The sequence below is a fragment of the Rhamphochromis longiceps genome, linkage group LG22 (assembly GCF_057381845.1).
Source record: "Rhamphochromis longiceps isolate RC_006_pf linkage group LG22, R_longiceps_female_GT1.1, whole genome shotgun sequence".
Classification (NCBI taxonomy): domain Eukaryota; kingdom Metazoa; phylum Chordata; class Actinopteri; order Cichliformes; family Cichlidae; genus Rhamphochromis; species Rhamphochromis longiceps.
The window spans coordinates 17590813-17659064 of record NC_140577.1 but is presented as its reverse complement, the minus strand read 5'-3'; the positions used below and the strand labels follow the sequence as shown (position 1 = coordinate 17659064).

General features: G+C 40.9%; 6 protein-coding genes, 1 long non-coding RNA gene and 1 other non-coding gene across 11 annotated transcripts in view; 2 read left to right on the top strand and 6 right to left on the bottom strand.

Annotated features, from left to right (window-relative positions):
* Positions 1-2139: 2139 nt before the first annotated feature.
* On the bottom strand, positions 2140-6106 carry LOC146643856 (receptor-transporting protein 3-like). Its single transcript, XM_085395229.1, has 3 exons — positions 4052-6106; positions 3562-3733; positions 2140-2765 (listed from the first exon to the last, which is right to left on the bottom strand). Exons 1-3 carry the CDS (start codon positions 4065-4067, stop codon positions 2426-2428), a joined length of 528 nt encoding a protein of 175 aa, XP_085251355.1. The 5' UTR covers positions 4068-6106; the 3' UTR covers positions 2140-2425.
* Positions 6107-12174: 6068 nt separating this feature from the next.
* Positions 12175-25398, top strand: sack1hb (scaffolding CK1 anchoring protein Hb). 2 transcript variants are annotated; one of them, XM_085395226.1, is made up of 8 exons: positions 12176-12613; positions 18249-18440; positions 18522-18848; positions 19717-19881; positions 20017-20141; positions 20225-20782; positions 20916-23250; positions 23728-25398. In XM_085395226.1, exons 2-8 carry the CDS (start codon positions 18318-18320, stop codon positions 23746-23748), a joined length of 3654 nt encoding a protein of 1217 aa, XP_085251352.1. In that variant the 5' UTR covers positions 12176-12613; positions 18249-18317; the 3' UTR covers positions 23749-25398. The 2 variants fall into 2 exon arrangements, with proteins under 2 accessions (XP_085251351.1, XP_085251352.1); XM_085395225.1 differs by having other exon boundaries at positions 12175-12613; positions 20916-25398.
* A 115-nt stretch (positions 25399-25513) lies between these two features.
* On the bottom strand, positions 25514-32302 carry LOC146643853 (synaptonemal complex central element protein 1). Its single transcript, XM_085395228.1, has 9 exons — positions 32287-32302; positions 31640-31822; positions 27231-27305; positions 27109-27156; positions 26942-26996; positions 26374-26463; positions 26227-26290; positions 26070-26136; positions 25514-25959 (listed from the first exon to the last, which is right to left on the bottom strand). The coding sequence occupies exons 1-9, from the start codon at positions 32300-32302 to the stop codon at positions 25859-25861; spliced, it is 699 nt and encodes a 232-aa protein (XP_085251354.1). The 3' UTR covers positions 25514-25858.
* On the bottom strand, positions 27421-27553 carry LOC146643854 (U8 small nucleolar RNA). The gene has a single exon (XR_014909453.1). It is a non-coding gene; the product is annotated as a U8 small nucleolar RNA (small nucleolar RNA).
* Positions 32303-33352: 1050 nt separating the features above from the next.
* On the bottom strand, positions 33353-47023 carry grinaa (glutamate receptor, ionotropic, N-methyl D-aspartate-associated protein 1a (glutamate binding)). Its single transcript, XM_085396304.1, has 7 exons — positions 46866-47023; positions 37988-38326; positions 37656-37774; positions 37344-37544; positions 36821-36949; positions 36418-36561; positions 33353-35115 (listed from the first exon to the last, which is right to left on the bottom strand). Exons 2-7 carry the CDS (start codon positions 38289-38291, stop codon positions 34966-34968), a joined length of 1047 nt encoding a protein of 348 aa, XP_085252430.1. The 5' UTR covers positions 38292-38326; positions 46866-47023; the 3' UTR covers positions 33353-34965.
* Positions 47024-47738: 715 nt separating this feature from the next.
* On the bottom strand, positions 47739-57584 carry mapk15 (mitogen-activated protein kinase 15). 2 transcript variants are annotated; one of them, XM_085396664.1, is made up of 15 exons: positions 56902-57584; positions 56637-56788; positions 54988-55086; positions 54320-54349; positions 53734-53824; positions 53194-53324; positions 52662-52825; positions 52411-52550; positions 52264-52321; positions 51725-51862; positions 51410-51515; positions 49480-49807; positions 49171-49301; positions 48902-49054; positions 47739-48701 (listed from the first exon to the last, which is right to left on the bottom strand). In XM_085396664.1, exons 2-15 carry the CDS (start codon positions 56733-56735, stop codon positions 48507-48509), a joined length of 1863 nt encoding a protein of 620 aa, XP_085252790.1. In that variant the 5' UTR covers positions 56736-56788; positions 56902-57584; the 3' UTR covers positions 47739-48506. The 2 variants fall into 2 exon arrangements, with proteins under 2 accessions (XP_085252790.1, XP_085252791.1); XM_085396665.1 differs by lacking the exon at positions 56902-57584 and having other exon boundaries at positions 56637-56895.
* Positions 57585-59891: 2307 nt separating this feature from the next.
* On the bottom strand, positions 59892-61199 carry LOC146643850 (uncharacterized). 2 transcript variants are annotated; one of them, XM_085396809.1, is made up of 5 exons: positions 60920-61199; positions 60553-60729; positions 60353-60412; positions 60189-60257; positions 59892-60073 (listed from the first exon to the last, which is right to left on the bottom strand). In XM_085396809.1, exons 1-5 carry the CDS (start codon positions 60996-60998, stop codon positions 59970-59972), a joined length of 489 nt encoding a protein of 162 aa, XP_085252935.1. In that variant the 5' UTR covers positions 60999-61199; the 3' UTR covers positions 59892-59969. The 2 variants fall into 2 exon arrangements, with proteins under 2 accessions (XP_085252935.1, XP_085252934.1); XM_085396808.1 differs by having other exon boundaries at positions 60553-60732; positions 60920-61193.
* A 4050-nt stretch (positions 61200-65249) lies between these two features.
* Positions 65250-68252, top strand: part of LOC146643849 (uncharacterized) — a 5476-nt gene continuing 2473 nt past the window's right edge. Inside the window, exon 1 of the long non-coding RNA XR_014909380.1 lies at positions 65250-68252. This exon is cut by the window's right edge and continues 1233 nt beyond it. This is a non-coding gene — a long non-coding RNA (uncharacterized LOC146643849).

Genomic DNA, 68252 nt, shown 5'->3' with positions numbered 1-68252 from the left:
CCCCCCCCCCCCCCCCCCCCCCCCCACACACACACACACACACACACACACACACACACACACAAACACACACATTAGACATCATTCTCATCCATGCGGCATGCCTGGTTCTTCTCGTGGGGTTTGGTCCTCGCTTCAGGCTCTGATGATGACCGAGGAGGGCGTGTTCCACCTTCTCAGGTGTGTGTTTGGAAAGCGAAACTTAACATTGCTTTCCTTTTCCATGCAGTCTCCGCTATTGCATCATTTACTTGGACTTTTTCCTCTCGATTCAGTGTAGTTTCAGTTCATTTCCAGAGTGTTTGCTCTTTTCAGTTTAGTTTTTATTGTTTGCAAATGTTTCAGTTTCAGTTTTAGTTTTTATCGTTCATGCACGGAGGACATATGTCAGAGGCAAGAACATCTGTACAGGTACAACAATAAAAACAAGCAGCCACTCTTAGTCCTGTAGACAACCATAGTCTCAATAAATGCCTCACCAGGCAAGTTTTCATTATTAATATTACTCATTTATTTACGTATTCGTTTATTTCAATAAACTAACAGATACTGAAACTCGGGATATTTCATGTTCCTATTCTGGGCTTCTCTGTTCGGGCTGCTGCCCCTGCAACCCGGCGGAAGTCTCAGCTGACTGCAGGTTGATCAGTGGTTGTTAATCAACGGTCATGAGAATTTGCATAATTATGATGAAGGAACTGACCTCACAGCCCTTTGTTCCTTCAGTGGGCTAGTTTCAGTCATTGTGCAAATGTACTGTTTATAAGGTTGGGGAAACCTGCAGTCAGCTGAGACTGAATAAGTCACTTGGATGAGTGACGAAGCGTTTCTCCCACTGAAAACGCTACGTCCACATGAACAGAATCAACTTCTGGACAGATAGGATAAACTGAATCAAATGATAGTGCACTAGCACTGCTGCTCATATCAGGAAGTGCATCCAGTGCAAAACCTGTGCCAGGTCAAAAGATGCAGATATGGGAAATAAAGGAGCTCCTGCAGGAGTCAGGAGAGTGTCCTGAAGTGTTACTTATTACCTGACATAAACAACTAAATATGAAGTTGAGTTTTCTCATGTGTTCTTGATTCTCCTGTGACTTTCCTCTGCGCTGTGGCATTCTTATCTGAAAGCACTTCACACCCGTGGGGAATTTTCTCCTGTGTATTTTGTAAAAACACCCCGGAGCACAGTCACCTTCAGCAAAACTGCTGCATGTCTGTCCTGATAAGCTCTGTGATAACTATAATCTTTGGCTCATTCCTGAATGTTTGGATGAAGAAGAAAGCTTATCAAACTTTTCTAATTGTTTTTACCCAGTTTTAGAGCTTCGCAGGTGATTTTTACTGTTGTCTATTAATTTCTAGTAAATTAAGGGGAAATAATATATATTTAGTATTATGTCTGTATTAATGATGCTTTGGATGCATTTTATACTTGTGCCTCTGTGTTCTGTGGTTACACAATATTTGTGCAAAAAATAATGAATGAAAATAATTGAAATGTTTGTAAATTATTCTTTGAAAGTGAAAATATGCTCTAAACTTTCGCTGTTAAATATTTTTCGCTGCTCTCCCTTTTTGACTTTACACGGTAACAACAATAGAAAATGAAAATAAATGAAAACAATGGGAGGTGCTCAGAATAGGAAGCCTGAAGTCATTGAACCAGTATTCGTGCACATGTATGTCAGTTTAGTAGTTCAGGCTTTAACATTACTGTGGACTCGAGCTTCCTGTGGTGTTTTATATTTTTATGTGTAGTTGAAGTTTATTATCACGTTCCCATAAAATAAAAAAAAATAAAAAAATCAAGGCCAGCAGTTTTGTAGCTCAACTCAACATAATGACAGTGCTGGATTTTTCCATATTTGACTAAATATGTGACTAAATTTGTGTTACGTGCAAATAAATCCTTCCTGAACCAAATCTCGCCTCTCGTCAGACATCTTGAAACATCTGCAGGAACTTTTTTTGGGCAGTTCTTTTGAAGGATGATCTAAATTAACTTCAGCTTCTATAAAATCCCATCCCATAAATCCCATTTATTCTCATGTCTATTTCAGTAAAAGATGAATTCAAGAAAAATAAAAAATAGATCGGAGAAACCCAACTTGATCACAATTTCACAAAATTTTATTACTTAATTAGTACAAATACAATACAATAAAAAATATAGAAAATTTATCATATCTGGTGATTGGTCCTGTTTTTTTGTTGTTGTTTTTTTACCCGACCAAGAACCTTCATAACAGTAAAGAGCCTTTAAACTTCAAATTGCTGAAGAAAATTTCATGTGCAAACTGGAAAAGGAGGCTGTCATGGCACTCACACTTTGATAGACACACACACACACACACACACACACACACACACACACACACACACACACACACAAACACACACACAAACACGCATGCACACACTTCTAGCTGTCATCCTGACAGCAAATGCCCATACAGCATGCCTCACACAGGGTGTCCTCGTGGGGTCTGGTCCGCACTACGGTGGACTCTGTGGATGACACATCGTCGTCATCATCATCCTCGCCGTAGCAGTTCTTCCTGATTTTGCCAAACACCCTCAGCAGAGCATGTTCCACCTCATTCTCGGAAAATCCACCAAGCTCAAAACCATCTTGGCACCGACGACAGGCCTGACCGAAGGGCCGCATGATCACCGTCCCGCGGCCCCTCTGAAGCCGGTACCGGAACAACACCACCACTCGTGCTGAGGGCCAGGTCTTTCTGCAGGACGCACACTGAAATCTGTGGAGAAGTGATTAGATACAGAGCACAGAGTTATTTTCAGCCTAGTAGTTATCACTAACCTTGCTATCTCAGTGCAGGCGTTCATTTTTCCCATATCGCAGCTGCTTTATCATATTGCTCTCCTAAACCGTGTAACTTTCCAGCCAGATGACTTTATAGGGGAGGGTGGATGGGGCCAGTATGGTTGAGGTTGGATGGAAGGATGATGACAAATCACCACAGGCCACATCAGTCCTTTTCCCCTTCTTTCTCACGCTTATCATTTGCTTATTGAGGTGTGACTGCCACGTAGAGATAAACCACGAGGAATAAGAAATGATAAGACTTTTTGTGCAATCCTCAGTTCTGTTTCTAGAAAATGAACTGCTTCTTTCCTCCCTTGTTCCTCATTAATTAAATGAACGTTGTGCTTCCTTTGAGTGGAAAACAGACTAGGAGACACACAAGGCTTTAGTGGGCAGTCTGGCACCTTGTGGGTCCAACTTTCTTTCTGATTTTAGGTTAGAAGAAGAAACTCGCTCAGGTAACTTATTTAACCAGGTGGCAGAACAAGTTTCTCTCCATTTAAGTAGACTGCTTGGTGAGACAGCTGTCACACAGACATGTCATCAGATCAGCTGTTTGCTCATGTGGACAGGAATGGGTGGAGATTGCGTAACCATAGCAAGGAAATATTTGTATCTATGTCTCCTTTGCAGCATATGTATTAATATTTTCAGTGACTGTTACCTCACACAGGCTCTATTTGAAGGAAATTAACGCAAGAAATGTTGAGAGTATTCAGGGAACGTACTTTCCACGGGCACAGTGGGCATAAACCTTCCAGCCTCTTTTCCTCTCGTCCTTGGTGACTGTGTCTGTCTGGCTGTAGCTAAAGTTGAGAGTCCACTGGTCTTCATAATCAAGCTGATTGTCCTCATACAGCAGGTCATTAAAGACGTCTAACCATAAAGCAGGAATCCATTCTGCACAAAGGAGTAAAAAAAGAAAAACTAAGAACACAAAAACAAACTAAACTACACAACATCACTGTCATTTGGATAGAAAAAAGCAAAAACTAAGAAAAAAAAGCAGACAGTGAAAAATAAATGTAAAAAAATCATCAAGCTCATCAAAAAGCTGTTTTCCCCTCCTCGGTTTTAAATTAAGAAGTTTAACGCTGCTACTTAAATGCTGACGCAGCAGCCATGGTGATCAAAACAAACACTGCAAGAAATTAAAAAAAAAAAAAATTTTCCCACCTCAAATTAATAAAATACTCAATGAAATAAATGATGTCTTACCTGTGGATCTGCCCATGCTGCTCGGCTGTGGATTAACTCTGTCCGCTGAGGTGAAACGTCGACGTGAAATAATCAGCGTTTGATTCGTGAATGTTGACCTGCAGGCAGCTTCTGTATATATGCTCTAATATCAGCTTTGGCGTGGAATCGAAACTTAACATCAGTTTCATTTTCCCTTCAGTCTGTGCGAAAATATGACGCAGAGCTCGCGAAACATCAACAACATAAACAAAGTGTTTGCGCCACAGTTTGATCCCAGTTTTCCTGACGTTTGAATATGCGTGCCCTATTTTAGAAGTGGATTTTATGAATAATCTACAGCACTGAATCATGCACAGAGTCGTCAAAACATTAAAAAAGGGCAGCACAATAATGTGAGACTCGGTTAAAAACATGATTTCATTTATAGCAATATCAGTGAAAGTGTAACAATAAACCTCAGAATTACAAGATGGGAGTTAACAACAGTTTATTTATTTATCATTTTCCACAATTGATCAATTATTTTACCCTCTTCAAGAGCTCCTTTTGTATTTTTTAATCTTATTGCTATCAAGTCTAAGGAAAAACACGTTTAGTCGCCTTCGTCAGTGGATTGCGTTTATTATTCGAGGTTTTTGTTACATTTTGAAGAGATTTGCAAACTATTTTAAACTTCCGCTAAGGACACTTTCAAGTTCCGCCCAGTAGAGGGCAGTATAACACAGATAGCTAACACCATGCTCCACTGCTGATGATCCTCTGGAGCTCAGTGGAAACAAGGCTTTAAGGACTCTGGACTCCTGTCATAAGATGGTTTCTTCTAAGCAGGATCAGCTTTCCATTACGATACGTAAGTGTGGTTACATATAACATATTTAGTATGGCTGGAAAGCTGGGGAGAGGAACCACATAAGGTCGTACTGATGACTCTAAATGACCCCCACAAAAGTCACCTGCTAAAAACATCCACAGATATTTTCTGTCTTCAGTGATCAGGGTACATTTCTCTAAATTCAGTCATAGGTCGAACTGTCTCGTCAGCCTGTTTTGTGGCAGATAGCCATCATTACATCGCTGCATGTTTACACCTTTAACATTCTTAGTCACCTGCTGATCTGCAGTTTCATCCTGCAGCCCACATATGACACTTTGGCAGAGTTCAAGTCAGAGTTATTAGTACAAACAGAACCTCTTGAGATTTGCAGTCGTGGTCAGAAGTTTGTATCCACTCATTAGTGACTTAAATCTTAATGTGATCTTGAGCTTTTGATAAATTCTTTGAACTGTTCTTTTTCCAGGGTCGAATGACTGTATATCACATATCTTTAATAATAATTGAGTGCACAAGTATTAATTTATTTTGGATTTTCTCTAATCCCCACAGGATCAAAATTATATATACACTCACTTTGGTCTTTTAGTAAGTGGTGCTGAAGGCTCTATAGTGTACTTTAATTTAAAATAGCCAAGAGCTGTAAACATCACATGACTGACTACAACTGGCAGTTTCTCTTTGCAATCATAAAAAGGATTTGCGTAACTGCACTCACTGGATTGACTGATACTCAGAAGAACAGGAAAGTTCAAGATCCATTTCCAAACAAGTACTGACTCCAAGATCATCAGTTCATACATTTGCAAGTACAAGTTTATTCAGATATGTCGCTACTTTGCCAAGGTCTCTGGGAAGACCCAATCTGTCACCCTCAGTGACAGGAAATTGGTTTGGAAAAAAAGCTATTGTGCCAAGATTGACCATGAAGGAGAGGCCACGTGCCTGTCAAGCATGGTGGTGGTGGCATCATGCTGCAGGGCTGTTTTATTGCTAGTGGTACAGGTACAGTGCACAAAGTGGATGCACTTCTTCAGCTTCTTTTCAAATCTAAGGTAGGTGTTGGGTGTACCAACAAAACTGGTTTTGGATTGGATAAAGCAGATTAACCTTAAGCTTTTGGCTTTTCAAAACACCAACCTCAACCCTCCTGAAAATTTGTGGACTAGGCTGAACAGCATGTACGTGCCAGTAAACCAACCAATCTAAATGAACCCTCCTGCAAAGAAGAGAAGTCAAATATCAAGCCAGAATAGAACCAGAAGCTTGTTGTTGAAGTGCAACTTTCAAAGGTGCAGAGAAATGACAAAATATTAGTGGGGCTGTATGTATGGATACTTCTGACTCTGTATGGATTAGAGAAAATCCAAAAATAAATTCAAACTTGTGCACCCAATTCTTGTCTTTTAAAGTTATTAATATTGTTCGTGGTACAATCTTTCCACTTTGGAAAAAGAACAGCTCAAAGAAATTATTAAAAGCCCTAAAATTACCATGGCATTCAAGTTCAAGGTGAGTGTCTCTAAACTTCTGACCACAACTGTGAATCTGAAGCACGTTTCATGTCTAATAAGGTTCATCCAAAACCACATTATAAAGGTCTGAACTTCACTTAGGAGTTAGCAGTGATCCGTGAGGTCCTGGAACAAATCTGTCTTGTCTGGTGACATTCATGTCCAAAGGTGGACCAAGCCCTCTAAAATATGTCATTTTACCTGATATAAAACTATATTTAAACCCCCCCCCCAAAAAAATAGTTGTTAAAGGGAAGGCCTCGGGTGTTCTTGTTTTCCTTTCCTTTTTGATTGACTGAGCAGCAGCAGGTCACAGCAGGCTTTCAGTCGAAAGGCATCCAGCTTTGATAAATCAGCCCCTTGTTTGCTCAGACTTTGTGTCCGTCTGTCTGTGAAGTTATGCACATTGTTTCATAAATAATCATTACCATCACGTGTGACAGGTGGTAATAATAGCGTTAAAACGACAACACCTGCCCAAAGTATGTAGTGGCGCTGGTCTGTCATTTCTCTGCATCGCACCAGGAACACATACTTACTGTAAATGAAAACGCTGCACTCTCATTGGGGACTTTCCTTCTACCTGAGCTGTTTATAGTTCATAACAAGGGCCCGCCCAGTACTAAAAATGAACAGAGTCTCCTTGGAAGGCTTTAGGCGTCAGGCTTCAGGCTCTGGATGAAGCAGAAACGCACACAGTCACACGCCAGTTTGTCAAGCTCATTAAATTAATTTTAGATCCAATTAGCAGGGATTATGCAGGTGTCATCTTTTGGAACAACATAAAAAATATAATCAGGTCATTAAACACTCGGATGTACCAATATTTATCAATATTTATCATCAGACCCTGGGTAGTAATGGTGAATGCAGTGTTGTATTGTTAGCATTAGACTCCACGTTTACTCAAACTCCACAGAAACACAGCTCCCCCCCACACAGCTACCTACAGTACAGTGTACTGTACAGCGTTGGGCACCTTTCCTCTCGGCACAGTGGTGTAAAGATGACCTCAAAGCCTCTGGCTCCAGGGAGTCACCTTATACTCCGGTGTGACATTACATCGTGAGAAAAGCATGCTGGGAAAGCTCACAGAGAGCAGTGTGGAGACAGACAAAGAAGGGCACACTCAAAGAGCAACCTCCTCTTATTGTTGCTCCTAGAAAATGGTGATTAAGTCTGCACTGGAAGCTGCAGCAGACATGGACACACGCGGTGATAAGACATGAAGTCAGATACAGATACTCCAGATTTTGACTCATATCACTCTGTTCTGCACTCTGAGACTAAAGGAAAAAATGTGACTATGAAACGGTCACAAAGAGAAAAATGCCATGGTTTATTAGGGTCTCCTAGCAACACAACAGTACAGCCTTCATGTTTGTTTGACTGATCACATGACGTGAACTTTGCGGTGGTTTTGGGGCTTGTGGTGCTTTTGAATTGCTTCGTATTATACACGCAAGCACAGCACCATGAACATAAATGGGATGGACAAAAATGAGAAACGCCTCCTATAATATAAACAAAACTCTGACATTTCTTTACCTTTTGCTCCCAGGAGGGCCAGCCAGTCGTGAGCAATGGTTCTCTGTGCTTTGTGAAGGTTTTTCAAAGTTTTTCCTTGGACATTGGCTGCCTTTTCTCTTATTTTCAGTCCAGTCTTTGTAACTGGCCATTTTCAGAGAGTCTTGTTTGTGTTTTTACTTATTATATTTCTTAAAACCGACGTATGAATCAGCATCGGCGTAAAAAGGCATCCCTAACTCAAGGGATGAACCTGTGTTGTGTTTACACTTAACGGAGAATCAAGGAATCAATTCTACATTTTCTTTAGACATTTTATTTGGAGAGGTATTCTCAAAAACTAATTAACGGAAAAAAAGTTTATCTGGCAAATATTGACTTTCAAGATCCTTCAATAAGTCGCTGCACCTATTTTTCATTTTCCTGGCAAAGCATAAAGAAATGAGGAGTGTCTCAAAACTTTTGCTCTATCTATCTATCTATCTATCTATCTATCTATCTATCTATCTATCTATCTATCTATCTATCTATCTATCTATCTATCTATCTATCTATCTATCTATATTAAAAAAAAGGTCACAGGATTTCTTCATCTTCATCTAATTCTACTGTCAATTTTGAAGAAGCCTTGTCAATAAAGGTTTTTTGAATTCAAATATACCTGACACAGCCTACTAAGCCAGCCCTGCTAAGGTGCAAGCTTGGATTTAGCTCCTGTCTGGACCTGCATACCTGTTCCAAGCCGGCTGGGTGACTCAAGAGAGGGAGGAGATCAGGGGGGAAGAGAGGGGTTGAGCAAGGAAGAGAGAGTGTGTAAAAAAGAGAGAGGGAGCGAGAAAGCGAGAGAGAGGTTGGGTGTGGTGAGATGCCTTGAGCACATTCCTGGCAGCTGCCGCGCCCTGTGTTTCAGCGTCTTTGTACCTGCTAGTGTTTGTTATCAGAAGCCGATCATACTTTCTCTCATGGCCCTCACTTTGATTTCACAAACATGCATATAGTATGGTTTCCCTTGTCTGCACTCACACAGCTGTATGCTGTATGCACTTCTTAAGTGCATTGTGCTTAAAGCGCGAGCTCAGGAATATGGCCACTGCAGTGTATGTGAGTACATGAGTACTTTACAGATTAGGACATGGATGAACAGGCAGACACTCAAACAGGAGACACACCCTCGGGAACAGGACTGAACATAAGCCATAACTCTGTGTGTAGGTGTGTGTGTGTGTGTGCGTGTGTGTGTGTGTGTGTGTGTGTGTGTGTGTGTGTGTGTGTGTGTGTGTGTGTGTGTGTGTGTGTGTGTGTGTGTGTGTGCGCGCGCTATCAGGGGCCTATCAAAGAAGGTGTGTTCTTTATGATAGATGATAGATGATTTAGGACAAAGGACAGCCAAAGTGCGCACCAACACACACACACACATTTCTACCTGCACAGCACTTTGTTTAATGTTATCACTACCGGTGCATTCGAGTACAGGTGGAGAGCCCAGAGAGAGTGAAAAGGCAAACAAAAACAGACAAAAGAAAAGTTAAACTGATAAAAGACTGAAACTGAATGCATTTACTTTATATCAGGAGGAAACACATCACAATAATAATTCATGTTTTCAAGTTTCAGAAAAATCCAAATCCAACCTCATCTCCAGATGATGGTTGGCAGAAATGACCCTGGATCCGTGTGGGATTTGAGGGGTACAAACTGTTGGTAGTGCCTGCACAAACGACTTTGTTACAGTGATACTCAGTAAAATGCATTAAAGGTAGCGAGGAAAGATCTTAAACACGGCAGCATAACATCTGATCGTGACAAAGCAAATGAAGCTGTACACAGCAGAATTGTCTTTACTTGAAAAATGCTTCACATTTAATATAAGTTAAAAGCACTTTACTTAATTTTATATATTAAAAAAAACGTCCATCCATTTTGTCTCCCTTCTGGAGCCTATCACTGCTATCACGGGGTGAGAGGTGGGGTACACTCTGAACATGTCTTCAATCTGTTGAGAGACAACTATCACACCTACAGCCAGTTATAGTCGCCACTTAACCTAATATGCACACTTGAGAAAGCCGGAGTACCTGGAGAGAACCCACACAGACACGGAGAGAACATGCAAACTCCACACACACCTCAGCCATCTGGTGGATTCATGCCCAGGACCTTTTTGCTGTGAGGCAACCAATGCCACACCACCCTAAGCACGGCCGATCTCGTATTATCTTGGAAGCTAAGCACCATCGGCGTAACTTTGTGTTGAACATTGGGTGGGTCAAGATCTCTGTCTAAATAAATAAATAAATCTGGGTAAATTCCCAGATGATTAAACATGCAGCTATTTTGCTTTTAATACCTGAAATGAGTAAAGAAAATCAACAGCCTATTTATGCAAGATAATTCCATCCATCCATCTTCATCCGCTTTATCCGGGGCCGGGTCGCTGGGGCAACAGCCTAAGCAGAGAAGCCCAGACCTCCCTCTCCCCAGCCACCTCCTCCAGCTTATCCGGGGGAGCCAAGAGATATAATCTCTCCAGCGTGTCCTGGGTCTGCCCCGGGGCCCGGAGTGGGACATGCCAGGAACACCAACCCCAGGAGGCGCCCAGGAGCATCCTTGTCTGAACCACCTCAGCTGGCTCCTTTAGATGTGGAGGAGCAGCGGTTCTACTCTGAGCCCCTCCTGGATGGCCGAACTTCTCACCCTATCTCTAAGGGAGAGGCCAGCCACCCTTCGGAGGAAGCTCATTTCCACCGCTTGTATCCGCGATCTTAGCTGTTGACTAAGCAGACCTGGGTGGTTTTGAATTTTTGTTTTTTTTCTCTTTCTTCTTCCTTTCTCTCTGACATTTTCTCAGGTGAAGTTGCGGGTCTAGTTCTGGTCTCTCTGCCTGAGGCTGGTGTCTGTCAGTGTTAGGCTCCCTCCGTTTGTGTCATCTGGCTCAAGAATCAACTTACCTGCAATCTGGTAACAACTCAAGTTGTTGTGGTTCACGTTCGCACCTCCAAATGTCTGTGACCCACTCTCAGGATGTCTGCCCACTTCACAGTCTCAAGAAATGAGTTGATCTGGTTCTATTTACACATCATCCTGCTTTATTCACCTCCTGGACAGCCAATTAACTCTCATTTTCTCCCCTGACAAAGCTCAGTGATCCCATTTGCATTGAAGCCGTTCTTCTTTCCCAGCTACAGTCCTTCATCTGCTCAGTTTCTTTGCAATAAAGTTTACTTAATCAAAAGCCACTGCTTGTTGAGTCTGCTCTTTTACATTATGACTCCAGCAGAATGAAGCTTGGGGAGGGGCAGCCATCTGTCGCACCGTTTGGGAGTGAGGGGAGGGAGACAGGACAAAGACACATTGTGGAAGAGAGCCAGAGTGAAAAGAGGTGAGTGAAGGAGACTCAGTGCATTATGGGAATCCCCCAGCAGCCTAGGCCTATTGCAGCATAAGTAAGAGAGGATTCAAGGTCACCTGATGTAGCCCTAACTATAAACTTTATCAAAAGTCAAGTTTTAGGTCTAATCTTAAAAGCAGAGAGGGTGTCTGTCTCTTGAATCCAAACTGGGAGCTGGTTCCACAGACAAGGGGCCTGAAAGCTGAAGGCTCTGCCTCCCATTCTACTTTTAAATACCACAAGTAAGCCACCGAGTTAGAGCGGAGTCCTTCACAGTGGTGATATGGCACTATCAGGTCTTTAAGATATGATGGAAAGAAGATTAAACAGGTGGTGATCTCATCTCTGTCATAGTCCTCTGATGTAGTACACGTTGCAATTACAGGTTCACTGGTTTTTATTACCATTTAAACAGCAACAACCTGCAGTATGAAATATATCTCTCCTCTGTAAAATTTAAAGACTAGACAACTGAAACATTGATTAAAATACTACTAATTACAGATTTGAGGTAAAATATTAACACTGATTCTTTGCACTTCTTTGGTGTATGTGCAAAAAGCATAGATAACTACATTCAGGGACATAATTTCTTTTTTAAAGGTTAGTGAGTTTAAGGTTGTAGTTTAAATTAAATAAAGTCTTGCTTGTGTTTATAATGTAGCACTAAAATCCCTGATATGATGCATTTTATTGATGGAGAGTTTCAAATCGGTTGTTTTACTGACAAAACATTTCGCAGTGCAAACAACACGAGAGCAAGCAAAAAGGAGCAAACATCGGACAAACATGTCAAAGAGTCAAGTGCAAGGATGAATAAAGCATTCATTGTACGGACCGCCAGTTGGGCCAAACTCCTGCACGGGCACGGAAAAAGTTTGCGAGTTTGGAGAAACTTCCTCTTTTGCTTGAATCTTTTGCAGCCATGACATAAAAGCTACTTTTGAAACGTGCCCGGGGCGATCAACTGGTCTGGGAGGAGTCTCACCGGTGGGAAAGCCCTGCCTCGCAGGAGTCGCCCCGACGCTTCCGTCTCCGTTTATTGTGACAGCGGCTGCTGCAGGGTCACACACCGCCGGGACGACACTGAACCCGGGCCTGGAGTCCGCGCAGAGTCCGCTCTGTTTGCCGATCGGCGGTGGAGGGTGCACGCAGCTGGAGACGGGGGGGAGGTTTGGGTGGAGTTTTTTTTGTCCGATCCGAGGAATGTGACGCGCGGACGGGAAGCAGACTCGCATCAACGGTTTCACCGGGAGGAGATAAAGCCGTCGGTGCACAGAGAAAAAGAGAGGAGGCGAGTTCAGCAGCAAAGTGAGGAGGTACGAAGTTAAAACGAGGGCAAGCTGAGGGACAAAAGAGCCATTGTCTCGTCCTGCTCTGTTGTGATCTGTCCAGTTTTATATTAACCTCTAACTTATTATCTCCTGTCTTCAAAAAGCGTCCTATTTATCTTCTCCCCTGTCCATAAGCGTGAAATGTGGACTCTGCGGATTAATAAAAAGTGAAATGCAGCCTACTTTCCTCATTTCCTCATAAGCCGCTGGAGGTTTACACAGAATTAAGTCATCCAGGTAGCTGCAGTGCAACAGCGATGTTATTACAGCCCGCGTACACAGAGGGCTCAGTGCTGGGAGGCTGGACGAGACAAACTGTGCTGCTCTTTTTCCAGCCCTGTGAAGACTTTCATAAAAGACCAGAAAAAAAGCACGCTTACAACCTGTTTAGTGCTTTGTCTGCGTGGCTCTGTAGGAACTACAGCTAATAAATAATGCTTGAGAGGGCAGGGACACTTTTACAAGTGTGCCTAATGCACTGGTTGCACAACAGCATGCACGCACTGCCAGTCACTGTCATTAAAACCAACTTGAAATCCTTCCAGTAACACAAAGGCATTAGCCTGTAACTGTAAAAACTTGTTTGTCGAAGAAAGAAACAAACACTTCAGGGAGAATAAAGGTTTTAACCTAAAAAAAAAGAAGCAAAATTAAATGTGATGCAAGAACAACTCACTTTATGTTCAAACTATTTAGTCCAAACATTCAGAGTGCATCTCTCTTTCACACCTACTCCCTACCTAAGGCTTTGGTTTAAGGGTTTTTTACTGTGTCTTTATTACAGGCACTTTGGCACTTTTGTTTTGACTTGAGTGTGTATTGATTTTAAACTTCACCATCGCATGCTTTTTCCCTCGCTTCGTTCAAAGTGAGTCACTGTTCAGAAATAGCACGACATGTGGTTATAATTTGAAGAGTAGTGGGAATGTTAGTGCCATTTTTCCCCTGCGCTGGGTCTGTGCATGTGCATGTGTGCTTCCCATTATAGGTTTAATCTTGTCACACACTGGCCTTAAGGCCAAGGCTGTGTGCCATTCATTAATTTGTTTGCACTGCTGTGTGTGGTATAGAAAACGGGGGTCTGGTTACAGAGGTGTTGTTATGTATGCGTGAGGTTTAGTGTGTATGAAGTGGAAATATTTTGATGCCATCGCTGCTGGGTTTTCCATACAGGATGACTGCAGGCCTTTAAGGCGGTTGGAAAGATGGCGGGGATCTCAGTGGACCAGTTTTTCTAGCAGTACTGCTGCATTAAAACCCCAGCTACACACACAACACAAAGGGGAGGATGCAAGCCGCCGTGTGTTCTCACATACTGTATGAATTCATTTAAGCTGTCTTTTGTGCAGCGTTCAACAGCCACGCTGAGGTGTGATGATATACAGGGAGACAACCAGCGCCGTGTGTGTGTGCACATATCTACATCTCTGTAGGTTCATCTGACAAAAAAATGTCACTGAAAGGTTCTGACGGGAGCATCTGGAGATTACTGGCTCATCTCTCCAAACCTGTTTTTAAGTATTGTTTTCTCAACCTGGGTTCACACACCGAATTATCACACAGCACGAACCGGCCAATGGTATGCCAGATCAATTGGAGTGTTTGTTTAGTGAGGTGTGTTCGGATGCGAACGAGAGAAAACAGAAAGAGGCGGCGAGGATGTAGTTTGTGTTTTTTTTCTTGATAGTTTGTGTCCTCGGGCTCGCTTCTAACGCGTCTCATGATTCACATGTCAGGACAGATGTAATTTACACTCCCTCTGCTCTTCACCTTCCAGTTTCTCTCCTTCTTTTCAGCATTTGCGCAGGAATGCTGAGAATGGGCCGTTTGTACGCTTCGTGAGCAGACGCTGTGCACGTCTGAATATTTGGTTTATCGGCTCAGAGACGCCGAAGTCTTGCTGCTGCCTTCATGTCCTGTCTGCCAGGGTTTAGTGTTTCAGACCGGCCTTTGTTTATATGGTACATTTAGGGCAGCCTCGTCCTCCTGTGGGCCTCTGAAAGCTTCACAACAAAGGTAGTAAAGACAGGGATCCTGATCATCATGAGACACTTTCTGCAGTTTGATGCTTGCTGCAGTTGCTATAACAGCAAACAAAGCAGCAGTATTTGTTTGAATATCCTACCAGTAGGCCAGGTGAGGCGGGGAAAGTCTGTCATGCTTCTGACATTGTGTTATTCATCTGTTGCCCCACTCTACGGTGACACAGTGATGACGAGGATGCAAAGGAAACCCCCATCCCCCTCTACCCGCCTTGGCTCTTTTTAATGCCACCATGCTTCTGAATTAACCAATTAGGTCATTTCCTCCCCAGGCTGCCTTCCTTCAAGCTGCTGTCAATGCTTTTGATAATCACTTGATTACAAAAACAGTAACACTACCAAAAATACTTCTTGTTAGTTATTTTTGCTACATTTCTTTCTCAAACGTGACAGTGAACTTATTGCTTGTTCCTACAGATTAGGTTTGTTCAGCTTGCACTCTATAATACAACTTTCCATTCACGAGGGAATTAACTCTGACTTTTGGACTGTTGTGTTGCTACATGTGAGTTTTTCTCTTATTTTGCGTCTGTCATCGGTTATGCACTTCATTTGCAGCTTCAGTGCAGTACACCTATGTACACAATGGGCACCGTGGTGCTGCAAATGACTTAGATACAAAGAGCAAAACTAGGCAAATCAAATGACTTGGAATTCAGGGGCAAAATAATTCCATGCAACAAGCATGTGTGCCCCGGCATTCCTCCCTGACCACCGTGGAGCATGGAAAGCCAACGGCTTGCCACAAAGCCCTAATTTCAATGGCTCCACATGAATAGGGAAACAGGATGTCAGCCATTTTGTCAGCAGATGAATCACCATCTCGGCAGTCTGTTGCAAGTTATCCCCAGGCCACGCCAACCAGGCTACTCGATGACTCACCAGGTCGCTGAGTAAACCGGGTTGTCCCACTGATTGTGGGTTAGGACTTTCAGCCCTTAGCTATCACCGTCATTAATCTCTCAAGTGTGCTTGGAAGTTTGCAGAGAACATGTCAAACACACACTTGTAAAGCAGGTACAGCCTCACTAAATACTTACCCACCCTACCTGTCAGACCCCGGGTTACACACACGCCCTAATTTGCTCAGACTGTAGGTGTATCCACTTCCTCTTTCGACCACATGCTACATAAGAAAATAAGCCACGTATGTTTCCTAACATTGCCAGCTTACTTTAAATACTTAAGCAGCGTGGTGGTTGTTCACTCTTTTCTCCACCAGAATGCAAACCCTCCAGCATGCAGCTGTCAGGACCACATCAAACATCGCTCAGTGGGTGCTCTGGTTGGCTCAGTGATGGTTCATAATATGCAAGTGTGCTGTGGGTTGGAATCAAGCCTGGGATTTTCATTGTTTCTTTATCTAATGCCAAAAAGAACCCCTCAAAAGCCAAATTAGGTTTTTAGTAAAGTATCTACTTTACCTTTCGAAAGCAGGTACATGGATGTACAAAAGTGGCCAACTAAACACTCCACTGTTTTATTTGGACATCATTTACAATCAGCAGTAATAGATGAAAAGTTAATGGGTTTGTTTGTTTGCTGGACGACACTGTGGTCGAGTGGCTGTCTCATTATTAGCTATTTACCAACATACAAGTATCATTAATTACAACAGCTGACAAGTGAAAAGTAAAGAAGAGATGGGAGAGACCATCAACCACAGTGTGAGTGTTGATGTTGCGTAGTTGGTCCATTCTCTTACTTCCCTGTTGGGAGCTCGTGTTTGGAGCTCCACAAGCAACCAGCTGATCCAAGCAGAGTTGGACGGAGCATAAACGACTATGACAATGAAACAAGATTATTTTTAAATTGCACACACACACACCCTTAATGGTGAGTTTTGACATCTTGGTATATATTAATAAGGATGGTTTGATGACCTATAGTTCGGTAGCGGCCACCATGACTAACTAATGCAAATCCAGTTATTTGTTTTATAAGCAGGCCTGAAATATGACAGAAACCACTCCGCTCAGACTTCAAAGAGCTTTAAGGGTTCAACGGCTTTTCTTAGTAAGCTGTCATGTGTTAAAGAGTTTAACTGACAAATATCAGTATTGGTTGGGCTCCAGTTAGCATTGTTGACTCACTGCAAGAAGTTTCCTGGTTTCAGTCCCGTGGGGACCTTTCTGTGTGTAGTTTATGTTTTCCCTGTGCTTTTGGTAGGTTTCCTCCAGGAACTACAGCTTCCTCCAACAGTTCAAACACATCTATGTGATTCTAAACTGCTTGTGTGCAGGATGTCATGCAGAAAACGTGCCGTAAGAAAGGATGGTTTGCTTGATGAGATTAGAAAAGTGCTATATATTACATTTTACAGCTCAAATTATGTGAACATTTATGTTGGTTTTCGGTGCTTCTTTAGCCGATGTGGTTTAGCTGTTTTTAGCCTCTCACCAGCTGCTTTTCCTAACCGTGTTTTATCTGATGACTGTATTCATCCGCGTATGAAACTAGAAGGCCACACAGAGAAATAACACTGAGGCTAAACCTTTGTTTTATCTTGTTTTTTTTTAGAAAGAGCTCGAGATCACCATCACGTCATTTTCACATTTTTGAAAGCTTCATGAGATTGTTTGTGTGTTTGTGTAGGTGTGTTACCCTTGCTGATAGATGAACAATCAAACCTGCGTCTTAGTCACGCCAAAGTCACCTCTTAAAGTTTGGCATGTGAATCAAAAATGTCACTATCTGGTTCTCGTTGAAACAGGCGTATATTCACACAGTGTTATGTAACAGCGGACCTGTGACTTCTTTAAGTCATGCCCATCTAAATAAGTTTGGTTGCCATGACCGGCAGATTTTTCAGGATAAGGTCTAAGCAGCAACATGAATTATGACGCACCAGCGTGGCAAGTTTACTGTGATATGAAAGAACCTGTCTCTACAACTCCTCACGCCTCTCCCACCTCTCCTCTTGCTCTCTTTAATCTCGTCTCCTCCCTTTGCTTTTTCTGTATCCAGCTGTTCCACTTTGTTCTCACCTTTATATACAGTCTTTCAATAAGCCGCACTGAAGGTTGATTAATCGCTGGTATTATTAGAGTGAAGTCTTTTCATTTAATTCAATTAATCATACTTGAGAAATATGATACTTTTACCTGTTCTACGTTTAAGTTGAAGGAGTTGCTCTCTCATAGCACCATTCTTTTATGCATGCTTTCTTCAGTATTACTCATTACTACCTGCAATCCCACACAATGTCAAAAAGTATTGTTAGTTTCATAAAAGTATTCTAATTGTGTAGGCAAGCAATAAATATCTGTTACAGTTGTTAACATTGAGACAAATTTGCCTGTTAAACTGTTACTTGCTGCTAAGCCGCCGTTGACTCAGTGACAATAGTTGCTTTGTGTGCGTGGTTAAAGGTAACGTCTGTTTGTGTGTCCAGACACAAAGGTCTTTTCCTCTCAACACCCAAGGGGATATTTTGTTGAATCATAAGTATTGTGTCTCATGGATGGGGGAGTGGTGTGATATTTACAGTATGTGCAAATAGAGTACAAAACCAGCTGTGATGACGTTAATTATTAATTATTGTGGGACCTCATTTTATATTTTCCTTTTCCTTGCAGGTTTAAATTCCTCCTTCCTCACCTTTTCTTACTCCTGAGCCTTAAACTTTGACCTGACCCCCTCCAACCATGCCGCACCGGTCTCAGAGTTCATCGATAGGCGATAACCCTCTCGACCCAAATTACCTTCCTCCGCACTACCGTGAGGAGTATCGTCTAGCCATTGATGCTCTGATAGAAAATGACACTCAGGTAAGCGTTGCTCTAATGCATGAAAACACATACACACAGCTTTTACGATCTCCTAAACTTTTCTGTCTCTTTGCACACCAGGGCTACTATGAATTCCTCCAGAATGCAGATATGGCCGGTTTTCTGGCACAGCCAGAAATTGAACACATCAAGTCGACAATCCAGGGGCCTAGCCAGCCCACCGGCGTCCCGGAGCTGACGTACCACGAGGGAGGCGTCGAGGACGATGGGTCTTCGGACACCTACTGGCCAGTTCAGTCGGACCTGGCTGCCCCGGGGCTGGATCTGGGCTGGCCGCAGCACAGTTTCGTTGATCCCACAGAGGTCACAACTCTAGTCAACCCCTCTGATCCTGACATGCCGAGCATAAAGGAGCAGGCGAGGAGACTCATCAAGAACGCACGCCAAGTAAGCAGAAGAGGATAAGAATGTGTTAAAACATGCAGGAGTGGTTTTGTTTCACCTTACAGTAGAAAGAAAAATCAACCAAAAAATTCAGTGTTTATAAATTCATATATTTAAGGTGCCGACTCAGAACATGGCACATATCCAGTTTCACAGATAAAACACGAGGAGCTTTTATTTATTTATAGGTAATACTGCAGTACAAGTCTTATTACATCAGAGTGTTATTACCTTAGAAGATAGCGAGAAGAAGCGAGATAGAGAGCTGCCAGGGACATGGTGTGAGCGACGGTTATGTTATCTCGCTGCTGAGTTCATCTCACTTTTTATGCTCTCTGCCAAGTCTGCCACCACGCCCTTTCAGAAACATTTGTAACTGGCTTGCCTTTAGCTAAATAAAATACCTGATTAATGGAAGCGAGAATGCCAAATCCAGTGAGCAGTCAAACCTGTTGGTGTGGTGGGTTGTGTGTGTAACTGTCCTCCATTTCTTGCCCATGTGTTTATGGAATACATGTCTGTATCCTGCCAAAACTCAGAGTTAACTGTCAACAAGCACACAGAGGACACTCAACAACACCCTCTTACTGAAATTTATTCTTAAATCTTCTATAAGCCTTTTTTAATTCGTTAGTGTCATATCTGTTGCTTCCACTGGTCTGTGCTGAGTTCTTGTGGCTGATCTTCCCACCATGCTTTCCACATGTGGGTGTGAAAGGGCAAAGAGGTCCCAGGATAGCCGAATATAAATATTAATTACTACAGATCAAAATACCAGACTTCCTTTTGACTACAGTTGTCCTGACTGAACTGAAATAGACTTTTGTTGATGAAAAAGAAAAACTTTTTTGTGTGTTTGCTCCTGCTCCAGGTTATCGCTGTGGTGATGGACATGTTCACAGATATTGACATCTTCAGTGACCTCTTGGACGCAGCAGGACGACACGTTCCTGTTTATATTTTACTGGATCAGCTGGAGGCTCATCACTTTGTCTCTATGGTCCTCAACTGCAAAGTCAACCTGGAGTTTATTCCGGTCAGTTTGAATTTTATGATATTATCTGAAAACAACATTAAAAAGAAAAAGGCGCTAACAGCTGGGTCTTGTTATGTATTTGCTTATAATTATCAGATATGCATGTGTAACAGAGTTGAAATTCTGATTTTATAGATGATACGTGTCCGGACTGTGGCGGGAATACCTTATTACACCCGGACAGGGAAATCATTTAAGGGGCAGGTGAAAGATCGTTTCCTATTGGCTGACTGCAGAGCTGTACTCAGTGGGAACTACAGGTGACTAATTTAATAGTATTAATAACATCAGCACTCAGTTATTCTTTAAATAATCTTTGCCTCTACTGTTCTTTATGTTATAGTTTCATGTGGTCCTATGAGAAGATCCACCGCTGCATCGCCCACCTCTTCCTTGGGGAGCTTGTTGCCACCTTCGATGAAGAGTTTCGCATTCTGTACGCTCAGTCAGAGCCTCTGGTTATTGACCCAAACAATACAGCGCTTACTGTCTCTGATCCCAGCAGCACCGGCAACTATTTAGGCAGCCAGTTTGGATTAAAGAGGTCCCAGTCTTTGCGTAACACAGTAGGTTACCGAAGGCAGCCTGAGATTCCCCCTGCCTTCCCCTATGGTGACACTGATCGTAACCCCGTGCTTCCTTTCCGGAGAAATGACGCGTTTCGTCAAACCCTGGAGCCCGGGACAGGAATTACTATTGGAAAGTATTCACAGCAGCAGTTTCGTCTTCAGCAGTCATTCCTGGAACAGGGGCGGTCCATCGTGTCCAGGCAGATGGAGATGAGCGCCAGTGCCTTCAAGAGGCACAGCTATGCAGAAGGAACCCAGGAAACATACGCGTCTTCAAGACAGTTTATGCAGCAAAGAGTCATGAACAATCTGGACGAGACAGACTTCCACAGGTAGGAAAACCTTTAAAACCTCCTGCTGTGATCAGAATAATGCAGAATTATCACATGGACCATAAACATAAAATGTATGGTTTATTATTAAGTTATTAAACAATAAACAATATGTGCTGCACTTTCGTTACAGAGAACAGATTCAAAGCAGCCATTTTTACAGTGAAGGGCCCGGGCCAGGTTCTGGCCACGGACACTTCGACAGACTTCGAGGCCGTCCTCCGCACCTCTCCATTGACCAGTATTCAGACTCAAGTTATCGCTCAGACCAGGAGCCTCCACCCGGGCAGTATGGCAGAGACTACTTTTCATCTGAGGACCTGAGAGGACCCGAGGGCCACAACGCCCCTCCGTTAGCTGGGAGGTATGGGGGAGGATCCTCCCATAAGAGGCCAACCATAGGACAGGCGTATGCTTGTCAGAGCTCACCAACACACCCCCACCCACCTGAGAAGAAAAACTTTAACAAACAATTTGATCAAGAGCATGAGGAGGACTCAAGTGCAAAGCAAGGCCTGAGAAGCTGGAGAATCCACTCCTATCTAAATACTTATGAGGATACTGGAGAAGAAGGCCTGGCTCAGCCTATGGGTCCTGATGCTTTTGATGAACCTTCTCAAGCTGTGCAACCAACTGAAACTGAAAGTTCAGCTCCACGCTATGGAATAAAAGAGCCACCAAATGTTCCTCCCAAGCCCAGACCTGATATCCTGAGGCCACGTTTTGGAAAGCCTAAACTACCTGAGAGCAGCAATAAAGACTCTGGCCTACCAACGTCCAAGGATCTACTTCCTTCCCGCCTTGTACTGGACAGAAAAGAGAGGGAGGAGGAGAAGGAAAGAGAGCCAGAGAGGAGTAAAGCAAGGGAGGGGGGCACAGATGTGGAGGCGAAAGGTGCTCCAGAACTCCTCCTATCCAAACACGAGTCATTCCGGTCGCGTGTTAACCCGCTCCTTCAGCGCAGCTCTCGACTGCGCTCCTCACTTATATTCTCATCTTCTAAAGCAGAGATACACAGTGGTAGCTTAGGTCTAAAACCAGCGACGGAAGAGGATGAGGAGTTGGATTCAGTGCGCACTTCATCCATTGTGGCCCAGATCCTAGAAAAGAGGAGGTCATTAACTCGTGAGCCTTTTGATTGGCGAAGGAAGACCGAGGAGAAGAAGGAGAAAGAAGAAAAACAGGAGAAGCTAGAGGAAAAGGAGATACGGTTAAAAGATGAGATTAAACCTAAAGAGGAACCTAAAGAAACTAATGAAAAAGTAAAGACAACATTTACGCTTGAAAAACCTAAAGTCACAGATTCATCATCTCTGAACATGAATGATCCGGCCAGCCGTTTGCAGTACTTCAAAGACCTAGCTGCCAAGACAAAAGTCTCGAAAACAGAGACAGAGCCATCGCTAAAAGCCTTAGAGCCCGCTGAAAAAAGGCAAGATCTTTCTGATAAACCTCCCAACATTACAACAACTTTGAAGACCCCAGCTGTCACACTCAGTACAGCAGAGCCTGAGCAGACAAAGCCAGACGTCTCAGCAAAACTGGCTGAGATCAATAATCGCAGACCTTCAGTCAGTTCATCAAGGCCACCACTAATCTTTCCCAAGCCTTTTATAAGCTCACAGAAGCCTTCAGAGATAGTGCAGTCTCAGAAAGAGGAGAGTGCATCAGAAGGTCAAAAGAAAGATCTATTCAAGTCTCTAAAGCCTCTGCATTCACCTAAGATCTTCAAGAAGGAGCCGGTGAAACTTAAAGGGATACATCCTCGTCGCATCTCCTGTGGGGAGGAAATTTTGACCACAGATGCTACAGACGCAGAGAAGACTGAAATGAAAAAGAGTCGCTCTCACAGTTCTTCAACTCTGTCACATGAAGACTCTAAGGAAGGGCTGCAAAAGGTTATGGGCTCTACCACGTCCATCAATACCATTGGTGAGGGAAAGGGTGAGGGTAAGACACTCGACTTCCTAAAGAAACAGACTCAGAGGCTAAAGGGATTCCTGGGACCCAAGGACAAAGAAAAGAAAACCTCAGGAGAGGATAGGGGCATGAGCACGGTCATAGAGGTCACTGACAATTCGAGCAAAAAACAGAGCTCATCGTCTAAAGATACAGCGTCTACGACTGCTGATCAATCCACCACCAATCATAAAACATCAACAACCGGAACATCTGTCATGTCCCGATACCAGCCCGCAGGCGGCTCTGTTCTGTACAGCAGCAACTTACGAGACGACACCAAAGTCATTCTGGAGCAAATCTCCGCCAACAGCCAAAAGAACCGCCAGGAGCGGGAGGAGACGGGAGGGAACAAAGATGGAGATGCTGGAGATAAAGGAACGGAGAAACAGAGCTCCTTAAAAAGGAACCGATTTCTGCGACCGCAGGGCAACAACCAGGAGCGGGAGGGACTGCTGAGGAGGATAGAGAGCCTGAGGAAGGAGAAGAAGGTCTACAGCCGTTTTGAGGTAGTCTATCACAGTAAGGGAGATGTTTGCAGCGTAGATGGGAAAGCAATATGAGGAAAAACAACAACACAAAAATATGTTTAGGTGTAAACCACCAAGAGGGGAAGGAAAGGAATCCAAGAGGGAAACCAGGGTTTTAGCTTAAAAATGATATATTTTGAAATGTTTGAAAATAGTGTTTGTTCTCAAAAAGCAGCAGATGAATGTTATAAATTAGCTTCTGAGCAGTGACTGGCTAAATGTGATTGTCTTATATGTACAGTAAGAGACTGGCAAAACCACAGTTCATCACTGTTATGGATTTTTATACTACTTTAAAGAGAATCTGCTTTCAGAAAAAATAATTAACAGATTAAGCTGAACAAATGCAAGCGTGATTATGGCGCAAAGAGCACGGTACGTCCTGCTGAAGGCCAGCGAGGAGGAAAGGCAGGAGGTAAAGAGATTTCACTGTTATCCCTGTTGTTCTGTTAACAGATGGGGAATAACCTGGGATAACGAAAGATGGAGGAGCGACCTTTTACACGGAAACTTATTTAATGCAAGACTATCAAAAAACCTCTACTGTCCACGTTTGTGCCAACGACATTGTGAGAGTTCCTCTGGGCCTTAACACTACAGCGTTTTCTGGATTTTTCCACAAGAAGTAATAAAACTTGAAAGGATGACTTATAAAATGGTGAAAACAAACTCAAGTCATTGAGTCTGGAATGTGCCTTTTTGCCAAGACCTTGTTCTATTTTTTTGCCTTATATGGTGACTGAGAGAAACAAGACTCTACTTGGATACTGGCTTAATGGGCCGGTATGTGTCTCAAAAAAAAAAAAGAAAGGTAGCACAGGTTTACCTGTAAATGAGCTTTTGTGAACAGGACTAAAAGACGAAAAGGGAAGTGTTGCATCTGAGAATCAAAAACATATAATGTGCCAGTCACAAAACACGGCACACATGTAGTACCAGTGTTGTGTGCAGGCCACTTTGTAGATGGAGCTTGCTTGAAACTGAATGGGAGAAAGTGTCTTTGTGGATTCACCATGTGCCAGTGGCCCATTGAGGGTTTTGCCAAGGTTCTGGTGGGGGGTCATTATTAGTAGTAGTATTAGTATTAACCTGGACAAATAACCAAAACATAGGAATAAAAAGACAGCTGATGAAGAGTAAAGGGTAGAGAAGAGTGAGATCAGAGGGTAGAGTCAGTGTGAAAAGTGTGGGAGGAAAAAACTGAATCAGAAGGTGAAAATGTTGGGGGACTACAGTTTGGATGGATGGTAGCGGCTGTGGTGAACGTAACACACTCGACTTCTTTCTAATAAGTCATATACCCCCTTCTCAGGGTTGAAAATAAATAAATAACAATTCCTAGGAGACCTAGACGCTTCCATGGAAAGGGGAGTGGTGTTTATGTGTGTTAGTGTTCGCCTCATGTAGTGTAAATAAATATGCAAGATTTCCAGTTGGCCTGAATCAGAGTAAATAATAAAACAAAAAACTGACCTCCGTTTTCCTTCTTGAAAACCAAGAATTACCTCTACAAGGTATACAAGAAAGAACAGGTATATTACACAGTACTGGAGCAGCGCCACGCTTCCTTACATAACTCATTTAACTCCTGAGAGCTACGCCCTGCACAGGATTCCTAACTCCTTTGTTGGTCGGCACAAACTATTAAACCAAAGACTTACTGGCCCCGTGCTGCCTGATATCTCGACAGGGCATCAAACCACTTACGGTTCACTGTGTTTTTGCTGAGTACGTCAAAAAAGATTAAAGTATATGTTGTATGGCTGTAAAGACACTTCTGGGTGAGGGTGGGGTGACACTTGTTTTCTACACAGGATTATGCTGTAAATGTTTATGTTAAAAAAAAAGGGGGATTGTTTATATTTTAAGTGATGAACTAGATTGTGATCGCCCTCACTGCGCTCTGAACGTGCCTTGTGTTTATTTTGGATTATTTGAATTGAAATGTGAGAATGTGGTTTGTCTGTAAAATAGAAAAAAGAAGTAAAAAGAAAAAGCAATTGGCATTAATTCGGGGAAGTCATTGTTGCACAGGTTTAATGTGTTCTTTTTTAAACCTCAGATAGTATTACATTTTGTTTGAAATACTGCAACAAACTCTTGCATTAAATCTCTTTTAAAATTGAACGCGACTGTGTCTCTGTGCATATGTATGTATGTATGTATTTGTATGTATGTATGTACACAGCAGGTGTGCATGTAAACTGCAGGGAAGGGTTGTGCTACTTTTAGGATTTCAGAGTGATGAAAACAATGTTACAACAATTCAAACAGGCTTTATAGTTTTTAAATATATGAACACAATAAATAACCTAGTATCAAACAGATGACAGTATATAGCATGTCTCTATGTGAAAAACACTAAGAGATCAACCAGAATTTATCCGTACAGCAAATATATTATATGATATGAGAAAAAACATCAGAAATACCCAGAATTCTGTGGTCAGATATCTCAGCTGGATGTCAGGGGTATAAATAATCACTTAGTTTGCACGATTCCGGCTGATAAAGTTGAACTTGGAACTTGGACAAGACAGATGTGTAATCACAGCATATACCTCTGATTCTTTAAATCAGAGCAAATTTACTCCTGAGTCTCTGCAGCTGCTTCCTGAGCCTGCTTCTGGTTCTTCATCTTTTCCAGCTCCTCATCGAGGTTGTGCAGCTGAGTGAGCTTTAGCTTTTCTGTCAAAACACAGAAGAAATTCAGTGACAGTGCTGGAAAGTGAAAACAAACGCTGTATTCACACACATACAACATTTGTGCTGAGAGAAGAGTGTGCGGAGATGCTTACCAGCTGCCAACAGCTGGCTCTTTGTATTCTCAACACTCTTTAATTCATCTGGGAGTCTCTCTGGAGTCTGAGTAAAGTCATAATAATAATATAATAATAAAGTCACATTTGAATCTTCTCACAAGAGTTGTGGAGAGAATTTAGCACAAACACTTACAAAGACATAGTGCAGATTCTTGTGCTGGTCTATCAGTTGATGAAGCTGGTTTTCAAATCTCATCCTGCAGAAACATGAGTTTCTAAATGTGTAACAACAGCCAGAGGTTTTTCACAGAAAACGAGTCTTTGCACTATTAAACAGTACCGCAGTTTTCGGTGTTTAAGCTTGACATCCTGGATTTCATATCTATACTGCTCCAGCAGCTCCTCACTTTTCTTATTCAGTTGTAAATGTCTGAAACACACACACAGATATAAACACAAAATACAATAAAACTTAAAAAGATTAAAACTAATAAAAGATTTTCAAACAATAAATGTAATAAAAAGCAGATTCTAATCTTAAATAAAAAACCATTATATCTCTGACTACCTGTTTACACTGACTGAATGTGGGAAGGTGCATCCTTTTCAGGTATTTAATTGAATAAATGGTCAGATTGTGGGCAATTAAACACAATTGAAAGAAGAAGCAAAAGCTAAGACAGCAGTATCGGGCTGTACAACATTATCTAACTATATAAAGATTCAACCCCAAATAAAATAAAAATAAAATAAAAAAAGTATCCAGGATGCTAAAAAAGACAGATTACTGCCATCTAGTGTTCAACATCAAAAAACACAAATGAAGCCCATTGATGGTTCAGCAAAGAATGCTCCTTATGACTGAGCAGATCCAGTAAATCTCTTCAAACTTTCAGCACGGAGCTCACCTGGCAGCGTCCTGCTCAGACTCTTCACACTGAAACTGCAGCTTATTGCACACCTCTGAAGAAACAGACGAGCAACTATGTTCATCAGTGGGCTCACATTTAATGCCTGTACACTTATAAATGATGAACTATACGTGTACAACTGTTTGCCACTAGCACTTGCATACCTTCCTTTTCTTTGTGGATTGCCTCCAGTTGGAAGACTTTAGTTTGTACTGTGAATCAAGGACAGTATCTCAGTTGCTGGTTTAGTAAAGACTGTGTGAAGATCATTAACTTCGTGTCTTACAGTTTTCCAGCTCCTTCTCCAGTGAGTCACTGACTGACTTTGTCTTCTCAATTTCTTCTTCCAGGGCTCTTTTACCTTAAATTGAGAACAATGCCTTAGACACAGCACAACAACATTACATAGGTTTCCAACAAATAATACAAAGACAGGATAAACTTTGCAAAATATTACAATTACATTTCACAAGTTAATCAGAATGGCTCTTAAGGGGTGTTGCTGTTCCCCAAAAGAGGGAGATACTAATCATATCTCATAGCTCTCCATTCATCATTTTCTGCAACTCCATAAATGGAGTAACAGGTAAGGATATACCTCACTGACGATACCCAACCATAGTTCACAGAGACATTATCAACAACGCATATGCATGTTTTACTCACGGTTTTAAATTTCTGTGTAAATATTTAGCACTTACATTCTGCCTATAGTGCTATAAACAGCACGGATGTTATGTAAATTTGTAAAGAAATTGAGCTATATTCTATAATATTTCTGTTAAAGTAAACAGGGAGCGCGTGTTCATTAGCATATCGCTATATACTGCGCTCTCATTGGTGCGCATAAATAACGTTTCTATCCCTCCGTAAAAAAGTTGTTAACGTGTTTTTCACGTTGTACGCGTGTCTCATCACTTGAGAAAACATGAAAATGTCACAAATTCGCATGCTATCGCGATTTTTGTCTAATATAAGGAAAATTATACGGGGCTTGCTACCGGAAGCGGAACTTGTGACTACCTCCCATTTGGATAGAGACACATTATGAGCTGACAGACGGACTGGTTTGTACTAAACACATGTACTTAGTTACATGCTTAGTGCTCCTACAGATCAAGTGAATAAGCTCATTATTCGACAGATAAAAATGACGCCAACGGCGGATTTATTAGTTATCTACAGGCCTTTGTATAACGACACGCATGCGCGTCGCTATCGCAGGTCAACACGAGACGGAAAGACACGACAACGAGTTCGTTTGCTTTACACGAATCCTTCGATTAAGCCAAATTTACTGCAAACACAGCAAAACCAGGCCCACAAGGCTTCCGATAAAACCCAGAGTCGTTTATCATTTTTATTATTATTATTATTATTATTATTATTAGTAGTAGTAGTAGTATCATCATTATTATTATAGGCGAAACATTGTTCGTCTCCCCAAAACTCGTCTGAAAAAACCGGGGAGAAAAGGATCACCGGCAGATGTCGCTATTGAGTCTGAACAGTCTTACCGTAAACGTTATATATCTGCCGTCCTGTTACAGTTTTTGCCCACTGCTTGAACACATTTTGCAAAACTCCGCTCTCTGTGCCAAAACTGTACACACAAGTACACATGACACAACACTGGGAAATATACCATTCACATCTGTGCCAAATTGAAACTCTACTCCCAAAACCTAAACTCTGCTGTCAAAACCTGACATTCCTTTGTCAAAATGTAACTCTGTTGACAAAATGACACATACTTGCATCATATGCAAACACTGACAGATCAGGGGGAACACACTAGTCTTCTTTATATAAAACACTGCAGTCCTTGATTTCCATTGTTTATTCAGAAGGCACATTTACAGGAGACACATTTTCAAACAACCAAAAACGCAAATAGACCTACTCAATATTGTACATTGCAGTACCATGAATTCAGATAAAGCAAAAAAAACAACAACAACACAATAATACTGCAATAGAAAAAACACTATACTGTAAACACAAAAAACCATGACAATTGTGCATAAGTGGGCTCATGGATCCCGCCGTCTGTTGGGGTCTGGCCACAGGACCTCATCAACATCGCAAGCAATGTCCTCTCCCGCTAGGCACCGGGGAAAATATCCTCTTGCATGTCGAAACCATCCATGGATTGCTGTCACCTGAATGTCGCCGCAGGCCTGTTCCATTGCCTGCAGAAGAGGCATGCGGGCATGTGGTTGGCGGTCATATACTCGCCATCTCCAAGCCGAAAAAAATTCCTCTATAGGGTTCAAAAATGGTGAGTAAGGGGGCAAGTATACCACTTCAAATTGATTGTGGTTGGAGAACCAGGCCTGGACCAGAGCAGCCCGATGGAAACTGACATTATCCCATATCACCACAAACCTGGGCTGATCTGGTCTGTTCTGTACAACTATATCATGGAGAGCATCTAGAAATGTGAGTATGTGTTGGCTATTGTATGGACCCAGTATTGCATGATGGTGCAGAAGCCCTCGAAGGCATATGGCGGCACATAATGTGATGTTTCCCCCGCGCTGCCCTGGGACGTGCACAATTGCCCTTTGGCCAATTACATTACGACCCCGTCGTCTTGTTTTGCTCAGGTCGAATCCAGCTTCATCAATGAAAATGTATTCATGAGGCTGTGCAGCTCCATCCATGGCCAAGATTCTCTGAAAAAAAGGGGAACATATCACTGTACTACAGTGCTACACATTCAGCACCCTCACCCCATCACACAGGTACCTGTGTAGCTCTCAGAATAGATCCATGTGGTACTGATATGGTACATATTCAGCTGCTACTGGACTTCACCAATACTCTATTGTAAATGTAAGGGACAGTTACACGTACCCGTACATATTCAGCTCGAAGTCCTTTGACCCTGTCACTGTTCCTCTCGAATGGGACTCTGTAGAGCTGCTTCATGGTGATGCTGTGTTTACCCAAGATGCGTCTGATGGTGGTGATGCTCACATGGTCTATGTTGCTGAACACTCGCCTGTCTGCAAGTATTTTCCGTCGTAGCTGGTGGAGACGGATGGCATTGTCTGCCCTCACTAGGTCCACAACGGCAAGTTCCTGCTGTTGTGTGAACAGGCGTTGCCGTCCTCCCCCAGAAGGTCTTCGAGTCATTCTGGAGAAATATGCTAATTTGTTGAGAAACCATCCCAACAACAGACTGTTCTCTCTGTTGAGGTCAGGAAAGCGATTCCGCTCCCTGAAGACCAACACAGAGAGACTGAGGAGGAGCTTCTTCCCGCAGGCGATACGGTCTCTCAATCACACCACCACACAGTACTGACCCACACATATGGTTCTTACACACACACTGGACTTTCTGGACATTGTTTTTGCACAACACTGGTCACTATATTCTTCATTTCCAGTTAATACTTGTACAGCTGCTGTTATTGTGTATATATTTATTTATATTTAGATTTCTTCATACATTCTTATATAGTTCTATATTGTGTATTGTGTATTTTGTTGTACAGTTATTTTATTTTCAACTTTAATTTATATATTTTATCTTATTCTTCCCAGTTAAATTTACCCTTCATTCTAATTTGTGTTGTACAGTTATTTCATTTTTAACCTTAATTTATATTTTATTCCTTCCTAGTTAAATTTACCCTTTTTAATTTTTCATATTTATTTCCTATCTTATTCATAGCCTTTCCTTTTTTGTTTTCTTTAGGTCACGAGCAGTTGTCCAAGCATTTCACTACATATCGTACTGTGTATGACTGTGTACGTGACAAATAAAATTTGAATTTGAAATTTGAATTTGATATTGTCATCGGTTTGCTTATTTTTCTTACAGTACTTTACTGTATGTACTGTGTCATCCACTGTACAACACTGTACTTCAATATAAGGAATCAGCCACTTTGGCTGCAAAAGGAGCATTAGCACCCCGTACACTTGATATGGTAATGTGATATACTGTAGAACAGTGTTATAAAACCATCTGAGTAGAGCAGAAGGTATGGAGGTGAAGACAGACCTGTTTTCTAGTCGGAATGTTCGTATTACAGATGCCACTGTGAAGCGGCTTAGATGTGGGTGGACTCTCTGCCCAGCTTCCCTCATAGTCAGGCCATGGTTGATGACATGGTCCACCAAAGTTGCTCTTATTTCATCAGAAATATGGGTCCGTGCATGGCCTCTTCGGCCTCCTCCTCCTCTTTCTCCTCTACCTCTTCCTCTTCCTCTTGCTCTCCCTCCATCCATGCTTGCAAAGTTCTTGAAATGGCTACGCTGAGGGCTTTTTGTAGTTGGCTAATTGGTGTTCGGTTTTGCAAGTAAGTGCCTTCAGGTGTGTATTTGAGTGGTTGCAATTACCCGATGTGTTTTGTATTTTGGATACATGTGTTTTCCGAATGGCACCCTGAAATTTCATTTTGTGAGCGAAGTGTCTTATGTATGAAATGGAGTGTAGCATGCAGGACCATGTGTGTTGCATAAAGGAGTAGGTGTGTTGCATAATTGGAACTGGGGTGCAAAGCAGCGCTTTTGTTTAAGGTAGGGGTACATGTGTTTGAGGTATGGTAACAAAAGCTTCAACTTGTGTTACTTTAGTCTAGGCATGGGTTCATGGTGTTCAAGCAACGGGCAAAAACTGTAAGTAATACATTTAGCAGCTATTCAAAAAACATCTGATAGAACAGATCAATCATACATTACCCTGTTTAAGCCTCCCGAGTTTTCCGATCAGCTGTTCAACCTTTGGCTCGTGCATTTGTCCACCTGAAGCGCACGGAACCGTATCAGGCTCGAGGTTTTGAAGTTTATCAGTGTGCAGTGAAACGTCAGCTGGTTTGCCTCCTCTCAGCGGTTTCACATTAATCATGTTCTCGATGCTGAACCCTGTCACGTAATAAAGTGAAACGTTAGAGTCATGTAAACTTGTAATAACTTTACCTTTCTATAATATTCTTACTTACTCTGGTTATAATCTGGTAATAAGTACAAAATAAATAAATAAATAAATAGTTACTTTTATAAATCATCTTTAACCTGAGGTTAAGCAGGTAAGGTTTTCTGGCTAGCTTGAACACCTGCCCGATAGGTAGCCAAGTGGAAACGCTAGCTTAGTTTTTTTGCTAACCTAAATAAAGACTTATTTAGGCTAATATGAGAGGCTTTAATGTTTAAATTAAGATGATGGTAGAATATTTCACAAAGAGGTTATACTTAAGGGGTAAAATACTGAACATTTACTTTAAAACCTTTGGCAAATATGAAACCAACGGTTGTTTAGCTTTTTTTTTCCAGGTTATTTTTTAGATCAGTGTAAATTTCTCTCTCCAACTTAATGTACATCGCTTTACCTTCGAAATCACTCATCTCTATCCTGACACCACCTTGTTTTCTTTAACTGACCACAAGAGCAACTGACAGCTTAACTGACGCGCGAAGTTTCTCCTCCTTGCTCCGCTCTCATAGGTGGGGCGGCAGCACGAGCCGCAGTACTGACGGGCGCTTGCACAGCACTGCATGATATTTAGCCCTTTTGCTTATTTATAGCGTAAAACAACTTAATATTACAATAAATAAATCATAGCTGAAAAACAGGGTGGTATGTGCTTTACCTGGTAATTACAGTTTCACTATAAATGTTTTTAATTAGCATAAAGCAGGAGCAAGACATGTTCGTGTCCGAGTGCATAATTCATGTTTAAAATAATGTATTCAATTATGACTGTTGGAATTTTTTCAATACCCCCCCCCAATGCAACTGTGTAAATAAACTGACCAAGAAGACCATTAAAAGGGTGATTATAATATGTTATCATTATTATGTACATAATACACTTATTTTTTTAAAAAAAATTTATTATTTTAATTTTTGCTGAAATACTAAAAAAATGTCCTGAAATGTGATGTTTCTAGGATGTCAGGGTAGCACAAAGGTTTTTATTCATCAATTTTTTGAGTGAAGTTAACCAGAGCAATATGGAAGCTCCTTTCCACCACTGAAAAATGGATTTAATAAATTCACTGACTAAACGAAAGGGTAAAAAAAAAGAAAAAACAGAAAGAAAAAAAAGAAAGACCATTTCAGTAAAATTTGATTACTCAAAAATGTTTTCATTTTCTCACCATTTCCAGTACTAAGGCTCAGCTCTAATTTGTAAAGACTTTGTGATACCAACACTGAAATTTTAATATAACAAAATGTTTTTACTTCCAAAAGGCAAATCAAATTTGGTGTTTATATTTTCCTCCCTTTAGTGGCAGAACCAGTCTTCCACAGAGCCAACCTACTGCACTGGCTGTGCTTTGTTTTTTTATTTAAAACAGAAGTGTTATTAATAAGGCCCAGAATTTTGTATTTCCTTTACGTGATCATTTTATCACAACTGAAACACAAAAATCAACACACAGAGCTCAAACTTGTTAATCACTGTATCCATTTTAATGAAAAGCCAAACAGCTGTGTAGGGGGGTTTAGTTCAAGTTTGATTTGATGCAAATATACAATGCGAACAGACCTACAAAGCCCAAAACTTACTTTACCTATACACACCACTAAGGAGCTCTATATACAGACATGTTAGTTGAATACAAACACAGGAATTTTAAAAATAGTCTAATTGGGGTTCAATACACCAATGTGTCCCCAAAACAAGAACAGCTGTACTGTGTACATTTTTCACACATGCAGACGAGGAAAGGGTCATGCAAGGGGTGAAAAAAATCAAAACAAGTTAGAGAATAAAAATATTGTTTCATTCAACTTCAATGTCATTGCATGTATTTTGGCTTCCAGTGCGTTAAGATTTATTCTGTGAGTTTCACTTTAAAAAAAACAAAAACAAAAAAAAAACCTGCAGTCAGTAAGTAATGGTTTCAAAATGCTATTGTGTGATGACGTTACAGTCTCCAAGTTTCCTCTAAACCTTGCACCAAATTCAAAGAAACCCCAGTATCTACCACAAGTTCAAAGTTTCATGTCTTTAAAGCCCAGTACCTGTCTACATTAGTTTTTAAACATGGACAAAAACTGCAAAACCAAAAATAATATTAGTTATGACAAAGAAACCCATACAAAGAGTAATTTTTAATTCACATTAATGACCCCCCCCCAAAAAAGGAGTAAATTAAAGAAACGGGAAAATTAAGAGAACATTTCAGGTTTTAGAACAACAAAAAAGAAAAATCCTCATTTTGAAAAGATATTCTGTAATAATACAATAATTTATGTTCATTTATGTTACACATCCAACAACAAGCTTCATTCTTATGCCATTCAAAACATTTACCATTTTCAAAACAGCTTTTACTCGTTGCTGGACACATCCATATAAATTACTCCAGCACATCTTTCAGAGGTAGGGGGGATACTGGCATCATATACAGTAAAACACATCAACTATTTACAGCTGTGACAAGCAAGCTAGAGGCATTCCTCTTATAGCTGTAGATAACCATACCACGTCTTTAGTTGTTTCCAGTTTGCCATGCAGAGTTACTTTACACCAGCAGGCTGAAAGGGAGAGACAAAGTTTGTGAAAACAGACAGTCGAAGGAAGATGGCATTCCTAACACTAACTTCTCTTTAGGCAAAGCTGGTTTCATCTGTGTGTCGGCATAATCATTCCTGCTCTTTTTCTATTCAACTTCTGCAGCAGAGCCTGCATGTTTAATTCTGCCATACGAGAAGTCGAGGTGTAGGTATAGACATAGCCTTCTGTGTTAATAGAAGCAGAGGACAGTTAGAGCAAGCACAATGGTCAAAGGTGAGGACAGATGATTATGCTCTGTCATTAATTGCAATATTTTTATTCCACTAAATAAATAGTGCCCCTCTCAGCTGACTGTCAAGACCAGCTGCATCATCTCCTCAGCACCTACTACCTCTTAAAAATAGAACTCTGTGTGATGGGAGAGGAAACAAAAGGGGATCAAATAAAGTAATGAAGTCAACGAGAAGGGGCATTTTAGCAACATTTCAAAATAAAGGGAGGCGTTCCCCATCTCCCAGCTGTTCTCCTCTAGGTGCTGCCTCACTCGCGGGAGCGTCCCACGATTGCCAGGATGTAGAGGAAAATGTTGATGATGTCAGTGTAGAGGTTAAGTGCGGCAAAAATGTATTCCTCTGGACTCAGGGCCAGCTTCTTGTTTCCCAGGAGAAGCTGAGTATCAACAGCCAAAAACTGCACAGACAAAAGATGGAATTAGTACACTTTGTATACCATACACTGATAAGGCATTGCATTGTGACCATCTGCCTAATATTATATTGAACCCCTTTGTGTGGTGATATCTGGCACCAAGATGTTAGCAACAGATCCTGTGAGGTGGGGCCTCACATCCCACACATGCTTGATTGGATTGAGATCTGGGCAATTTGGAAGTCAAGTCAAACTCGTTGTTGTTCTCCTCAAACTTTTGCTAAACCATTTTTGTTTTGTGGCAGGGTACATTATTGTGCCAAAAGAGGCCCCCCACCATCAGGGAATACCGTTTCCATGAAAGGGTGTCAATGGTCTGCAACATTGCAGAGGAAGGTGTTATGTATCAAAGTAACATCCACACCCAAGGGTTCTCAACAGAACATTGCCCAAGGCATCACATCGCCTCCACCTGCCAGGTAAGTAGCGCACATGCACCCGGCCATCCACACGAGGTCAAAGAAAACACGATTCATCAGACCAGGGCCGTTCTGATGCATGTGCGCCCTGACTGATCAGTGGCTATGCAGCCCTATATGCAACAAACTGCGATGCTCTGTGTATTCTGACACCTTTCTGTCAGAACCAGCATCAACTTTTTCAGCTGTTTGAGTTACAGTAGCTCGTCTGTGGGATCGAACCACACGAGCCAAGCTTTGTTCCACATGTACAACAATGACCCTGTCACTGGATCAACACAGTTTCTTCATTGGACTGTTTTTAATACAGTGACCACTGTGGACCGGGAACACGTCACAAGAGCTGCAGCTTTGGAGATGCTGTGAAACAGCCGTCTAGCCATCACAATTTGTTCCTTGTCAAACTTGGTCAGATCCTTACAATTGCTGATTTTTCCTGCTTTTAATGCATCAACTTTGAAGAGATTAACATTCCCTTGTTCCCTAATATATCCCACCCAATAACAGGTGCCATGATGAAGAGTTAGTTGGTGTTACTCATTTCGCCTGTCTATGGTCATTATGTTATGCCTCAGTGTATGCTGCCTTAAACTGCCATTTGCACACTGAACATGATAATGTAAGGTATATCGTTTTGCTTTAGTTAATACTGTCATGTATATTTAAAAGTGACCTCAGTTTTGTAAAAGTTTACTTTGTAACCCTTGCAAGCCAAATATTTCTCACCATTTAGCAGGGCACTGTCAAGAAATGCAAAAAGCTGACAGATAAACCACTTGGATGCGTAACAATCCTTCAAACTCATAAGTATTTGTTTTTCTTTTTTTTTTGTACATAGAAGGCGAGATATATGTGCGGCACTTACGCAAGTGAAGAGTAGCGCTCCCAGTGAGGCATAGACGATGTGCAGGATCTTGTGGCGGATGAAGATGCACAGGATGGAGAAGAGCAACAGCACGATCAGACACACGAACAGCACGCCCCGACAGGAAGTAAAGTCATACTTGCTCTGTGAAAGAAAAAGAAAATAGAACAGAAGAAAATTAAAAGCAAGACGTTTAAAAATGGGAGACACGGCACTCTACGGTTAAAGAAATGTAATTCTGAAGGAGCTTTTATACACAGTCTGAGTATTTGCTTGTTATTGACTGGGTAAAACACCACAGTGCGAACAAAAACAAACAAATGATCTCTTAAGAGAATGATGTTTGGATGCTTTTATGGACACTCAAACGCATTTACAGAAGCAGCTGTCTGCGCGTGCTGACCTGTAGCGAGAAGAGGACGACGGTGAAACAGACCACCGCGGTGATGCCCACAGCCATGATGACGCTGTCTGTGTCATAGAAGCTAGCGATCATACCCACCATGTAGGAGAGACTCAACGTCAGGATGGACTGTACGAAAGAAAACAGACAAATTACTTATAAAACTGTTTACAAAGAAACATTCAGCTTTGTGTGTGAGATAGGTCACCTCTTATTATTACTATAAAATCAATCTTAACAGGACAACCTTGTGTGATTTCCATCTGGCCTGTTTTGATGTTTAATTCATCTAGATTAATTTGATGTGAGATGTCCAGTTTTGGCAGTATCAGCTATATGATGGCACTTACTTAATGGGTCTTAAAAATACATTTGAAAAGCTCAGCAGCAAGCAGTCCATTTCCAGAAATCAAGGCCTGCAGCTAGCCAAAAATACAGCTGCAGAATGGAATGTATACATAGCATTCCTTTCACAACTGTCTAAGCTGTTAAAGGAGTGGAAGGAGTTTGGAAAAGTTCTCACCAGAGCAACCAAATTCCAGGGGTGCTTGCGGCGGAAGTCACCACAGCAGCTGAGGACAATCAAAGACACGAAGAAGACTGCGTAGGACACGTAGTACGTCCACGTATTCTTACGCACAAATAACTTGGCTTCATCGACAAAGGTGAAGACAGCAACGAAGGAGAAAGTGATCAGCAGCTGCACAGTGAGAACCATGAAGACCTGGAAATAAGGAGGAATTAAATTACTTTGATTAGGGATCTTGTTTTGGTTGGATTGTGTGTTCACGTCAGTTATGTTCTATATTCATCTGGTAGAAACAGAGGAACCTACTTTTCTGATGAAGGCTTGTCGGATGTTCTTGTCCTCGAATCCGGAGTTGGTGAACTCATCGTTGTCGTAATAAGATGGAGGCCCGTCACCATGATAACCAGGGCTACCTACAGGTGGTGCTACGAAAACATTAGAGCATGATAATTTGGGATTAAAAAGGGAAGAACACATGATGTTTTAGCACATTTTGACTGTAATGTGTCATTTTGTTAGCAAAGTACGAGAAGAGTGAATATTTAGATCTGTGGACTTTTTGACTCTTATTGCTCATTAAGAGCTCTTTACACAGACACACTATTAGTTTTCTAATGATCTTTAGTATAACCACTCACCCATGGGGTCTCCAGGAAAGCCTGGCTGTGCAGGTCCTTGCTGATATGGCCCCTGAGGGTACGGTCCCTGTGGATAGGGCATCTGAGGGTAGGGACCGGGAGCGAAGCCTGGGCCTGCCTGGGGAAAGCCAGGCTGTCCGTATCCGGGCTGCCCATATCCGGCTGCAGGTGGGTAGGGCCCCCCTGGGGCTTGGCTGTAGTTTGGGGGGGGTACACCGAACCCTAGCTGAGGGGGTCCATAGACATCATTATGAAGTGGGTTGGTCTCACCCATTATGGGGTACCTACTCTTGTCCTGGGACATGATGTAGAGAAAAGCTCACTCTGCTTCAACAATCTCTGAAAAGCAGAAAAGCAAAAATATAATGTAGCTACTTACAAATATGTACAGAATAAAAGCACATAATATAACACCAACATCTCAGCCAAACTGGCAAAGACACAAACACCGCATCTGCTTGATTAAAAGGAGAGAGGCGAGTAAACAAATTCAACAAAGGGAAAGGCAAAGGCACTAGGCAGACCAACAGGATGTTCAAGTTTTGTTTCACAAGCAAAAAGTCAGCTATTTTATCATTACCCGGAGCAAGAGCAGGCCTAGAATTAGTGTTAGCTTGCATCATTGAGGCAGCTGAATGTCTGCCTCTGGGTGCCATCACATGAAGATCTAGTTCTTGAGACAGTTACATCAGTGGTAAATACTACAAACATACTGTTTTATGTTGTTGTAACTAGGGCTGGGCTATATCATACCGTTCACAGTAATACCGGTGTAATGTTGGGCAACGATAAGAAAATGAAATATCGCGATAGAATATGGGTAAAACGCGCATGCGCAGTGCCTTTGTTTACATGCGCACATGGCGGCGACGCAGAATGAGAAGAGCGAAAGTGGATTGTTGAATGAAACGGATGAACGAGAACTGGTTTGTAAAAATGCTGCAACTTCAGTGGTGTGAAACTGGTTTGGCTTTCATCCGTCAGATACACAACAAAGCACTATTTTTGGTAGAGCATGCTAGCGGGCCGTCGTTATTACTGTGTTTTTTGGAAAATACGGCACACTTAAAATCAATTCTTTGATTTTTCTGAAAATCGACAGTGCCCCTTATAATCCCGTGTGCCTTATGTATGAATTCTGGTTGTGTTTACTGACCTCGAAACGACTTTATGTGGTACACGGCGCTCGAAAATCTGTCAAATGTTTCAGTACGACTTTGCTAAGCTACGAAGCCGCACCGCTTGATGGATTGTCGGAGCTTTACAGCTATCGTAGGCAGGAGCCTCGCGGAGTGATACGTACTGTGCTTCAACATAATATTACCGTATTGTGTGTGTATAACCTCTTTTTAAGTTTTGTGGATATTATACATGGTTATGCTGAGGATATGTCGGCCAATTTCCACTGGAAATGCCTTTTGGTTAAACTGTCAGCGAGGAATTTGCATTTGCACTTAATTTTTTATATAACTTTAATGCACTTAAAAAGCTGCTTGTTTAATTGAAAATACATTGATGTTTTTTGTTTTTTTTGCACTAATAAAGTTGAGGAGTTGTAAAGTATTTTGTCTAGTGTCAATTATATCATCAGTTATATCGTTATCGCAAATTTTCAAATGTATATCGTGCTAAATATTTTTGGTCATATCGCCCTGCTCTAGTTGTAACTGTGAAAGAGGCACTCACAGCTTCACAGGTGTGTAGCTGGTCTCTAAGTGAGCTGGGTGTGGTCCAACCACTAAGTACACAAGGGTGTTTGAAGCAGGTGTTGCACACTCAGTAACCTCATGTCTATAGGGTGAACTTCTTTTTCTTTCAGCTGTACATTTGTTTGAATTTAATGTTTCAGTCTGTTTAAATCTACTCTTTGCCTCTGTCAGAGCACTTTGTAAATCATAAAGGTAAATAAAATCACAGTATTAAAAGCCAGGCTAAGTTTATATATAGGTGTGGTGACAAGCACATGTCTTCTGTTAAGGCTGTTTGTGCCACTGAAGCAGAGCAGAGGTGGAAGAGACCAAAGGGTACGACCTCAGACTGTGGTATTTCAGTGTGAACCACTGTAGTGCAGTATGAGTTAATGTCAGGAAAAAAATGGCCAAAGGTTACTGTCTGAACACTAGACAAGACACTTGCAAGACACTCCTCTGTGAAGAAAGATAAGGGGAGGAGTGTCTGATAGTCCTAAGTATACAGAAGTACAAACCAACATAGAGGAACAAAAACAGGAATATGTCACAATGTTACACAAGTTGGTGGCAAAGACCGCAGACCCTAGAAAGACAATTTGACAATACACATATTTAGCCAGATAATGACAGTACACTAACATTGTTTGAGTAGCCCCACTACTACTCTTAAAGGGATAGTGTATTATTGTTACCAAGACATCTGAAGTAGGTAAAATAAAGGAGTTTTTATTTTATTTTCTTTACACAAACAACAGATGAATCTTTGCTACTACAGATGTATGAGGTTTTGTCAATAAATCCGATCTGAGCGAAAACTTTCAGAAGAATGACCGGTTACCCTGATATCTACTTAAAGCTGTCATGGACGTGAGAGGAAAAAGGAAAAGAAACTACAGTACAAACATTGCTCACACACTGGTGCTGAAAGTGTTTCCATGGATGCAGGCGCCGCCTTGGTAACTGTATGTATTATTAATCTGCTTCAGGAGGCAACCTGACATATTGGCCATTACTGCAGTGACCCTCCTCCCACCTGGGCTCCCCGCACAACTTGGGTCAACAGGTTTATATCCTGTAATCTGTAATCTATAATGCTAACAAGGCATCTAAAAGCACAGAGCTCCACAACAGAAAACAAAATTACTCCGCAGAGAGGTGCACAAGGCAAGCAGTCGCCATCTTCCAAATGTGCTGTGCAGGTTTCATAATAAGGCCTGAAGTCCCCAGAGGAGAACTTGCTCAAAGGGCAGGGAGCCAAAAAGCCACTGAGTCAATTGCTGACTTCAAAAGAACACCTGGGGTGCTATTCATTATGTTAACGTTTGCCTCATGTCCTCTCCTTAAATTGGGAAAACGTTCTCTCTTCCCCATAATAAATTACTTTCTAATCTGTTAATTTGACCTTAAGCAAACAAGGAGAGTGGAGGCTTCTAGAGGAGATTAGAGAGAGGAAACCTTTTTTTAAATCAAGTGCATGACATTTAAATGCCACTGCTTAGAAATGAATATTTCTTCCATCATTGGATCTTATCCTTGCATCACTTAAACCATTTTACACATCCAATCAATGAGAATCAAGATGAGATATCCTCCACATTTGCCTTCAGCCACACATGTAGTAAACAGCAGGAGATAGCCAGCTTCAGATACAATGTCCTTTTCTGGAAATACTGCATCGGGTTTATTTTTAGGGTGACACTGTGGTTGTGTATACAAGAGAAGAAAATCACCCTCTGTTAGGACTATAGCTCTATTCTTACAAAGCTACAACTGGGTTATGGAGGACCAGGAGTCATACACATTGACATAAATCTTTTCATGAATGAATGGATATCTAAATTGTGCAATAAAATATTAATTAGTAAATTAAGTAGCAAATTAACTGTTAATGTATTCTATTTATTTAGACATTCAAGTAATGCATTATTTGAATATTTAATGGACAATAAAAAGAGTATTTATAAATACATTTTTCAAACTACCAATCCATTAATAAATAGTTCAAATACAAAAGGGATTTACAAAAAAGTCAGTAAAAACATTTTCAGGTTCAAAAAAATAAAAAATTAAATAGTATTTTCAAAATCTTTTAACGTAAATGGATTAAAAAAATCAAATTAGGAATACAGTTTTTCCAATTCTATTTCTTTTCCTGGGAGCTATTGGACTAGTTTCTCCATTTAGCATTTCCATGGCTCTTTTTCTCCTTTTGAAAGTCAGAAAAAAACACAAAACCATGTGGTGTGATGTAAGAAGCTCTTCAATAGGATGTGACCTCCTGGATGTTTAAATCGATGAATTTTACTCTGATAGCTTTGCACGGCTAAGGCATTTTTTAGAAGTGTTTAACATCAGCATAAGCATGCACAGACTGTGAAAATATTACATCCCAGCAGTAGTAGCTAGCTGACATTTTTTAATAAACTAATGTGCTTGTCACAAGAAGCTTAGAGCAGCAAAAACTGTTAGAACCAGGAAGGAGCCCTGTTACAATTCTACACAGAATTACAGCAATGACTGAAACCTACAACCTTAAAAATGAATAAAAAGCTGTCTCTAAACACTCATCAGTTCAGATGTTTTTACACTACTTTCTGACACTTAAGAGTTAAAAGAATTGAAATAATGATACAAGTCAGTCCAAGTAAGTCACTGAAAATAGATGATATGTACAGTTTTAGTTGTTACATGATGGCTGTTCAGGCCCACTTTTCAACTTTTAGTTTCACTTTTCAGTCAGCATACTACTGGCACGTAGAAGGTTGGGCTATGTGCTTGCTACTTTATTGAAGGACTGCACACAGGCACTTCTGCGTGGGTTTCATATTCTTCACTGCTTACAGCCAAATATAAATGCATACAAAAATGCACAATGAGAAGCAATGGTGGAGCAGACTGCAGGTTACCTTTATAATAATAGAGAAGCCTGTGGTGTTTAGACTACACCTACTACGTGTACAAAACTGTAAACAGTACAAATACACTGAGTACTGAAAAAAAATACAGAGGTGGATGGAAGTATCCATTCATTTCCAGATCAATCTAGTAAAAGTTGTTTACTCTTTCCCCTTCCTCTCTTTTCAGGGCACACCGAATTAATGGTGAGTGTTATGCAACACTGCTCCATTTCACTCTGGCAAATGCATCCGGACTCCAGTGTGCATCCTCATGATCCCTATCTGTCCATCAGTAGGACAGTGCAGTGAGACACTGCAGACAAACAAGCTGGCAGTGCTTCACAGTGACAGTCTGCATTAAGATCATAACAGATTACAATCATTATCTGAGGAGTCAAATCCCTCCCCGAACAACAATGGTTGCATAAGAGGGATGCAGTATACACCCAGTAGCATATTTTTGTTAGATTTCTTGAAGAATCCAATATGTGGTCAATGTTAGCTTACATAAAAAGATTACCCTCCCCTTGTATAGACAGAAATATTAGTCAATTAAAGTAGCCCTGGTGAAACTATAACCAAAGAGGCCTTAACTAATTACGTGAGTCACCCAAAGCATGTGATATCCACCCCGTCCAATGTTTACAAAAAGTGTGAGTGTGCAACTCACGGACACTTCATGTACACTTTTCAAAGCTATACACATCCCCATTTTATCAGTTACTGATTTTAACTAATCTGGGTTTTTTTGGTTTTTTGTTTAAAAGGGAGCTTGTTAGGCTTTGAAGTCCATCATTAAAGAGAACATTAAAAACTGAGAACATGAGAGAAAATTTTGAACTTCACAAAAAAAGCAGCTTCAAAGTCCTCGTAGCTGACTGCTCACTTGCTTGTCTTGAGTAAAGCTAAAACTTCAGCATCTTTTTCTATTAATTTGTAACAGCTTAATGTAAATGATTATCTATATAAAACTTCGGTAAAACTTATCTTTCCCAGTTGCATAAATTCAAAAAACATCAGCTGTTTTTATATTCATGTTACATTTAACAGCCGTGACTTCGCACTGTGTTTTTGATTCTGAATTTATCTGCACTGCTCTGTTTGTGGCTATGTAGAATGGATTACCTCCTATAATCCAAAGTAACAACACAGAGTTCAAAAAACACGACAATATTGTCAGAAATACACATTAACCCTCAAGTTCAAAAGTTCAATTCAGCAACCAGTAACCACAACAGTTTCACTTCACCGTCTGGGAAAGAGGTTGGTATAGTCACAGTTGTTTTGTTTTTTTAGAGTGAGTTTGAGGCATGGTTTGTACAGCTTTACAAGCATTACGTGAGAGATTTCAAATCCTCTTAGGACAGACGCTCCATCGCCGTGGATAAAGACAGTGCTGCTATCCCTGGCTTCTGCTGATAGCTATCGCTAGTGGAATTAGGTTGAACGGAGGAACTCAGTGGGCTAGACAGAGAGCCAAGTTAACACAATTAGGCTACCACAATACATCGACAAACCCACATTCAAAACATCACGTACATGCCTGAGCCACACAAGAAGACAAAGTGACAAAACAGGAACAGCTGCACAAAACAGTGGGGCCAGTATGGAGGTGAAATATCTGGCACTGCAACAACTTCAAATGAGAAGTGCTACACTTGAAAGTCCAACATATTTAAAAACAAAGCATACAACACTACAATAAAACTGTTCAACACTTCCTAAAATCAGAAAACCCAAAAGCTTTTCAGTTAAAGTTTGAGTTAGTTTTCAACTCAAAGATGTAACTGGCTGAGCAGGAACCCTCTGCTTTTCTTTTAGTCGCTGTAGTGATATCATCAAAATAAATGCTGTTTCACAGTCACATGGTGTTCATGTAACTCTGCTGCAAGCCTGTTTTGCAACATAAAAAGACCCCACGTGCTTTAAAACCACTACAGAGACGGCTGTGCTTTAAACCAAACCCCTCAGCTGACACTGTTCATGTCCTATTAACGAACAGCTAACTGGACCACTTGGCTGAGAGAAGCCTACACTGAGTTGCTTCCTACCAGCCAGCCAGGGCAGCAGTATGATACTGTCATCGTGACATACCATGTCAGCAGCAGCTTTGACTTTGTCAAGCCTGCAGACACCTTGCCTTGTGGCAGATGGATACACTTTAGGTAGGTAGGTTAGCACAGAATAGCAACAGACTGCCACCACTGTGGCATAAAAAAAAAAAATCTACTCAGTTTCTTCTGAAAGTAGAAAAATTACATCATTATAATGATATTTATTTTGTTCTCATAGTTCTATATTAAGAGTTACATATTTCAGCCGTTTTTCTCATTTGACGTAATACGCTCTCATTGCCGTGTGAAAGTTAATATTGTAACAACATAATAATGAGATACTGAGTTTTTAAGCTCACAAAATTAATGTAACTTAGACAATAGAGTGCTGTAGCAAAACTGCAACTACAAGAAAGCTATTTATTACTAGCTCAGAGTTAAAAATCAAATATTCACTCTCTGCGGGGTTGCCAGTTTCAGGAGGTGGTGCTGGCAAGAGAGATGAACTGTTAGTTGTGTGGCCAAATCTTATGCATCTCCAAATGTTTAATGCAACTCCTCTACAATATTTCATCATCATCAGTAAAACACTACAGCCATATAGAATTCAGTAATCAAGGTATAAGATAAGATAGATAAGACAGATAAGATAGATCTTTATTGTCACTGTTAGCAGAACAATGAAACGCAGTTTGGCATCTCTCCATTTGTGGCTGTAAGTTTTTACATTCAACATTCAAGCAAGTTAACTTACTAAGCAAGTTAACCTACAACTGTACAATATTTTTCTCCACATATCACAGGATCATGGTTTTGTCTTTCTCTGTACTTTATCAATACCCCTGTCAAATGAAGAATTGACAACTAAAACTGTCAATAATTTATTTGGAGGTTTGTAATTACAAAAACAACCGAAGATGTCGCTTCTTTACCAAACTGGGTATATTTTAAAGGTGTGTGAATTATTCATGGAGGTTAGAAACAGGACATGAGTAATATAACACAGTCATAGTTTCACAGTTTTAGAGCACATATCTCAAAGTCTAGGCCAAATCTAGCCGCCCATATCAGGATAACATAGTTTTTATTGTAGCCTCTCCTTTTTTCACATTGTATTTTTAATGCTCAGCCCTCTGAAATATTTTGTTCAACACCTGTTACATATATGTGCAAGAACAGTGGTTTACACATTCACATAACGAGCAAAAGAGCCTTGGTTCGTGTAAGGCGACTCTAGGATACAGCAGTATATCCCCACGGTTTAAGCTGGAGGGAGCCAGGAGTCAGAGTTTCTTTCTTCCAAAAAACATAAACAAAAAAACCCACCTTAATATTTGTCAAGGTGTGCACAACCAGTAAATACTGAACGCATAATTTTGTATATATATAACTATGATGACACAGAAAGATAGCGATTTCATGCGACTCAGTCCGGATTCTACCTTCTGAATCCTCGTGATTAAATAATAAAGCCACTGCTATGAATACTGCGATATCTGCTCAGTCACACACTGAGAAACACCACAAATACTCATAAATACGACGCAAACTCACTGATAAAAACACCGAAATGTCAGAAAGACTAAACTCAAACAGAAATCCGGACTAAAAGTGGAGCAACGCGACATGTTTAGATGAGGTGAGCGACTCTAAACCAAAAACGAAAGCATGCATCGAGCGGTCTCTTTTTTTTTTCTTTTTTTTTTTTAAATGCTGCACCTGTATTTAGGCGCATCCCCTGCAGGCCTCACCAGCGCTGATAAATGCGACACTGCTACCATCTACTACATGGCATTCACGAATGTTACGCCCAAGCTGCCGAGACCACCATTAATGTCGGAGCGTGGATAAACTACGAGCGTGTGGGCCACAGACACCCGACAGCACCGAGCTAGCCTCGCCATGATGAATCCAATCTGGGTTAGCTACGTTTTTCGGACGCTGACCACACGCCTCGCCCCCAAGCTGAGGACACCGAGAGCTCCTTTTAAAGCCAAATTGCAGTTACACAGACCTTTTGGTATCTGGGTACAAAATGATTAACTAATAACCCTAAATAACAGCATGTGTTTTTGGAATTTACTGCTTTCTATTCCTCTGACAGTTGGCGATAGGCAAGATGCTGACGATTGCTAACAAAAAAGAAAAAGGCGCTCATCATCCATACGTGTTTAATAAAGGGGAAAATTACTAATAAAACACAAAATACTCATTAAAAAACATTACAGCTTTTTACCTGAGGTAAGTTTACTCCGAAGTAACTGCCGAATTGTACTCTCGCCGTCTCCTCCTCCTCCTCTGTGCTCGCGCTGGGTTCTGGACAGCGGCCCCTGACGTTTTCGACACAGCGTGGTCACGTGTTGTGTGGGAATCACCAGTCATTACAGAAAACCGACACAAATGACTTCACAAACTGCCACATGACATGCTTTCCCCTCCCATAACATCATCGGGATAAAGACAAAACAGAGCCGCTCAATTAAATATGCAAACAAAATGCTTCTGTGGAAAGATCCAGATTAATCTGGAAATTACTGCAGGACTCATGCTGGTCTTAAGTCACGTGGTTTATTATCGGTCGCGTTTACGGGTTTTTCTCTTTAACCGAATATATTCACCTGCTTTTACTTTGTCATTTTCAGATAGAAATGTATACAAACAAACACAGTTTCAAGATTAACTGCTTTGTAAGTTTGGCTTGTGCTCCCTTTGGGCTTTTTAATTAAGTGAAAAGAGCAAGGTTTTCCGACAGCGATTCACTGATAACTACATTATGTTTAATTTTGTCATTAATTTCAGTATGTGATGTAGTCTGAACCGTTAACATACAGCAGGACGAGTCCATGCTTTCATATTTATGTCAAATTCTGATCCTACAGTTTGAATGTTGGGGCAGAAATTGAGACTCATCAGACCAGGCAACATTTTTCCACTCTTCTGTTGTCCAATGTTGGTGAGCCTATGTGAACTGTAGCTTCAGTTTCTAAGGACCTTGGAAAGAAAAGCGACTGGACTTCTTAGGTTTCTTGAAGATATTTCGCAGTCAGTTTTAGAAACAAAACTGTGGGAGGAGAAGAAATGTGTAAAAAACAATGTTTACTTTGTTTTTTCTTTACATGGCTGTTCTTTTACAGAGACACTGAGAGTCTGAGTTCTTCCACCTGAAATTGTTCATAGACATTTAAGTGATTCAGTGTTAAACATTATAAAATTCTGTACACATCAGAACAACAAGTAGAATTCTTGCTGGTATGTTCACAAATGAAAAATAATCACTTATTAGATATAATGAATTCACCAAACCATCTATTTGCATATTTTACATGTATCTGCAAGTATTCTGCACCCAAACCACTGGTTCAATGTTCCTAATGTAGTATTAAAACATTAAGCCTCTAGACCAGAGTCAACATGAGACACCAGGGCTTATTTTAAACCGACAGACGCTCCTGAGACAAATGCTCAAACTTACTATTTAGCATATGCACTTTAATACAGAGCCTCTCTACAGACAGACAGGCTAATCCAGCCTTCTAAGAAAAGGTTTCCAAGTTTTTTTTAAAAAAATACACACATTTACATATATTCATACATTGGTATTAACGCCTAGAATTGAGATATATATATATATATATATATATATATATATATATATATATATATATATATATATATATATATATATATATATAGTCACAGACAGTGAATAAATTCATGTATCCATGGGTAAAATCTAAATGTAACATAAGAGATGTTTGTTTGATCTGCCTTTCAGAATCGTTTCTAGTCCTAGTCTGAAGGAGATCAAAGCAAACTTTGTTGTGTGTTTAAACACATGTGGCACCGGACCCCTATGTAACTGCAGGTATGACAGCAGTCACTGGTTGCAAGGGCGGCCCCGAAGAAGACTGTCCAGTCCAGTCTTGTTGATGGTGCCATAGGCCTGCGAATAGCTGCCTAGTTTGGCTCGTGGGTCGCCAGCTGCTGCCACGTTACAGTTAGTCTGAAACACTTTCTTGCTGAACCGCGGTGGTGGCCGGGCCTCATGCACCTGAGTGGTGGAGCGATGGTTCTGCATGAGAAGAAGAAAAAATTAAACCTGGTCAGACACACGTGACAGTGACCAAGTTTCTTTTCTTGCCCCTAAAGCCACCAAGTTTCAAAATAATCGCCATCTATTAAATCCTCAAAAATGTTTTAAAAGTCACTTCATTTTTTTAAAATTGCATCTGTTCTTTCATATAATATTTTACATGGATGTAGTGGACTGACCAGACGTGCTGATGTGATGTAAAGCCCAGAAGACAAGGATGTCTCATCTTTGCGTACTAACGGGTTATTCTGGGTGTGGTTTAGGGACGAGGAAAAGGAATGGTTATGGGCCACGGGGGCTGAGCGACCACGCTGCAGAATCTGGTCCATCGACTAGCAGAAGTAGGGTGAGGAGACAGAGAAAAGTACAAATGGTAAGTACAAAAAGAAACAAGGCTTACATCACTAAAGGAAAACAAAGCTGAAGTGGACTGAGGTCTGACGCTTACTACACCAGCGCTGGTGCCCTCTGTTGGTGATGCAACTGCATTACTGTAGCTGCTCTGTCCCACTGGTTTCCTGCTGGCTGTAGTGGATTGGTAGGAATGAGGAGGACCACCTGGACTCCGAACAAAGACATCTGAATGAAGAAAACAAGAGTTTGAGGCAGTATAAACACAGCTGTTGTACTGTGCTCATTAAATACCTGACTTTCTGATGGCTTAATAATTATGCTTTTCAGGAATTTTCAAACCCCACCATTTTTTAAACAAAAAGACAGGTTTCATATTTTACACCAAAAAAATAAACTCTCATACTTGGGGCATGTGTGATGGGGTTATATGTAAGTTTTCCTATGCCAGGGCCAGCTAGAGGGCTCGTCTTCTCTGCTGCAGGTGGGGTGGATGCATTCACCGCCTCGGTTTTGCCAACTCCTGTACATGGAGGCGCATGGGTCGTCTCGTCAGTTTTTTCAGGTTTTGGTTTTCTTTCATCATCACCATCTCTGATGCTGTTTGCAGCCACTTGGCTCTTCACTCCTTTATCACACTTCACACTGGGCTTCTCACTGCTGCTGACACAGCTTCCTTCCTTTGGCTGGATCAACCTCAACATCCCTTGGTTAGTTCTCCTCTCCAGTATCATCTGCAGGTTAAAAAAAGATACAGACTCTAGCATTTTTAACTAGTTTGATTAACTTCCAGTTGTCTCATTTGTATAGAAAATTCAGAGACCATGAATGTTCAAGCATGATCACACAGGTATTGTTTTAAAGCTACCTTGTGTGTCCAATGAAGCACTGAAAAGCCACCTTTTGTTTTTAAACTGTGGAACAGTCTGCCTTTTGTTATCAAATGATGACTTCTTGAAAGAGATAAGCACAGTGAACCCAATTCAACGCATTCTTTATAATGACCAGCAGAGACCGGAACATTGGAATAATTGTATAATTGCAGTAGATGTATTGAATTATACTGAAACTGAAGTAAAGCCAAGGGCAGGGATAGCTCAGTAGGTAAAGTGGTCGCCCCATGATCGGAAGGTCGGCGGTTCGAATCCACTTAACGGCTACCCTGACGTACCCCTGAGCAAGGTACCGTCCCTACACACTGCTCCCCGGGCGCCTGCTTAGTGGGCTGCCCACTGCTTCACTGAGTGAATGGGTCAAATGCAGAGAAAAACAAGTAATTTCCCCATGGGGATCAATAAAGTATCCATTATTATTATTATGTTTCAGAAGTTGCCTTGGAATCTTTCGGTTTTCAAAATCTCTTCAGCATTAAAGTAATGCAGTGAAAACAAATATGGATTAAAACAGCTCTTGTATTGCTGCCACAGTGTAACTCAGGTTAATGCAGTAACCTGAACCTGACCATCACAGAGGTTGAGGCAGCACTCCTTTGAAAGTGTTTTTCTGTGACGCGTTCAAAACTGTCAAAAGTCCGTTTATTAAAGTGAGCAGATTCGAGCTTTGAGAGCAGAGTTACCCCTGAGAGCATGAACCTGCTGCATCGCTCACACACCAGAAACTCTCCTGTGTGTGAAGGCTTCGTTGTGCTGTTGAATTTACATGTGAGTAAATTCATCTTGCAAGTGGCAATGAACACCTCCGCTCGCGAAAGTAAATTATTTCCTCCTGATTACATTTTTTTTACTGCACGCAGCTTTTGACATAAATATAATTCCATAGTTGTGTCTTACGGCCTAACCATGAATAAGATCTCCAAATTCAATGTGCCACAAAGTCCTCTGTACATTTCATCAGCTGCATTTGTTTACATGCAGCAATGTTAATATGTATCATGCCTGCTTTATAAATAAATATAATACAACTCATGATCCGACTGAAAATGCTCAGCTTGAGGATTTCGCTTGGGACTAAATTCACTAATTGTGTGATGGCACAGTAACTATGTCCATCTTTTATATACAGTCTATGTCTTAATATTTAGAAAAGCAAGCTGAAAGCCCTAAATTCTTAATTTGGAACAACGTTACAGCACATTCTTATGCTGTGAGGGATTTCATTTGTTCTTGACTCATTTTTTGAAATGTATTTCTAAATTTTGAAACTGTATTGTTTTCTTACATTTGCTTCTTTCGGTCTTGCTATGTGAAGCAGGCAGAGTTGCATGTTTGTGTGAAGGGTCCTACAGCCTACAGAGCTTTTTCAGTAGTTTTTTGTAGTATACCTCAAAGTAATCTGATGTACTCAGTACTCAAACTCAGTTATAAGTCACACTGTACCTCATATAGTTTGTTGCGGTATTGAACCACAGATAGCTGGATGTCATCATCCACTGGCAGCACTACGTCGTAGTTCAGTGTTGGCTCTTTGGCTGGATTGTGAAATCTTCAGAAATGGATAGCACACTTATAAACATATGACAGCACACATGAACATATAATGACAGTAAAATCATAAAAACCATTTACAGATTACAGATTTACCACAAGGGGAATAACACACAAATCTATTCAATCTGACCAACTGAGCAACAAGAAAACAGAATAAAATTTGACCACAGCTCCTAATCCAGGGGCCAGTCTGATCCTTAATACCTGGCTAAGTATGGGTGTTGGAGGGCTTGCTCTGCAGTTAGCCGCTTGTCTGGGTTGAAAACCAAGAAACCCTTCAACAGGTCGAGAGCATCGGGAGGCACAGAAGGCTGAAGAAGATCCTCCAAAGGCACCTGTGGTCTGGTGAAGGATGAACAGATGAAGAAGAAGAATTAACAGGGGTTTATTATAGTGATCTGTCTTTCAGTTTCTGTGGCCTATTTCACCTGCTGTTGCTCAGTTTACTGTTCTGCTGCATCAGTACTTCTGCTCCTTAAGTATTTAATCAGCCTTGCTTCCACTTGTAAGCTCTAATTCTAGTTTTTATGCTGAAGTGGAGGAAATTTGTTAACCTAGCTCTGTGTTAAGAGTGACAAGGTCAGCTGAGGCCACGCATTAACTGTACACACTGTGTACTCACATAAAAATAAAGGGCAAAAAACGCGGGGTTAGTATTTAAGATTACCAGATTCAAACAGACATTTGATGAATAATTTTATGATTTTCACAACATAAATTGCAAACATAAAATATTGTCTTACTTTAGTAACATTCTCTGTATGACAGAGGATCCATATTCTGACTTGATTGCGAGAATATCTGAAAATTAAGGCATATTTAATCAATCCAAAGTAAAAGTAAAATGTCAAGCAGTTAAATACATTTAATCTGGACTTTTGTGAAGCCACCTTCTGGGCTGGGATGTGGAATGGCACTCATGATCTTCTCTATTTGGTTGATGGTGGATGTCCCAGGGAACAGGGCTTTTCCCAGCAGCATCTCTCCCAGGATACAGCCGAGACTCCACATGTCCACGCCTTTAGTGTACCTTTGGAAAATACGCTGATTATTCAGAAGCACCGCCTAAATTTAACGTTTAGACTCATTTCTGTCAGTGAAAAACAAGCGTTAGCAGCAGACGCTCAACACAATCGGGTACCTTGTGGATCCCAGCAGGATCTCGGGAGCTCGATACCACCGTGTGGCCACGTACTCCGTCAGTGTAGGATTCCCACTGTCCTCTTGGATCTGGTTGAGCGATCTGGCCAAGCCGAAGTCACACAGCTTGACAACACAGTCAGAGTCCAAGAGCACATTGGACGGCTGTGGGAAACAGACAAGAAAAAACATTCTTACCAAAGAGAATTTTCTCAGGTTTCCAGTGCTTGCTTAAAAGATGAAAATGTGAATATGAATGTTCAGTGAGCAGAAAATGTGGGATGAAAAACTATTTTGTGATGCCAAGGACCATTTTGTGAGGTCAACTCAGCAGAGTTTACTGCACAAACCTGCATAGGATAAGGAAATGCCACAGTTTTACACAGGCCACAAAGAAAAAATAATTAGAACATTAACATGTGACAAGAGCAAAAGTGCACTGTACATGCATGATACAGGCATTCATTTGGGATTTTTCTAATCCAAATAAGAGCATGCTTCTCACATTCTCACATCTGTTCCATCTGCTGTACCTTTTGGTCCCGGTGGATAACATTTCCTGAATGCAGGTATTTCGTGGCTTTGAGGAGCTGGTACATCACGTAACGTTTATGGATGTCTTTCAGTAGGGTGCCTTTCTTTATCACTGCATGCAGGTCAGTATCTGGTACAAAAGCAGAAACAGGAAAAAACCTGTTATGGGTGTTTATGTAATGATCCAATTCTAAATAATCATTAGTTATAAAGATAACCATCTACGGTGTTGTTGAACATACAAATCCTCTATGAAATCACACACGCTAATTTTAATGCAACGGCATGGCTGAAATCAAATGAAATGTAAGCAGTGGGAGTCTGCACTGTAATGCTGCAGTACTGTCAAGGATTAGACTGCATAGACAGGGAGGGCAGTCTGTGGACTCAGCAGTAAGACAGCACAGCCGGCCAAGAGAAGCAGAAGCCCACACACACACACACCTTTTCAGTGCCAGGTTAAGCTACTAAGAGCCCCCGGGGCCTTCCTCATGCTGCTGTGTTACAAGTTCAGATGATGAGCTGGGCTTTACACTCACCCATATATTCAAAGATGAGGTAAATGTCTTTATCGTTCTGTGCTCTGATGACATTTAGAAGCTTAACGATGTTGGGGTGGCCTCCAAACTCCTGCACACAAAAAGAAAAGGTAAACATGCTTACTCTCAAACACAAAACTCACACTCTGGCTACTGTTTGACCAGTAATAACTGGCAATGGTTTTGTGACAAGGTTGTGCAAACAGCAGGGGAAGGTCACATGAAGGTAGGTCAGCAGATAAGGAGGGAAACATTTATGTGATTTATAAAAACAACATGGAAAAACACATTCCCTGTTTACTTATTTTGATATTTCAAAAAGAATTCACAAGGATTCTTAAGAATATTATATATATGCAACAGTTTTGTGGAGTACTAACAGACTGAACATGTCACTGGTCGAGTTGTAGAATATTATTAAATTCAACTAAAGGTAATTTACATGTAGAGAGATCCAGTACAGTCGGTGAGACTGAGACTGACATTATCGTTGTTTCAGTCTTCATAAATGGAACTAAAAGACATGACAGTGATTTGGAAAAGTGTTAAGATTATTTGACAGGAACATAATAAATACTTTGGTTACCTGGAGGAACATGATTTCTCTGAACGTTCGCTGTAAAAAGAAAAAAGAAGACACTGAGGTCATGATCAGGAAATATGCAGCTGTAAATCAGGTGCACACAAGCCACCTGTCCTATGCAAACACTTACTAAACTTGTCTTTAAACAGATAAAGGAGGAAATTAATACCATGTAATACCCAGGATGAGATACAAGCAAAATGTAAGAAGTGGCATGACAATCGTGAAGCAAGTAGAGCTGCTTCTACTTTTGCTTTAACAATTTATTCAAATGATTGCTTTTCAGTCAAAATGAAGTGGACATTTGAAAGACTGCAAGCAGGAAATGCTTAATTTCAAGTACTTAAAAAGAAAATTATGGAAAAATAAGAAGCCGCTTTTAGGCCCAAGGGGTCATGCTGACAGAGTTCTTTCATTTGTTACAGCAGCATTTTTTTTATTGTGTCCTGAAAACGAGATTATTGAAATTCCACTTCTTTTTCTTATATTAACATATCTCGGGGATTAAATGTGTAGCTACACTTCTTACACGCACAAAAAGGGGAGTCTCACTGTTTAGGCCACTCAGGATCAAAGTGAGCTGTATCTGGCCCATGGTGTAAAATGAACTTGACATCCCTGCTTTAGAACAACAGCATTGTTCCACTTACTGCAGATCACATGGTACACACCTGGGCATCTGTCCTGTTTCTGAAGGCATCAAAGATCTTTTTCACAGCCACAATCTCGCCAGTCTGTCTGTCAACTGCTTTCCAGACAATGCCGTAGGCCTGAGGCAAACACAAAACGCAAGTAACACGTCACCAGGATGCTTCTTGTACCTACAGGATTGGGCTTATATCCTGTGCAAGATTTTAACTATAAAAATCAAAATATGAGAATACTGGCATCTGAGTTCAGTTAGGACCACTGTAAGTCAAAATGATAACTTATTCCTGCAGATTTAAGTAACTATAAATTATTCCCATCTGCACTGTGGACTTGCTCTCCCCACAGCTCCATGTGCATACATGGAAAATAAAAGACGGAAAGAGCATCAGCAAGAACCCAGCAAAGAAGAAAGATTCTGAGTGGATGTGGTTTGGAAAGCAGTTTGCAGATGTGCAGCTATAGTGGGCAGGGTAATGCAGCTTTACTGCCCTTATGAGTCTTACCAGTAGGATACAGCGAACTAACCCTGCCTGACATCATACATTTAAGTAGTTCTTCTACCAGCAGCTAATCCTATATTCATTAATAATTTTGATTTTTGCATGTATTTAAAACCAGCTAATATGCTGTTTATGTAGAGTCACAAACTGTGTATTATTCCTGCTGGACTAATCTTCACTCCATCAAGAATACAAATCCACTATATGCACCATGTAAAAAAAACTCTTGATCTCTATATTGAATAAAACATGGATGACATGAGCTCTTTGACTTCAGTGATAGCAGGGTGTGAGCAGCGTAGTGAAGCCAAGCATAACAGAGGCAGCAGTGAGGCAGGAGATTATAATACACTCTAATGATACGTGGAGGAAAGAGCACTGGGGATGTGTTTTCTTTTTTCTTCTTCTTCTTCTTCTTTTTTTAATCAAACAGCTGCAGAAAAACAGACCTATATAATACACTGACATTTTTTAAACCTGGTATTTGAAGTTATATTTAAAATAAAATAAAATACATCCACATTATGATTTTTGAATGCATCTGAAGTCATCTGATCAGAGCTGTTCAGCATCACAGTGCAGGTGTAGGATGCTGCCTAGGTGCAACAGGTTGAACAGCTGTGGGTAACATGAGTCAAAGCCACCCTCAGCATGTCCAGCCAGTTATGTGGTTTCTACGTGGCAGCTATCAGCTGGCTATTTAGAAGCAGAGCAACAACTTGATAATCTCCTGGGGCAAACGGTGGAAAGAAACCGGGCTGTTTTTAGAACTGTGGAAACTACTGGAGACAAAGAAAAACAAAAACAAAAGGGATCTGGACTCTAAAGAGAACAAGTGTCCTCACACACCAGCTGATCTGCAAAGAAAGAGTTTATTTTCTTGCTGCCAAAGTAAATAAACCTCTTGCTTAAAACACTGGTATCCACTGAGAACTGTAAGTCTGGAGAATTTCAGGAATTTAAAGGCTTAAGTGCAGAGGAAACTTTAACTGAATTACTGCACATGAAGGCAGAAGAGTTAGAGACTGCAAAAGAAAAAGAAGACTGCAGTGAAACTGGTTTTTTTTCCGGTTTGCTCAAACAGCAACTTGGAGTTTCGTTAGTAACTGTACAGCCTGAGCAAACAAGTTCATTTCCACTAAATTAAAAAGAGAGAAAAAGTTGCTCACCCCTTTTCCAAGTCTCTTCTTGATGTCATACTTCAGAGAAATGTGCTCTTCCACATCGGAGATGTTTGCTGATTCATATTTTTTGCTCATTTTTTCCATTCACTTCGTGCTCGTGCTCATTCAGTAATCATCACCAGGCTCTTTGATCACTCCTGGAAGAGATCAGGAGACTCTGAAAGCTGGCAGTCTGGTGGCGATGGCCGAATGAATCAGGAGTGCATCGTGCAATATTTCCATAACAATCAATAATTGGAAAGAATCTTACGTTAACAGGCGGATCTCTCTGCAGTGCAGGATCTTGGATCTCACCTGGCAACCCTCATGCGACCATATGAGTCATACCCCGCGTCACTTATCAGTCGAGAGGCGGAACAGTTTTTACCTCCATTTAGCGCCTGAAAATTACACCTGATTCAGCCTGTGCTGTGCAGTATCTCTTGTTATTTATCAAGGTGAGCTCCCACTGCTCTCTGCCTCTACTCTCAAAGGTCCTGCAGGAAACACACGGGCCAGTTTTGTCTTTATTTGTTGTCCTGACAACGAATACGCTACTGCTCGCAGGTCTTAAAGTGACCGCCGCACATGCGCCGCCCGCATCGCTGCTGTAAATGTGCTGTGAGATAATCAAATTGTGCAATAGATTACCAATTACCAAAACCAACAGCGATACTTTTAACGGCAGCTTATGTAGGGGAGAACAGGGCCTCACAATTTATGAGATGACTGAGTCATTTATTGCCATTGAGTTCCCCGACCAGGCCGATGCGGTGAAAGAGCTGAACCACCAGACACTGTAAAAGCATGGTTCTCACTTTGCAGGATGATTAGTTAACACAACAAAGCACACCTTTAGGCTTTTCATGTATTTTGACCTTAAATGTGTCTTTCTCTAAGGCACTTTGGTTCCACTTCTGTTTTTTAAATGTGCAGGTGACCCTGAATCCACCCTCATTATGATGGAATCAGGCATCACCAACGTGTTTATATACCACTCTTCATTTAATTCTGGGTTATTATTCATCTCTGGCTCTGCATGTCTTTGCCTGTCTCCCGCCCCTCACCCCCAACCCGTGACGGTAGATCGTTGCCCTTCCCTTAGCCTGGTTCTGCCACAAGGTTCTTCTTGATGGAAGGGAGTTTTTCCTTCCCATTGTTGCTAAAGAGCTTGCTCATCGGGGTCGTATATTATTGGAGCTTTATATTAAGCACCTTGAGGCAACCGTTGTTGTGATTTGGTGCAATATAAATAACATTTAATTGAAAAAAAAAAAAAAAACATCAGCAGAACCCGGCACAGAATATAACAGATTAAATGAGAGACAGGATGTGGAGAGGAGTTTGCAGATGTGCATCTACAGTGGCAGGCTAAAATAGCAACTTAAATAGCACTGCCTATATTATTCTCACCTGTTGGATACAGAGAAGCTGATCTGCAGTTGAGCCTGACTTCATGGCCTGTCTGAACTACACTGCCTGGCTGCCTACCCCTCCCTGAGTCTTGTTCTGTCAGAGGTTTCTTCGTGTTAAAAGGGAGTTTTTCCTTGGTGACAAGGACAGTATACTGGTCATTTAGATCTGAAATGACCAGCGGTAGCTGTAGCAATCACTCATTTCTATGCTGCCACCCTTTATAGTTAGGACCTGGAGCTCCTAAACAGCTGATAATTCTGGAACACAAATTGGACAAAGATTCTCACATCATGGAGGTGGAGCAGGAGTTCCAGGCTTTTCTGTCTGACCACGATACCACTGTGGTCCTCACAAACAAGGCCAGACTTCAAAAAGAGACGGGCAGCTCCAGCTCTCCACAGTTAGGTAGAGTGCATTAGACTCTACTGCCACCTGTGGTCTTTACCAAGTGGCGTTTCGTTGCAACTGATGTTGACTTGTTTGAATTTTCTATTTATTTATTTATTTATTTATTGTTTAGATTAAACGTCCTTGAAATTTTTTCATGATCAAAACAAAGTCAGACCACATTAGTTTTGATATTTTTGCACAATAGAGTTCTATTCCTGCACAAATTGGATTCGAGCATTTAAGGTATGAAAATATGTATACACACACACACACACACACACACACACACACACACACACATATATATATATATATATATATATATATATATATATATACACACACACACACACACACAAATTATAGGTATTATTGTCCCTTTAAAAGTTATTCAGCAGTTCTAAGGGACTGGTGGAGATATAATATTTGACATATGACCCATCTGAATGACTTCCAGCAAGTCTGAAGCAGAAATATTGTTTCAGTGACAAGATATAGTCCACAATCACTTTTTGGCAGGTCGAAAATGGCATATTATGGGTATTAATGTTCTTTTAAAAGTTATTCAGCAGTTCTTGGAGAGTGTTTGGGATATAATATGTCACATGTAACCCTTCTGGATGATATCCAACAATTTTGAAGCAGAAACATTGTTTCAGTGACAAGATATAGGTGGCAATCACTTTTTGGCAGGCTGAAAATTGCATATTGTCAGTTTTATTGTTCCCTTAATGGTAATTTAGCCGTTCTGAGGGATTGTTTGAGATGTAATATTTGACATATAACCCTTCTGAATGACATCCACCAAGTTTGAAGCAGAAATAGTATCTCAGTGACGAGTTATGCCACAATCACTTTTTGGTAGCGCTAAAATGCCATGTTCTCAGTCGTTATTCTGAACAAACAAGAAAGAGTCATGGTGATACTGGCACAAACGGTCTTTATTGTTTTAACTACTATTCGACAGTCTTATAACAAATATGAACAACGAGAGTAGACATACTAAACCTGTAGGCATTAATTATTCCATCGTGATGCGTGTAGTCATTCGTGACTGCGCTACACACCGAAAGCAACGTTCTGAAAAGCGTCATAATTCAGTTACAAGAAACGTTGAAGTTTCATAAATGCATACCTTTGCCTAATAACAAAGGCATAAATGTGTTTGTTTGCCCCCCCCGCCCGTTATATCAGTTGCACGGAAGTAGCTGGCAACGCAAGTAATCCGGGCGCTACAGCTTTAAGCAGCTGCGCGCGCTCCCGCGGACGGCAATCAGTTTCTGGCAGACAATCACTTTTTGGCACAACACCGGCACGCCGTTCGTTTTCAATGTTTTGAAGCAGGGCTTGCAAAGCGTTTTCTAAAGGCTGTAGGGGGTCGATCGGTGGGGCTATATGATCAACGTCTCTGTTCAATTCTGCCACGGCTTCCAACAAAGCGTCAGGAATGCTGCGTTCTTCCGACATGATTTTCTTTATTTCTTAATTCACAGACTTTTACATGTGTATGCTTTTACTTTGCATCCCTTTACTTTACAGATCATTGTGTCGATATATTGATGCATATGCACAGACTGTTATGGCGTACATGAAAGCGAGGTCTCCAAGGATTCTCTTCTTATGATGTAGCCGTCGACCTGTAAGAAAAGACAGACAGAATGTATTTTTAAAACATACATTTTTTATAGAGCGGAGAAGTTTATTAATACAACATAATTATTTATTAGGGTCGATTCATCCCCCGTCAATTACCTCTCAGTCTCCTGAGAGGAGGAGGAGCTCTGAACGGTTCCTCCTCCGCCTGATTTTCTGTATCGGTCTCTGTCGAGAAATAAAACAGAAGAGAGAAAAGTTTTAAGAAAACAAATTGTGTCTCTCCTCCTTCCTATTTTTGAGAATGAAAAACTTTTATTTACCTCGCTCCTCCGTCCGATTGTCTGTAGCGGGGGTTTGAATAGGTATATTCTCAATCTCGGCTGTCGAGAAATAAAACAAAAAGAAAAAGATTTTTTTTAAAAAACAACTTTCTAGCACACTTTATACCACTCCAAGTCGGGAGGGGCGGTATAGCATACTCGGCTTTTCGAATACGTTATTTTGTAGAAAAATTGATTACCTTCGGTTTTAAAACTTATTTCTCCGCAGTTCTCCTGGTATGCGGAGACGAAAATAACGTCGTCTTCTTGTTCTTCTTTTCGCTGCGGCGGCGGCGGAGGTTCTGCGGGGAGGATGGCGTCTAAATCGCCTCGGAAAACGGCCGGATTTATGCTGCTACTCACCGCGCTATCGATAGCTTCTGTAAGTAACAGAGTTTCGTTAAAAAAAGTCTATCTAAACTTATTTAAAAAATGATATATACTTATTTAATCGCACCGTAGTCCACTTGCGTGAAATCATTGATGTAGAAATCAAAAAGAAAGTAATCAAATTATTGACATCTCTGTTGATATATAATTTAAAGTCGTAAAGAAAAAAAGACTTACCGGGGTGAGGTACGAATACTTCTGGCGAGATGGCCCTGGCGCTCTGATCGGCGGTGTTGTTTGAACGGAATGCTGACATAATATTCTCGGATGCTTCCTCGCGATTGGTAGAACTGTCACAGTAGGGTTTGAGCAGATAACGGCTCTTTTAACTCCCCTCTCTCATTTTATCCTCGTCTAGCGAGGCATCTGTTTTTTCGCTGCATCTGTATTGTCAGTTAGAGAGGGGGGTTTTTTCTTCTCATCCTTCGGGTCTCTGTTTTGTGTGTGTGTGTGTGTGTGTGTGTGTGTGTGTGTGTGTGTGTGTGTGTGTGTGCGTGCAGTCGGGAGAGTTGGGGTGTCCAATTTCCTTTTTTGGGAGGGCTGTCTGTTTTCCACATTCTGCAACTGTAAAATACGACTTAGAGGCGGATATTTGTTTTACTTTATGGGCAACAGTTGTTCTTGCTCGCCTCCTGTTGACAAAACTGACCTCATGGTTTAAACTCGACTCTGAGAAAAAAAAACTCTTTCCCACAGAGGGGGGTGCTTTAATAAACTTTTTCGAATATGAGCTTTTTTTTCCCACTAAGGCTTATTTTATGGGGAGATGTACGAAATTATTTACCGGGTTACAAGCAATGATAATATCGGCTGTTGACTCCTCAGCGTCATCATTTTCATTTTCTGTCTATTGAGAAAACCCATTGTAAAAGTAATGAAGAAAAAAACTCTACCGCTGTCTCATTCCTCCTTGACCCGCGGTGTGTGTGTGTGTGTGTGAGAGAGAGAGAGAAACAAGATCGCCTGTCACGGCAATTATGGTTTGTTTTTCAGTCCCTTGTAAAAGGGACTCTCAAAAGGAAAAGTAGTATTCAAAGAAAAGTATTCACTAAGGAATATTTATTCATTTTTACACGGGAGAGAGATAATCCCATACAGTTTATGACAAAATTTAATCCGAAGTGATTGATGGCCCTAATCACGACCTTTTGACCTCCCCCCCCCTCCCCCCCGGAAGTGTGTAATGAGCGTGACGAATCGCATCCGGAGAAGGGGGGGGTGAACCCCGGAAGCGCGCCATCTGTTGTTGGGGAAAAAAAGTTTTTAGAGGGAGGGTCTGCAGCAGGGGAGGAGAATAAAAAGCAGAGAGGAGGAGTCCGTCACAATTTCTAAGTCACAGACACACAGGATGGATTTCCTTCTGCAGCCCAGCAGCGCTCCTGTGTCCGATGAGATCTGCTCTCCCAAAGAAGAAGGCTTTGAATATGACATATTCAAATACAGCATATTTACTATGGAAGGCCTCGATCCGGACCTTATGACCCTACCGGAAATACTCCGGAAGTGTCTAGTCATTTTCAGACCTGATGCGTCATGTTCCCTAAGCACAGCGGTGATGCAGCAGATGATTCTGTGATGTATAGAGAGACAGAGCGGATGTAATTTTACTTTCTTAAGCTGCACCGGCGTTTGTAATGGAAATAAAGAGTGACTTCCTGTAGAGATTTCAATAGTATTTTATTTTCCTATAATACAGACGCTGTAAAAAACCTTTAAGATACATCATAGCTTGTGATGAAAAGAAGAACTTTCTATCCGCTTGTAACCTACAGGCTGCCTATGTGTAAAAAACGAATAAATATCCCTTAGTGAATACTACTTTTCCTTTTGAGAGACTGAAAAACAAACCATAATTGCAGCGACAGGCGATCTTGTTTCTCACACACACACACACACACACACACACACACACACACACACACACACACACACACACCGCGGGTACTTTTACAATGGGTTTTCTCAATAGATAGAAAATGATGACGTTGAGGAGTCAACAGCCGATATTATCATTGCTTGTAACCCGGTAAATAATTTCGTACATCTCCTCCCCTAAAATAAGCCTTAGCGGGAAAAAAAAGCTCATATTCGAATAAGTTTATTAAAGCACCCCCCTCTGTGGGAAAGAGTCAACCATGAGGCGAGTTTTGTCAACAGCAATTGTCCATTTGGTAAAACAAATATCCGTCTCAAAGTCGTATTTTACCGTTGCAGAATGTGGAAAACAGACGGCGTTCGCAAGAAGGCACACACACACACACACACACACACACACACACACACACACACACACACACACACACACACACACCGCGGGCCAAGGAGGAGTTTTTTTCTTCAATACTTTAACAATAAGTTTTCTCAATAGATAGAAAATGATGACGCTGAGGAGTCAACATCCGATATTATCATTGCTTGTAACCCGGTAAATAATTTCGTACATCTCCCCATAAAACAAGTCTTAGTGGAAAAAAGCTCATATTCGAATAAGTTTATTCCCCTCTGTGGGAAAGAGTTTTTTTCTCAGAGTCAACCATGAGGCGAGTTTTGTCAACAGCAAGAACAACTGTTGCCCATAAAGTAAAACAAATATCCGCCTCTAAGTCGTATTTTACCGTTGCAGAATGTGGAAAACAGACAGCCCTCACAGGAGGCACCCAGGGGCCCACCTCACACACCATAGTTAAAATATTTAAATTTCAACTAAATTTGTAGTAATGATCGGATTTCCTCACTTATCTACACCACACTCCTTGTCCTTGATTTCTTATCGTTTCTTATCGTTCCTCTGTCCCTTAATAGAAACCACATATATAGAAACTATCCTCCCTTTCAGTTGTCTTTTGCACTTCCATATCGCAAAGCAGTTACTGTAGGTTATTTTCTGCTTATGCATTAATGTAATTAATTAACTTATTTATCCTTAAGTAAGGTAATGACTTGAGTTCTAATGCTTTTTGTCTCTTGAGTTAGCTGTCAATGTGGGATTTTTTTTCCCCTTTTGTCCAGTTAAAGCTGCCTTTCATTCTTCAACACAGCTTAAACTCTAATAGGTAAGCTTTCTTGTAATTTCTTAGTTCTGCAGTCTTCTTGAAAGACATCCGAGACTCTTCTTTGGATGCTGGCTGCCTTTTGTTTTGTTTTCTGTCAAGATGATCCCACACTGCTTCGATTATCTTGAGGTTCGAACCCTGGAGAGATCAATCCATGACTGATGCGTTGTTTCATCCAGGCATACTTTGACTACATTGGCAGTATGTTTGCGATCATTGTCGTACTGAAAAATGAAGTTGAAGCCAATCAGACACTACGTGGTATTACATGGTCGATCAAAATCTGGTGGAACTTTTCTACATTCATAATTTGATTAATTTGGATAAGCGCTCCAACAACACTGGCTGAAATCCAGCCTCAAAGCACGGTAGAGTATCCACGCTGTGTTAAAGACGGCTATAGACATTCACTGTTGTATCTCTCTTCGGACCTCTTCCATGCATATTTCAAATTTGGATTCATTACTCCATAAGACATATTACAGCTGATTTCTTTTTCCAGTCAATTTCTTGTGTAATTTGGCACACCTCAGCCTTATTTTTCTCTGTTCTCCTTCCTTAAGAATGGCTTATTAACAGCCACCCTTCCAACTCAGATAACTTTTGATGAGGTTTCATGAAATGTTTACAGCACTTGAGTTACTCGCCACGGCCATCCTAAATGCTAAAAACACTAAACTTTAATTCTAAATTACGTAATTAACGTTAACCAGAAAAAACAAGCCAAAGTCGAAATGTTGCTGAGCTGACCTGTGGTATGCTATGTCTTCTAAAGCATGTATAATGTAAACAGAACTGGTCTTTGCACAGAAGCCTGTGGAGCTTCATAATTAACCTCAGTGTGTGAAGAGGACTCTCCATTTAATAATAGCTGTAATAAAATGTTCTGGCCGACGGTGTTAAACGCTGCACTTGGGTCTAGCAGGGAAGATTTCAACTTTTCAATATGAATGAAGGCTGAAAACTGATTAGATTAATGTCTGATGATCTTTTCTGTGCTTCTTCAAGTTTGTAACACCAAACATATTAAAGGATGATGTAAGGCTCACAGGAAGAGTTTAATTAGACACACATTTACTATTTTTCTTTATACTCTTTCTTTCTTGACATGTTTAATATGATTACTATCAGAGGAGAAAATGAACCTTGTGTAGTCTAAAAACTTTTTTATTTAATCAAACTGTAATGTTGTTGAACTCTGACGGACGTGTCTTTTAATCTTGTCAACAAATCCTTAATCATCTAAATCTGCCATTTATCATCTTGTAAAATGTTCCCTCTGCTTCTGTTGCACATCTCCCCCCGACACTCTCTGCTTCACCAGCCCTGTGCAGGTGGTCCAACCCCTGCCTGCCTCCTTAAACTGGGGTGTTTAAATCTCTTTACCTCTGTTGTGAACTTCACACAAAGTTTGTGGTAACATCACGAGACAAAATAAAAACAGACTGCTCAAAGCAAAAGCAGAGCCCTCACAGCTGGTAGTACAAACACAGTGACAACATGCGTATTAGATACCCTCAGTGCCAAAAGCATAAATATGAAAAAATGTGATCACCAAGAATATCCTAAAAATGGCATTGAGGTGGGTGTTACAGTAAAGAAAAAAAAAAGTAGCCAAATTTTCATCGGAAAATGTTGAATTTTAGTAAAAACAATGCTCTGTAGTTTGATACTGTCGTTACAGACAAAGCAGATGTTTAAAGCCTTTGGACGCACATTTGAAATGCACTCATTCTCCTTATCAGCTGGAAACATTAAAGCCGTAAAATGACTTTTTCAAACGGATAAAAACTATTGAACAGCAGCAATGTTGAGCCTGTTCCAAAATTTGAATGTACATGTGTTGAAGGTGCGGGTCTTGTTGAATTATTAAACATACTTTCTTTAATTTTTCGAGCCACAAAAACAACAACTTTTAATTTTCTTCTGCTTGAGTATCGGCCTCGGGTAGCTCTACTTATCATTGCTCAGTCAGTCGTCTGTTTGTGCTACTTTTTTTCAAGGAGCAGTGGATTATTGGTAAGGGTGACTTTATGTGTTTAGCTACTTAAGTGGAAGTACTGTGGAAAGTTTTACCTTACATACATAGATCTACCAGTACAGCTTCTGAGGTAACTGTTTACAAAATGTTATAATCTATTCAAAGGTTCTTTGCAATTTTACATTGATAAACATTATCCTTAACACATTTGGCCCACATAAAGTACTATGGCCATCACACGGTCATTTAGAATTGTTTAAATAACTCGTGTCTTAAGTCCTTCCATCAAACAGAAAATTAAAAAAAAAAAAAAACATGGTTCACTTTTACATCACAAAATGTTAGAAATATAAGCCGTTCATAACAACCTGAAAGGTTGGGAGTTTAAAATGCAAACCGATGGAAGCAGAAGTAGAAGACTATAATGTCTCAGAGCACACGGTGTCTATTAATGTGTAGACATGTATAAATAAGAGCTTAATAAAGATGCTTAATTTCTTAAGAAATAAACAGGTGGAGTGATCTTTATCAAAAGTGGATGTTGCATCTGTGGCTAAACCACTGTACCCAAAAAAACTTTAAAAATCTACTGTGTGTGAGGCTGTGTAAGTAAAGCTTGCCCTTCACACCTGCGTGTAATAAACCATTTGTTGGGGGTTGTGGATTTGGCACCTCAGCATTGTGAAAGTGGGGAAACATGTTTCTGGCTGTGCATAAGATTCCTCCTTACAACTTAGAATCTCAGTTCTAAATGAAATTCAGATGTTTTTTTAAGTATGGCTAATGTATTAATTGACTTCTAAGGCGCACACACACACACACACACACACACACACACACACACACACACACACACACACACACACACAAGAACAACACAGAAGAAGAAGAGGGGGTCGTTTTACTACACATCATAAAAACGCAATCATTCATCTTCCAACTGTATCTTTCTGTTCTGGCTTTAGAGTCATAGGTTGTTTACTGAGCCGTACTTTGGGAGTCATACTGTTGTGATACTGAGGAGAAAAGGGTAAGGTTTGATAGACTAAACCCTTACACACATAACTTGAAAAACCTAAAGAGTGTGTGAGACTGCTAGCTGTGTTGTTCAGCATTAAACTCATCTACAAATGTGTTAGTAAAGAGCGACTTGTACTTCTGTCCCATTAAGCAACGGTTTAACAAATTTCACTGCAAACTATAAAAGGAATCTGGATTTATATAGAACATAGTAGTGATGGATTAAGTGCAGGAAACACTAGTATAAGGTGTCTATTGAACAAATCTCCTTCAGCGTTCAAAATGACCAAAGTGAGGCCTACAGGCGTTTCTCTCGGTTGGTTGTGTTCAGGGAAAAAGCAGCTAAATACACTGAGACTGCTCCCCATTGTTAGCGAGTTAACTCTGGATATCTGTAGGTTTTGTCAAACTTGGAGTGAACAAAAGCAGAAAAACAGTAAAAGATGCAGACAGTGAAAGTCTGGTTTATTTCATGAACACAATGAAACATTTTACAGTCCACAGAGCAAAGTAGCATACATGATAAATAGATACACATAACATGAGAAGTAAAACTCGTCGTCTTACCACATGTTATATTCTGTAAACTTAAAATAACCACAGAAATTAGAGTTTAGTGTTTTAAAGTCATTATTAAAAACATGAGTCAACATTACTGAAGTGACGCTTTAACGATGCGTCTTATCACCGTGTTTATGATGATAAAACATGTTCTCTCGTTAGTAGATGTCAGCGCTGTCACTTGTCATGAAAATGTCCAGAGCCAGGGTTCCTCTTTAATCACCATTGATCATTAATAAGGTCACAAAAGATTTGTCACATTATCCCCATAAACAAAATGCTTTTATAGAAATCATTGTGATACAAATATTTAGATTCTTGATTCACAATGTGCACGAACTCAAAATCTTTAGAGGTTCATATTTATAAAGTATCGCAAATAATACATTTATACCATTGTATGAGCTACTTCTTGTAAAAACTGATTGAAAAAAGCTCCTGTCGTGACCTTCCTTCTGTGAGGACACACACACACACAGAGAGAGAGAGAGAGAGGGGGAAGATCATTAGGATTGGAGGCGTTTTTGGATTTTCACTTATTGTTGGCTTTACAGTCACATAAAATTCATTCCAATTTTTTTGCCTTTGCTTCAATTAAGGTGTTTCTTTAAATCTACAGCAGCTTCCTTTTCAAAAAGTTTACTGACATAGTAAGGAAGTAGCTAGGGAACTCAGTAAGTATGAGCAACAACAGCTTAGGGACTGTTTCTACAATAAAGAGGAATTCATCATCATCTGCAGTTCATCAAAAAAAAAAAAAAAAGTGCCATTAAAAACAATTCAGCAGATCCTCAAAGTATGGATACAATCTGTTTTCAGCTGTAGAGGTACGCTTCATGTACTTATCAACATGCAGTTTAGAGGCTTGCATTAGAGTGCTTTGGTACTTGGGCCT

Excerpts from the sequence above, each read along its gene's own strand:
- sack1hb (XM_085395225.1), top strand. The coding sequence starts at position 18,318 with ATGCCGCACCGGTCTCAGAGTTCATCGATAGGCGATAACCCTCTCGAC. Across the intron at positions 18,849-19,716 it reads TCATCAAGAACGCACGCCAA|GTTATCGCTGTGGTGATGGA; the intron begins GTAAGCAGAAGA and ends CTCCTGCTCCAG. Across the intron at positions 19,882-20,016 it reads TCAACCTGGAGTTTATTCCG|ATGATACGTGTCCGGACTGT; the intron begins GTCAGTTTGAAT and ends CTGATTTTATAG.
- LOC146643850 (XM_085396808.1), bottom strand. The coding sequence starts at position 60,998 with ATGTCAGCATTCCGTTCAAACAACACCGCCGATCAGAGCGCCAGGGCC. Across the intron at positions 60,733-60,919 it reads AGTATTCGTACCTCACCCCG|AAGCTATCGATAGCGCGGTG; the intron begins GTAAGTCTTTTT and ends TGTTACTTACAG. Across the intron at positions 60,413-60,552 it reads AATAAGTTTTAAAACCGAAG|CCGAGATTGAGAATATACCT; the intron begins GTAATCAATTTT and ends ATTTCTCGACAG.
- mapk15 (XM_085396664.1), bottom strand. The coding sequence starts at position 56,735 with ATGGAAAAAATGAGCAAAAAATATGAATCAGCAAACATCTCCGATGTG. Across the intron at positions 54,350-54,987 it reads GAAACAGGACAGATGCCCAG|CGAACGTTCAGAGAAATCAT; the intron begins GTGTGTACCATG and ends TTCTTTTTACAG. Across the intron at positions 48,702-48,901 it reads ACATCACATCAGCACGTCTG|AACCATCGCTCCACCACTCA; the intron begins GTCAGTCCACTA and ends CTTCTCATGCAG.
- LOC146643853 (XM_085395228.1), bottom strand. Across the intron at positions 27,157-27,230 it reads GGAGAAGGAGCTGGAAAACT|TACAAACTAAAGTCTTCCAA; the intron begins GTAAGACACGAA and ends CTTGATTCACAG. Across the intron at positions 26,464-26,941 it reads TCTGAGCAGGACGCTGCCAG|ACATTTACAACTGAATAAGA; the intron begins GTGAGCTCCGTG and ends TGTGTGTTTCAG.
- LOC146643856 (XM_085395229.1), bottom strand. Across the intron at positions 2,766-3,561 it reads GCCCACTGTGCCCGTGGAAA|ATTTCAGTGTGCGTCCTGCA; the intron begins GTACGTTCCCTG and ends ACTTCTCCACAG.
- grinaa (XM_085396304.1), bottom strand. The coding sequence starts at position 38,291 with ATGTCCCAGGACAAGAGTAGGTACCCCATAATGGGTGAGACCAACCCA. Across the intron at positions 37,775-37,987 it reads CTTTCCTGGAGACCCCATGG|CACCACCTGTAGGTAGCCCT; the intron begins GTGAGTGGTTAT and ends ATGTTTTCGTAG. Across the intron at positions 36,950-37,343 it reads CCTGGAATTTGGTTGCTCTG|TCCATCCTGACGTTGAGTCT; the intron begins GTGAGAACTTTT and ends TCTTTCGTACAG.